Genomic DNA, 66,489 nt, shown 5'->3' on the forward strand with positions numbered 1-66,489 from the left:
TTTGATCCTCATTACTTAATTAGTAAATCAAAATTTATTTAATATTAGTTTTAAAGATATGCATCAATGCTCTTCACCTTATTTTTTCCTGCAGTATAGATCTAATAAAATTCCTTTTCTGATGCTGGTTCAAATAATGAAACTTTTATCTAGTTCTCTGACAGTTTTTTGAACAATGACTTGTTCATTGCAAAGTATTTTTAGAACTGTTGTTTCATAACCTGTTCTGTCCATTCTTCACTTCACTGGTTTTTGCCTTCTTTTATTGCAATTAATGATAGATATTTATTTATGTAGGTTGGGTTTTTCTTAAAAAACTTGTAAATTAAATTCACAAAATTTTTTTTGGTACAGAGATTTGGTACAGAGAGAAGTTTACCTCTCATCTCAAGAAGTAGTATTTCCACAGGATTCTTTTCCTCTTCTGGAGATGCTCATGTCGTAGAGGTGTTTATCACTGTGAATTAGTTTGCAGCTTTGATCACATTTTAGATTCATTGCATTCTGTGGTTATTTTATAAGCAAGCCCACCTTATTAGAAAGACTTGCAATCAATCTTCTCATACTGTTCATGTTCCTTTCACAAGCAGTTAGTTGCTAAAAAAAAAGAAATTACACAGTTTGAACAACTTAACTTGAACAGCAGTATTAAATGGCATATAGTGGTTGAGTGACCACAACAGAGGTAAAAATGACACAGAGAACAAATTAGGGTGATTACACAGGCTAAATACAATTGTTATGATTAGCAAATATTACTGGAAGACAGCAGTCTGCTATGAATTTGCACATTTTTTCACACAGAGAAGCCAGAAATATTTGCTTTACAGGTAGAGAGTGCAAATGTAGCAGCACTGATCATATACTTGTCTTTGTGCACAATAGCCACTAAATTACCAAGAAAGAGACGAAGAGTGGGGAGTATTTCACATTGCCTTTGCTAAGTCTCAAGCAATATTAACAAAGCCGGTCATTGAAATTAACCTTGTACCAAGGCACTGTTCAATAGACTTAGTTAAGTGGAAGAATAAATTAGAATAGTCTGGGTACAAAGTTTTGATTTTCAAAGGCAAATTGCTAAATTAAGCAAACCGGTCAAAGCAATTACTTATGCTAAAGAGGTTTTTTTTCCAGTGAAAAAAAGGCTGAAATTTCTTTCAAGCAGATTTGCAAAAAGTACCTAGAATTTGTGTCCCAAACAAATAGAAAAATCTTTTAAGGAAACATCCCGTATTCAACTGAGTGGTCACCTTGAAAAATGAAAACTGATTTCACACTCATTTAATAAAATTTTTTGCAGTTTTCTCAATAAATCCATACAAGTTTATATGTACACACTTTTTATTTTTTTTTTTGGTGGAAATAAAGATACCAAGTTCGAAATTACAATCCATTCCTCACTAAAATGAAAATAATATTTGGTGGTTAGAAAAAGAGGACCTGCAAAGCTGGTAAATGGTAACCCACCCAAATAACTGCAGAAGCTAGGATGCTGCAATTAGATGCATATCTCACTTTTCCCCTTGATATCAAGCTCTCATCAGGTGTCACCACACTACATATGGAGAATATTTTTTGAATTCCCATTTCTTTCACCTTCAAGATTTTTGCATAATGAGATTCACTTCTATTTATCTGGTTTTGCTCAGAAAAGCTGATGAATTACATGTTACTTTCTTATAAGCACCCTTGGGTTGGATTCAAGAGATTAAAACCAATTAATGAACAGAAATTCTAAATGTTTCTCTTGTCCAGAGTTTTAGATAGTGGTCAGACCCTCCTGACATAAAACTGGCCTAATTCTGACTGAGTTCTTGGTCCTAAATCATAACACCTTCAACAGCACCAAATGCTGGCTCCATGCACAAGAGCCACAGCAAGTATGAAAAATTTCATCATGCATGAAAATGTTGTGTGAGTTTCAGGGAAATTATCATTTCCTACACAATCCAAAGTTTCTGCTAGTCTTTTTGGTGCTGATAGCAGGACTTCCAAGTGCTGATAGATTTTGAACTGTTTGCAATCCCCGACCTGAGGTGAGCAGACAATCCTACACTGCGGCTAATCCTGCACTAGAAGTGCTGCCTATCTCTCTGCCTGGCCCTTTCACTGATCTACAGGCTTAATTCACTCCCAGATCTTGCTTTATTTTTCCGGGATATTTGTAGAGTCATAAACACCTCTTTAGGCACAACAGATGAAGCTGAAAGTGGAGAGCACTGGTGTTACTTAATTTTCAGTTTACTTCTTCTTCTGCAGCACTTAAGAGAGAAGGTGTGAGAAAGATGTGTGAAATCTATTTAACTAGAGGTTCTTACCTGGAATAAACGAATTCAAAGCAAGAATTTTTAATATAACAGTTTAACTTTCTAAACCACATTAAGGAAGCTTTTGGACCAATTAGCTAAAAATCTCTCTCAAACAGCTTTAGCTGCTTAGAAACACTAAGGGTAGTCTTCTGGCCTTTGTGCTTTATTATAGGACTGACAGGTAGGAGAAGATTTTGAATTATATTGATGTGCTTTAGTGATGAATGATTTAGTAATGATGTGATTTAGTAATGTGGCTCATATAAGAGCTACAAAGGTATGATAATGAACCTGGCAAAACTGAGTTATCTAATGACTTAGATGTGATATGTATGGTATATCAGATATGTGTGATATCTTAATTATGTGTGATACATCAGTTAACAGATTCAATTAGATGCTTGAATAACTTCCTACTAATCAGGAACAGGGGTTCACCAACTATTAAGGACAGAGACTAGAAACCAGTAGGATACTGATTTTTAATTATTGGGCCTTTGGTTTTGCTCTAAGTTTTATTTTAGACTCTCCCAATTATTTTCCTGATGTTGTGTAAGTTATCTTTGCCATATTTTTTCGAACCTGTCAGCCACAGACTGCTATTTGTACATGAGATATCAAAAGACAGTACCTGAAAAAAAGCTGTATTTAAGGAAATAAGAAACCTCACACATTGAGGAAGGAAACAAAGTGAATAAGCGAGGGAGGAGCAACAAAAAGTTGCTACAATAAAACATCCCATTTAAGATTATTGTTATTTTTGTGATGTAACATGGAATATATTTTTCATAAAACTGCTGTTGAGGCCTTTTGGTTTATCATGGCCACATAATAACAGGGGGGAAAAAGGATTTCAATTTACCATTTCCCCTTTTATTACAGTGTAGTTCTACTAAAATCTAAAGGTTCATGGAAAACCCACAGATCAGAGTCCCTAAATTGCCTGCAGTGGAATATAATAAAACCTGAGCTCAGTGAAACTGTGGCTGTTGAACCTTGGTAGGATTGCACTCAGCAGACACTGAGAGGGTGGTGTGACACGATGGCCAGGCTCATTACAGCATCTGAGCATAGCTGTGCAGCTGCAGGGTGGAAATAGTCTCCAGTGAGTGAGTGAGTGGGTGAATGACAGCAAAGTGTAGAGGGGCTAGGCGGCCCACAGAGGTGTATAGATTTCCTCAAAGTAGTCAGGTCCATGGAGTAACTAAACAAGTATAACTGCTAAATTCAACATGTGTGGTTGCACAAAATAACCCTTAAATAAAAGTGACTGAATTTTCTCTCACCATGATAACAAGACATTCTGCTGTGCCATGGGGCTGAGCCACTCACTTTTCTTAACAAGTGTTTCTGTCATTAGCTTTTAAAGTCACCTGAATGAAGTCAAAAGAAGCCTATGGCTAAGCAGCTGTCGAAGAACAGTGCACATGGAAGACCTACGATGTCTGTGCAATGAACAGGACATTTTATAATGTTTCCTTTTTCAAGGTTTGAAAGGATTACTTAAACACAGATGGAGCCAATACAACCCCAGATCTCCACTATACATATATATATACATAAATATTTTGACATGTATGTGAGTTTAATGGGGAACTAGCAAGATGACCAAAAATGTGACCCAAATAAAACAGAAAATTTTAAAAGCTGTCTTACTCATTTTGAGGTGTCACACAGTTCTACAGTTCATATTGATGCAAGGCTGTAAAAATTGCACAACAGAATAACCTGAATTATTTTTTAATGACATTACGGTGTTGTAAAAACAGTGCCAGATTTGATTCTCTCTTGACACGGTGAAAATGTGATTTTACACAGTCTACAAATCTCAGTGAAGTTGTTCCCTCTGTACACTGGTGACAGGTGTCCAGACCACGATGGAAAACCTATCCTGCAAATATTTCTGCACATTTTTTGTCATTTAGCTGTTTATGTCCTTGTATTTTCCACGTGTGTTGCACTTACAGCACAGCCTTTGCAGGAGGGCAGGCAGTGAGTTGCTGTTTCCCAGTGATCTCAGACCTGCCATCTGAAATAGAACATTGCAAAATTATTCAAGTAGATGATTGCTGGGATTCTAACACAACATTTATGAGAGGCATTTTGTATGCTCTGAAATACTTTCTTCTGCACCTGTCAAGAGCCATCGAGATGAAAAATAGGGACTGAGTTACAGATGTGATGCTGAGATACAGGCTATCATTTGAACTAACCAGATTAATAAAATGAGTGAAACCATAAAAAAAGCAACGAAACAGGTCTACCTATTCCATCATATTTTTAGGAAAGTGTACATCAGAGATGGCAAAAATTTTCCAGGTTTTAAGTTTTTGCTACGTACTCTAAATAACACAATTGTCAATATGAATAGAATCATGGAAACTACGCTATAGATAAAAGGCCAATTTATTCCATCTTTTAAATGAAAACTTTAGATCCAAATTACACTAAATGCTCAGAAACCCTGCTGCCTTTACAGAAATCATGGCGTTCTTCCTGTTGATTTGGCCATAGATCTTAATGTCTCAATCCAAGAAAGCAACTTAGTGCATGCCTTTGATGGACATAAGCTGTTTTGTTAACTGAGAATGGGATCTAAGAGCGTTGACAGGTATAGGATTTAAGAGTGCAGAAGAACCAGCCAAAATATTTTAAGTCACTGGCCCCAGGTCTCAGATCCTCTTCTCTGCAGGAGACTCCTCAGGACTGAATTCGTTAACAAATGTGAAGCCAAATTTCACTCAAGTTATTGTGAAATTCTTCCACTTAGTTGAGGAAAGAACTGACAAAAATTAATTGACTGTCCTTACAAAATAAGCAGAATAAATCTTACCTATTTGCACAGCTCAGCTTCCTCTTTACAAAGCTCACCATGCTAGTTAAATTTCCTTCAGCACTTTGAAAGCTGTTAGACAGTTGCACATATACACATATACAGCTGCAAAAAATTCAGTTTGTCTATCATGCATTTCTGCTACAAGAAAAAATTTTTTCCTGCATTTGTACCTGACAGAAGATTTCTATGTGATCAAAGCTCATCTGCACACCCACAAAAGAGGATAGAGAGATAAGAGCAGGCGGGGGAACTCAAAATACACCCTTCCCAATTACTGCCACACTATCAGAGGAGCCATCAGCCCAACAAATACTCATCTCTACAAGACCAGAGAAGTGCAGGAGTACAAAAGCAAGGAGAGAGCCCAAATTAAAGACTCATAGACAGGACTGCTCTGTTTAGGCTTCTCTCAGAGTTGCCCTAGTAGACCCTCAGCACAAGAGTCTGGATATTAAGGCCATCAACATGAGTTAAGACTACAGCACCATTTGATGGTTTTACCCTAGCTGACATGGAGGAATGTGCTTTAGGATATGGGACATATTGTGGGATGCAAGGGAAGTGCATTTCAAGATTTATTCTGGGATGTTTAGGAGACAAGCCAAAGGTAGGGAAAGGAAGTGATCTAGACAATTTGGGGAGGAACAATTTGTGTGAGGAGAAGGAGAGACAAAGAGGCCAGTCAGGTGCAGTTTTCTCCTTGGTATGAGTTTCTCCTTCTCTGGCCAGAGCTGCACCTGACCAGCCCAGCCTGTCCTATCTTCTTTCAAAGCTCTTTCAGTGAAGGACCCCCTACTGAGTGGGTCTGGGTGCCAGCAATCGCAGTCAGACCATGAGTCAGGAATTCCATGTGCCTGTGTGGAGAGACTTGAGTGAGTGAAACCCAGTGGCAGCTTTGGGCGTGTGTAAATGTGAGTGTGTCTCTGTGTGAGTGCAGGGTCTGCACCAGCAGCTGCAGTGAGCTGCAGCCTCAGGGGCTTGTATGTCCCATGACAACAACTGAGGAGACTGGGATCCAGTGGCAGCTGCTGGGCAGGCCGAGTGTCTGAGCTGGGATGCTAAAGGGTTCCAAGTAGTACATGTACATATATTTATATCTATCTAGCTAGCTAGCTAGCCACACATATATATTTTTACTAGGGTGTTTGCATCCCACTCAACAGAGATGGAAGTGGGATGAGCTCCATGTGAGTGTTCTGTGTGTCTGACCTGTGTGGCCAGCCATGTTTACATGTGATGTTCATGTGTGTGCACTCTGTGCATTTGCATCCTGGGAATATAAGTTCATTCTCACTACTGGTTGGACCTGGGGCAGGAAGCTTGCCCATTTCAGGGCTATCAGATTCAGCAAAGTACAAATTCACCACACAATCTGTTAAATAGTTTTTAGTGACTGTCTTAATTCATTGCCCCAATTCTTTAAACACTTTAAGTTAGTCTTTTCTGGCACTTGTTTAATTATTGTCTTGATAAATTCTGTTTTAAAAACAGTTCAAAGTATTTCTAGAGTGTATAGCCAACTATATTTTTCTTCTTTGGAAAACTTTTGAATTTGAGGATATTTATGTGTTTAAGTATTTTCATCTTCAGTGTTGAACTATCGTGGAGCTCTGAGTGTGATGAGTGCCAGAAGAAAGTGTTCTAAAATGTTTTTGTTTAAAACTAGCACAGGGACAATTACATATTATGCTTATCAGAAGTAAAAAAGGAAGTTGAGGGTTTTTACCTGTAGTGGTTTTTTTATAAATATAGAGGAACTTTTTAGACAATGTTAACCTTACTGTTTTTCACTCTTCTCTCTAATTTGCATGTGACATTATGTTCTTTTCCAGACAAGTCTAAGAATTTCTAGTCGACATTGACAGGAGTATCCTCACATTTCCTTAGGTAGAATTTAACTTAAAATATGCATTCATTCCGTAATGAGTCAGCATTTCTGGATGAATATTCCAACATTAAAAACTTTGCTGTATATATCTCTTAGCAACTGAGAAATTACAGCCTTAATTTCATTTTAAAACTCCCATGTTTAATAAACTTTCTTTTTTTTTTTTTTCACTATGGAGAGAATACATGAATTATCAAGGCTTGCCTCGGACTCCTGATAATTCAGCTGTCTTGTACAAGACAAATGCGCGATATTGTTCTGAAGGATGGTGAAAGAATCCCTGGACAAGCGAGAATTAGTAACTGCCAGGGTCTTTCAGTTCCTGGGCCCATTACAGCCCCTGCAAAGGCACCAGCAGGCAGGAAAGACCAGCAGGTACAATCACAGAGCTCACCACAGCTGCTGGGTCCAGGGAATGGTCACATATGCGAGGTGACAGCCGCCTCTGAGAAGTGAGGACGGGGTGAAGGCAAGGACAAGCACAGCTTTCCTTCCCACTTCTCCTTAGCAGCAGAAAACTGGCAAAGCCAGCTCTTCCTGTTCTCTCTCCCTCCCTCCCCCGTGGTTTTGCTTATGCTGCTGAACAGGCTGGAGCCAGTTTTGTATTCTTTAGTTCCTGTGAGGATATGATCCACTGTTCTAGGATAAAATTTGAGAAAGAATGCTTGCTTGAAGGAGAGTTTTGCCTCTTGGTAGGTATTGTATGAAGCAATTCTGGCCAAAACAAATTAGAGAGTTTAGCTCTTTTTAATAGTTAAGCAAGTCATACAGTACCTTCAAGACAGACACTCAATGAGTGGCAACTCAGGTATTAATTACAATTAAATATTTTCGTACAGGATTGCAGCAGCTGTGTAGAAGCTCTCACAGCCCTATAGTATCATTCGTAGTCTAGCAGAGAACACTGAGAAAAATTCCTGTTTGACTAGGACTGACAGTCTAAACACAGTTCCATTTTTATATTTTTGTTTCAGAAGTTCACACATTTGCTAAGGAGATATCATGGTCAAGGACCTCCTGACCATAATATTGGCAGGATTCCTTTCTTTCTCCTTTATTCAAAGCAGAAGGTCATTCTAACAAATATTCATAGGCTTTTCAGTACTGAAAGGAATCAAATATGCAATGCTGCATAGTTCTTTGGCACACTGTATCACTCTAAACTCTAATACTGCAAAGTGTAAGGTGCTATTCCAATGGTGTGACAGTTTCAATGTATCAAATTTGACACCTTTTCAATAAAATAGGCTAAATTTAGATAACCATATGCTCATGCTGACAAGCTAGCTTCTCCCTGATATGTGTTTTCATGAAAGAGTACAAGAGGGCCTCAAAGTTTAATTAGTCTAAAATTAATTCAAAATATTGTATTAATTTACAGTAGAAAGGTCAAGTTGTAGAGCAAACAGCAGGAATGATATTTTTTACTTAATGCACTAAGATTCAGCTGTAAAAATTCCATTAATGTTAATAAGAGTCATGCTGCCAAATTCAAAAATCATACTATAAATATTTTATCTGTCTATGCTCTTACTGCAGTCTAATAAACCTTGTACAATTAAAGCCCCTTCTCTCTTGGCTGCCTGCTAGGCAAAGTTGGAGAGTACACACATATGAACAAAGAAGTACTACTCCGCACTAGGGTGGCCTCACCTTGGGTCCTGTGTGCAGCTTTGGGCACCACAATATACGAAAGACATTAAGTTGTTAAAGAATGTACAAAGGCCACGAGGACAGGGAAGGCTCTGGAGGAGAAGCTGTCTGAGAAGTGTCTGAGGTCACTTGGTCTGTTCAGCCTGAAGAAGAGGAGACTGAAGGGAGACCTCACTGCAGTTACAATTTCCTCGTGAAGGGAAGAGGAAGGGCAGGCACTGATCTCTGTGGTGACCAGTGACAGGACCCGAGGGAATGTCATGAAACTGAGTCAGGAGAGGTTTAAGTTGGATGTTAGGGAAACATTCTTCACCCAGAAGGGGTTTGGGCACTGGAACAGGCTCCCCAGGGAAGTGGTCACAGCACCATTCTGACAGAGTTAAAGGAGCATTTGGACACTGCTCTCAGGGACAGGGTGTGACTCTTGGGTTGCCCTGCGCAGGGCCAGGAGTTGGACTGAGTTATCCTTGTGGATCCCTTCCAACTCAGCTTATTCTGTGATTCTATTAAGTATTTTATCAATAGAGATATATTTACAATTTGTGCTTCAACAACTTAAGAAGATGGGCCAGTGTCACAGTTACATTTCAATCTTTGCATCATTTTAAGGGATTTTTAAACTATTTGAGAAATTAAAAATGCAATGATTTTTTAAAAATCCTTCTCATTAGCAGCTACCACTGGCTTTTTCTTAGTATGACTCCCAACAATACACAATGATAATCTATTCACTTTTCTGTGATTTGGTCATGAAGGCTGATTTAATTCAGTATGTATTATTTGTAAGATCAACATCACTCTAAAATTAACTTCTTTTTTGATGTCTCATTGAGCATTGTGATTCTCTTGATTGTTCATGCTCTGTGGTCCTATTGGTTTAAAGTAAGCTGAAATTTGAGCTATAGATCACATAGCTAGAGGAAGATAAAATTTTCAGTCTCCACTAACATAAAAATTACATTATTAAATGCAGGAGATATAATTTCTAAAAATGGAATAATAATTAAAGTGATCAATGAAAGCCTTATCTTTTACCAGTTTTTTTAAATGAAATCCCCACAATTAAATGATATATAATTGGATGCCTTGTACGTATTTTTTAAAAATTTCTATATTTGCTGACACTAAGAATTACAATACCTTAACAAATGTGCAGAATCTGAGTTAAATATAATAATTATAAAAGAAAGCCAGAAAAATTACAGTTCCCTGGAGACACAATCCAAGCAATAACCAGAATATTAAATTGAAGAATACATCAAGAAAATTTGCACCACACAGAATTAAAAAAAAAAATTATAAAACCAAACCTTAAGTTGCAAAATTAATGTAAGCATGTTAAAATTTTTTAGAAATGTGCTTCCACCCTTTTTATAAACAGAGGCACTTCAATAGTTTCATGAGACAAAAATATGAAGAGTTTCACTTCGTGGAAATTAGTACAAATATATATCAGATGCAACAAATTATTTGCTTGGTCCTACAAATTGTGTTTCCACTAGTGTGTGAGAAAATGGTGGTAAAGACCTGAATGTGTTATCTCTATATATAAATAAACTAAATATTGCTCAATTACACTTGGTGGTGGGCATTTAACAATGTCAGATGTGGAATCCTCTCGGAGTTGTACCTATGTACATATTTAGAATTACACATGTTCTTACACAAAGAACATTGCTAGAACAGGTTTTGTTCTTTTTTCAAAGGAGAAAGAAAAGAAATTCCTACAGCCCTTATCTTTCTTCAGAACCCCTGAATCTTATGCACCTGAATATCACACACAGTGCAAATGTGGAAGCCCCTTTATTTAAGCTGTTTTGGCCTTTTAATAACTCCATTCATAACATGTTTCTCCCAAAGTCACCCTTTAAAGTGCAGCTTTAAGTCTGATTGCTCCATTAAAGTCTGCTTGATATCCGTGTCAAGTACCACCTGTTTTCTGATGGGCAGATTTTCTGATGGCAAAGTGGTTTTCACTACAGAGAAGTGGTGCATTTTAAAAAAAAATCCTTAATATGTTAAGTCCACTAAGGTTAGGGTGGAACTAGGGACATCAGTATTCAGGATGACTTTGGACATTGTAATGCACCATTTAGAGCATTCAAAGTAATACTGGAAAAGAGCTGGAAATAATTTCTAGAAACAGTTTGCTTACATAAGAGATAATGCAAGGAATTTTGTATATTTGCTCATGAATATGTTCTGAATATGCTTTAATCCCTAAACTGTTAATAAGTAGGGAAAATAAGGCCATAGCACACCTATTTTTTCTAATATCCACAAATTGTTTTTCCCCCCCAATTTTGCTGTTACAGATTTCCTTAAAATTATCTCTTCACAATATGTAGTTCTAATATGTTCAAAAATCTCTGTCCAATGTAATTAAAAAAAAAAAAGTTCTGACAAATAAAGTTAGTCACTGAAAAGGAAACCATCTCCTGCAAATGTAATGTTGCTTTACTGGTACAAATAATTTTCTACTTTAGCATTCCTCAAAAAGACTCCAAATTTTTATAACATTAAAAATATAGGATTATTTTATATTCAAACAGCGATCTTTTAGCTTTTCTCTGAAAAAAATATGAAAACATCAATCATGATTTCACTGCAAACTTCACAAAATATTTCAAAAACTAAAGTTACATTTAATTATGTACTATGAAATATATTTATAGATAAATCATATGCAGAAAATGCTGTTTTCAGTGGAAGAAACAAAAGTCAAGATTTGCTTAATCACTTTAGGGTGTTTTAATTATTATCCAGATACTGGTAACTCTTCTCTGTCCTTTTTTGCCACACTACATATGCAAAAAATAGATGAATTCGTAGCAAATTACCTTACTTTCACATTCTGTTGAATACAAGAGTAATTCTCATTTTGAGGGGATATCAGACAGTCATTTTATATGTGGGTCTCCATAACCTAGAAATTGGATTCATCCTGTATTTCAGGCATCATCAAGAAAAAGCTTATATATTTTAATGCAGTGAAGACGAGCCTCTTTAAAGCTATCACTTAGACACCTGCTCAGCTGAACTCTCTAAAACAATTGGTACAGCCCATAGCCCCAGAAGTCTCAGGAAAAGGGTGATTATTGGGGGTTTATGCATGTTAAATATCCAGTCAGGTCACTTCATGTAGTTCAGTTTCTAACTGTCTCTGGGTATGTGACTTCTGTATCCATCTCTGAAATTCAATATGTAACACACTATTGCAGTTTAGGTAAAAATCTTTTAACATTCTTGCAGATATTTAGCTTCCTATATACATCTATATGCATGGCTTATTTTTAATGCTCTGCTATGGAATACTCCATTTCTGCATTTATCTAATGGGCTGCTGACTCTTGATTGACTCTTGACTCTTAGTACATTTTAATAAACATAATATGAACCACTTCCTAGCCCAATTTTTCTTCACAGAGATACTATTAGAATTTCATTGAGAAGATGGTGATGCTTAGAATCTGATATTAGTAGCTGATACTAACCTAGTGTGTTTATTGTGTGCTTATAATAAAATAGAATTTCTGGGAAGAATATTCCAAAATATCCAGGGATGGGTGTGCAATACAGAAATGCTGTGATCTCTCCTGTTAATCTCATGAAGTAGAAGTGTTTCACCTGGCCGGGAATTGACTTGGTCCCACAGAAAGCAAAGTCTTGTCATTAAATTCATGAAGAACCAGACCAGACTCTAAGCACTGAAAACATATGCCTGTGTTTTCCTCATATGACCCAATTTTTAAATTCCTGTTTCTATACATGCACACCAAACAAAAGCTTCTAACCTGTTTTGCTGAAGGAGCAAGGAGAAACAGTTATATTCAAGCAAAACTAAGCCAGAAGGATGCAGGCACAATGTCCACCTGGTCCATCCTCTTGCCCTGGAAAAACTGTATTCTTTTATATATGCAGGAAAATAATTGTTCCTCACATTTAACATTTCATGTACGTCTTTTCCTATGGTTCTCTACATAGCAGCAGCTTCGTCCTACCCTAGTAGGTATAATGCAAGACAAGCATTGCACCCACTTTGAACATTCTGAGTGTTTCTGACTGCTTTAGCATAAAACAGAGTAAAATCCACCTGACCGCTTCTGCGATTCATTCATCTCAGTTGATCTCTTTGTTCTTCGGTTTTCCCTTGTAAAAGCTGAAAACCTTTATATTTCTTCAAAGTCAGAGGTCTATAAAATGAAACTCTTTATGGGAATAGTGAATTCAGCTTCCCCATGTAAAAATGCTACATGTAAAAATGCAGATAGTTTTAATCATGAAAAAAAGGTCCTATTTTTTAAAATATTTTTTCATAGGCTCACATTGTATCTTATACATATCTGGTGAAATGGTTCATAACCCCTACGTAAACAGATTTTGAAATTCACACAGGTGTGGAAAGCACAAGATCAAATATATAAAAATGAAATGTCTTTTTTCATGTAAGTTTTTTAATTTCATGAAGCTAATAGTGTATTAGATTCTATTGCAATTTTCCATAGGAGCTTAGTGAACACAGCATTTTTTTTGCATGTATCGTGACATATAATGTTGTCCACCAGTGCAAAACAATGTAAACAATGAACAAAACAAACATTAACTCAATTTTCATTTTTAATGTCTGATCCTTACAGAGATGTCAATGGTGAGACTAATTTATTTCACTGAGGCAGGAGCAAGATCTAAGTAGCCAGTAATGTGCCCTTCAGCTTCATGTTCACTCAGTTCTGTTCAGTTAACAGACTTTTCCATTGCTGTGACAATTTTAAAGCATTTATTCTGTAAATGAATAGTCAGCTTTCATGCAAACAGGCCATTAGCATTAATCATATGATTCTCACATACATTGACAAAAAAAGTGTTTGCTATATTTCTCTTGTCCATGACAAACGAGTAGTTGGTAAGAAATGAAAAATAACAATTTAAAAGGAAGATTAGAACAACTGATCTCTTGACACATTTCATCTCTCATCTGAACTATGAGAACCCGTATTCCAAGTATGGAGGATGATGTTTCTGTTGATCAAAATATAAGTCTTTGCCTACTTTATCACTGATCCTGTTACGTAAATTAGCATTTACATTTCCTGATATTCTTCTCTTTGGGTTCTGAAGAATCCCAGTTTACTGGAGTACAAATGTGCAACTACATAAAAATAATTAAATGAACTGAGTGATTTGCATTGACTAATATAAACAGATATTTCCTAAATATTACCTTAGAATTTTAAGGTATTAAAATCTTATAGCTTTCAAGACATGCACCTTCACTAGAGTTTGACTGAAAACTGCTATGCAGCCACTGGAAAAACCTGCATTAGGGCTTCTGCCTAACACAAAATTATGACTTGAGCCAAAGCCCAATGATTTCAGTACAAGTTTTGCTCTTTCAACTTTAATTTGCACTGGATCAAGCCCTTTGCATAAAATCTCCCATTTCTTCAACATTAAAGGAGTGCTTATGACTGCCAAGGAATATTTTTCCTTTCAATATCTGTTCAAAAAGAGATTTTGAAAACCATCCCAGGACTCTGCAAAATGAAAATCAGACTTAGATTTGTGTGTTAAATAACAATCTTCGGAAGCTTGTTATTTTGCAGATGGAAATTTTAGCTGCCATGTTGTCCTTCTAAAAATAACATGCAGTTTTCCAGTGAGCATGCAGTCAACTAGCAATATCAGTGTGCGTTTTTATCACAAAGAATCATCTGAGAAATCCATCTTTAGAGGTTTCTGTAATCAAATCAGGAAAACTCTAAGACCTACACATAAAGAAAAATATTTTTTAAATCTTTAAAAACATGACACATCTCAAAATCCTTTAATGTTTCACAGTGGAAGAAAAAAGACAACAGATGAATGCGATAATGGATAAACTATCTAAGAATTAATCTACATTTTTTAAAGTGAAAATGCTGGCAAACGACAAGAATGGAATGTTAAGGTATTTATTGTAAGCCAAGAGGAAAAGATTTATATGCATCATCTCCAAGCCAATATATAATAAAATCCATTTTCAGGCTTGACATAAAATACAATCAAAAGGCCATTTGTGACTCTGAGCCCATGTCTCCTTCTTATGTTATAAAGTACCCCCAAATTTTCCAGCACCATTTTGGCCCTTTTCTTTAAAGGGCAGATACTATTTAGTTAGAAATGCACTTGTATGTTTTTTAGTCCTGATCCAACTCCTACTGTTGCCAGAGAAATATTTTCTGTTGAATTCAGAACGAATTTTAAAAATGATAAAAAAAGTCAAACTTAATATTCTATTATTTATTAAGATAATTGCTGTTAACAGAGATTCATTTGAGACTGCCTCAGTGGCTTACCAGTAAGCTGATGGGACATGAACGATATATTTCTTAAACCAGCTGTAAGGCAGAAAAGCTGAGGTTACTATTTGGATTCCCTGATGAAAAGCTGCAATTGTTTCATTTATAGGTAAATGTATTCTGGCTATTCCTAGAGTGACCTTGGCAGCCAACTGTGTTGCCCTTAGTGTCAGCAGAAAGAAGGCTGTTGGTGTCAGTGGACTTTGGATCAGGCTTTAAAGACAGAGGAAGCTTGCTTAAGGAGGAAAACAGACATAAAAAATAGTCCTGATTTCCCGGGTTTTATCACTTAGAGTTTAGAATACCAATAAGACATTTTAAACCCTGAAGAATAGTTGTTGTAAGTCAATTATTTTGACCCTGTAAGTTTTTTTACAATTGTATACAAGAATAAAGAAGAGCAAATCTCTCTGGCTTACAAAAAAAAAAAAAAAAAAAAGGCAAGTACTTTATTTATCAATATATACTTTAGCTGCTTTTTACACCATTGCAATGACTAAACAAATAGCATAAAATAAACAAAGGAGAGTATAAAATCATTTCACTCCAGCTGGTATCCCAAAACAACCTTTTGACTAAGTACAGAGTTAGATGTTTCAAGTATGGCACTTATATGAATAAGAGCAGAGAGAAGATGATATATTCGCAGTTAAATGCAATGAACTCTCTTCCTTTGGTATGTGTGTCATCATAGGTGATTGTAGGTAAATGCATATTTTGGCTGGCATGAACCAACTCCATCTTATTTATGCACCTATTAGGGAATCAATCAAAACCTACCAATATATTCTGCAGATCACAACTAATGCAAGATGATTAAGGTCTCTGGTGTGTGTGTGTGTGTGGACAGGCAAACAAAAAATGGCAAAACTATATTCAGCATTTATTTTTAGCATGACTAATTGATGCACAAACCATGAGAGAAAATAGCTAGTAATACACACCAGGACTACAGTCTGTGATTTAGACAAACAAAATAAGACATCTGTGAGATACGTGAACGCAGGTATCCTGATTGAGCTGTGGTTAGATTCCTTACAGTGCACTTTTCCTCCTTTTAAAACATGCTTATGCCTGCACATTGCAACAGTGTCCCCCACCCCACCCCGCCCCATATAGAGTATCCTTGCAGAGTTTTTGATATGAACATTCTACACATTTACAACAATTAGTCAGACAGTTCAAACTGTAAACATCCTAATGACAACCAAAAAGCTGCTTCACTGACAGATAAAACCCAATCATTAGAAAGAAAAGTAGGAATAATAGTAGCTGTGCTGTAAGGCTAGGTCAAGCATGGTTTTATAGCTGTTTTTTCAGTCTTTTATGTAGTGCTGCATTTTGCAGCTAGTTCAGTAAGTGCAGATCCAATACCTTAATGGCTTTCTTGGTGGTTTGATAAAATGCTTGCCTAAGCAATGTACCTTTCTCTAATGGTATCTGGGTCTGTTCCACCTGGCACAGTGTTTCAGTTCTGTCACAGCCTCACACATAAGCTGAGTCACTTGACTGAGTCCTGCCGAAGTTAGGCATGCTCATTCTTGGCAGGTCCTTATTTCTGATTTCGTATATGGATTTCCTTTTTGCCTGTACTCCTCTCACTGCCATTTTGATCTTTCTCCAGCCCAAGTGGTTCAGTTCTGCCAAATTAAGCACCACACAAATCCCACTGACAGCAAACATGAATACCAAGAATACAGTCTTCTCAGTGGGTCTAGAGACATAGCACTCTACTTCTTTAATGCAAGGGTATCTGTCACATTCATACATGGAAGGGACATTGAATCCGTACAGAAAATACTGTCCCACTAAGAATCCAATCTCTAGGGCATTTCGAAAGACCACTTGGATGATATAAAATCGAGAAATGCCTTCTTGCCTCCTCATCTTTGATTTTGTAGTTCTGATAGCAGGATTGGGGATTTCCTTCACTTCTAAGCAGTCTGGTTCTGCCTCTTTGGTGGAGTTCTCAGTGTTTTGCAGCACCCCATTGACAATCGTGTTCTTGATTTTCTTACTGTCCTCACGCTTCATTGAATCCTGGTCCCTTTCCAAGGTAAGGAAGACAGTGGAGTACCTCCGTTCCCTTTGTTTAGCAGACTGGTGAACGGAGTATGTTATGAAGCACAGGCTGGGAGTGCACACCATGATGATCTGGAACACCCAGTACCTTATGTGAGAAATGGGGAAAGCCTGGTCATAACAAGCCTGGTTGCAGCCTGGCTGCAGCGTGTTACAGACAAACATCGTTTGCTCGTCATCGTACACCGTCTCCCCTACAATGGCCACAATGAGAATTCTGAAGATCACCACCACGGTCAGCAGGATCCTGCAACAGAGAAGCCCGTCAGTGCGCGCCGCCGCCGCGCGGCCGGGAGCTGTCCAGTGCTGACCGGGCCCCCGCGCCGCGGCACCGCGGACCGGCACCGGCCCCGACACAGGCACCGGCCCCGACACAGGCACCGGCCCCGGCCCCGGCCCCGGCCCCGGCAGCTCGAACCGGCCCCGGCACCACGAACCGGCCCCGCTCCCGCGCGGGGGGCGCGCAGGTTGCGCGGCGTCGCCTCGGCGCGGCCGTGTGCTACAGACCGCGGGGCGGCGGTCAGCGCTGGCCCCCGCCCGGCCCCTTCGGCGGAAAGGCGACCACACGGGCCCTGGGGCCCCGAGAGCACGGCCGGGAGCGGCGCGGGGCTGCGCCGGCAGCGGGACCCCGATGGCAGTGGGGTGTCCCCGACGACCGTCCGGTGCCCCCGTGGCTCCTCGGGCACAAGGACAGCGGCGTTTGCGGTGTCCCCGCGCCTCGGAGCCCCGTGCCGCATACCGGCGTCCCCAGCACACAAACACACACACAACACACACAAGCGAGCTCCAGGCACACCCCGAAAGAGCCCGGCCGAAGGGCACCGCGCAGCCGGGACCCACCGTGCGCCTCCGACCCCCCGGCCGGCCCTCTCGGACAGGAGGGGATCCCCCCGTGCTCCCCGCAGCTCCCCCGCGACCCTTACCTCCCTATCATAGTAGAATGCTGCTGCACGGCAGCTTCCAGTAGCCTCTCTAGAATAGTCCATTCCCCCATCGCTGTTCATCCGGAGACAAAGACTTTGGCAAGCGTGGGGGATCTCTTCACTTCTGCTTTTTTTCACCCCTCCTATTTTTTTTTTTTTTTTAATTTTTTTTTTCAGAGAGAGGGAAAACCAACAGAAGAGCAGCCCGTGTCTACCGCCCGCAGTCCGGTGGCGGGAGGGCGGCTGGAGGTGGCAGCCCTGCAGAGGGTTTCCGGCTCGGCTCGGCTCGGCTCTGCGGGGCTCGGGGCCGCTCGGCGGCCGCCACCGGCCGGGCCCGCTCGGCTCGTGGCGCGGCGCGGCGGGCGGACCGGCGGCGTGGAGGGAGGAAGGTTGGCTTTACTGTCTTGCTGTCTCTAATCTGCCTTTAAGTAGTCTCCGCTTGCGTCACTGACAGGTTGGTGGAGAGCAGCCAAAAGCAGCGCTCGGATTTTCTCATTTTTATTATTCCGGGGAATACAAACAAATAAATGGAATAAAAATAAATGAAATAAATAAAAGGATGAGGAGGAGGGAGGGCGGAGGAAGAGCTGGCCCGGCAGGCACGAGGCTCATTGTGCAACCGAGTGCCTCCTTGCCGGAGCGCCCCGGCCGGGCACCCGCTGCCCCGCCGCCCCCGCCAGCCGGCACAGCCCGCGCTCCGCCCGGCAGCGCAGCCCCGCCAGCACCGGGCGCTGCCCTCGGCTGCCCGTCCGAAACGCTGCTCTGCGGCGGCAGTGTGACACCGTGGCCCGCCCAGCCACGGGCGCCTGCCCGGGGGTCTCCAGGGGTTGCTGGGCTTTGCCTCTCTCCTAGAGATCAAAACAGCGGTCTCCAACAGAAGTGACCTTACTTGTTGGAGCTGCTAACCCTTGGAAGATACTTGACTCCAAATTGCATCTTTATTCTCCCCTGATCACAGTTATAAGAATCACTGAAAAGAAATAAAGCTCATATATAGCCATTTCAGAGAATTCTGAGAGTAAGGTTGTATCTATGCTAGAAAAGACACCAAATCTTCACACAAAGCATCTCTAAACAGTAAAAGAAAAAAGTATCTTGAATAAACCCCTGCATTATAATCAGTCCACATATTTTATTCTCATAAACAACTGTGTTTAAAACAGTTTTTTTTCATTTTACAGATACCCTTACAGACTGTACCTGAAACATCACCAAACATTTCCACACAAAACATTGGTACCAATTGGAATTGACTTCCCCAGTGAAACAGTGTAAAATTTATTCTTGTATTCTGTATATTTACAAAAAAAACAGGTAAACCTTCACACCTGTTCAACTAATCTCATTAAAGAACAACGTCAGCAAAATTCCTGTCAGTTTTATCATAATATTCCTACCATCAAACTCAGTAAAATCAAATTCTTTCTGAAGCAGAGCTGCACAGGCCATAGTAAACAGTGTAGTCTTTTTTTTTTTTTTTCTTTGCAGCTCTCTCATGAACCAATTCCATTTCATATTAAAGATGTTAAGTGTTTTCTGAATAAATGGAACCATGCTTCATCTGTGCAAGAAGGCATCTGTATGCTTTAGACACCCCAAGGTTTGCTGTTCCTTCATTTGGACTATGCAGATGGACTCTGCTTCACGTGATACTGGGTCACTTGACTGACTGAATTAGGAAAGTGTCAAACAAGAGAGGATCAATGAATACCTCTGCACAGAAATTTGAAGATTTTTATTCTCTCTCAGTCAAGGGTCTTTGGCTTTTTGTATATAGTTTCTAAAAATTGCTGCTGCAACAACACCAAAGCTATAAAGAAGTTGGAGTTTGGTTTGTTTTGTTTTAAAAGGACTGTGGTATCTATCCAGCTACCCTGACAACTGAGTGTCTCATATAGATTGAAATCTGTTTGGAGATGGATCTGAAAAAGAGAGAAATCAAAGCAGTAAGGGAAGGAGTAATGCCTATGTAGAAGGAGAGAGGGCGGGGAATATGCTAAGAAGCTAATGATGATAATCCTATTTAGCACACCAAACAGAGGGAAAACCCATGATTGAAGTTACTGAAGAGAGAAGATTTTGGTTCATAGATAAATGACAGAATGTCTACAAAGGAAAGCTGTTCCCTGGTACTGGGATAGAAAACCCATTTATCTGAGCTTTTAGGACCCTTAAATGCAAAGGAATTACATTCTGATCATATCAAACACTGGTCTACAAATTAACAGTTAGTCAGTGTTTGTGAAATATCATATTGTCAGTGAAATACCATAAATGAATGCTGCAAACATATAAACATTGTTATTACATTGTTTTGGTTTAATTATGGTTTAAAGTTAAATTCTTTCAGAGCTTTTTTTACAGGAGTTGCATCTCATTCTGGAATACCTGACTGCTCCTTTTTTAGCATACACCACCCCGCAACCATATTCAGATGCAGGATACTTGGCCTTCCTCTTAAGAAAGCTTACAAGACTTCAGACCTTGGTGAGTTTGGAAAACAAAAAATTCAGTGAGAGTCTCTTTCACAAGGCCAACATTCATGTAAAGTGGCTACAAAATTCAAAGGAAGTTGTTATATCTTGAATTTACATGTATGATTTCTGAAGCTATGAATTTCTGTCCTTAATCTGAGGCCTGTCTTGCTGTCAAAATAGAGGTAATAAGAATCAACATGATGTTCTCTGAATGTTTAACACAACAGTGAAAGGTGTATGAACAATGCGATTGACTGCATTTCCATTATCCTCTATGTGAGTAACGGCAACCTGGGGATTTATCTGACAAATTGTCTAAATCACAAAGTGCTCAGACTACGTATAGTCATGACTGTAAGTTGCAGAGGTAAGAAGATTTTCAGCTTCTAAAGGTTCATCTCAGTTTTTACACCATTCCCCTGAACGCTTCAGCCTATGGTAAAGCCAGGACTTGCAGAGCAGCAGGCTGCCAAGGATGCTGTGGATGTGTGTTGCACAGTGTATATATTCAGATTAGAAAACCATGACTACATTTAATTCACAAACATTCAGGATTATCAAAGCTTCATATCTCCTAGTTTACAAAGAACCATTTCCAGATGAAGCAGCAGTAACAGTTTGCAACAGGGCCAGGCCTGTCTTGTTCAATATTTTTATCAGTTGCATAGAAAGGAAATAAAATCAGCTTGCTATTCCACACACCAGCTTTTGGGTGGTAGGGTGTATTTTTGTTCCTCTTGCTTTGCAGCCAAAGAGAATGAGTATTCATTCAGTTCAAATTCAGTATAAACTCTGTCATACCTAACAGGATCTCAAACAAGCTTTACAAAAAGAAAATTCAGTCTGCATGTGTTCAAAGATCCCAGTGCAGCGATATTAATTTCTGAGCAATAATATAGACTAAGTTGATCTTGGATTAGGTCTGAAGAATGAGACTGTATGTATCCTCAGTTTGAAGCCAAACTGAGGTTAGTCTGTCTGTAAGAAGCTGTAGGCCAGATTCTCTCTAAGAAATCCAGCCCTTTTGCCCTGATCTGGTTTTGTAAAGGGTCCGGAGAGCAATCAAATCTTGCAGGATGCACATTCATCCAGGATGGAGCAGAACAGACTGAGAGCAGAGCTGACACATTTGGCTTGTCTGTCAGACCCCCTGCAACCTGGCTGTGGATAACATGACTGGGGCAGGATGTGGTAGCCACATGGCCCGTGCTGTGATACAGTGTGCTAAACAGCATTATTCCCCTCCTTCGTTGCTTTCTCTGCTGAGGTTTACTAATGTAAAAACACAACACAGCTCTGATAAGAGCCTTCTGCACTTACTGCCTCCTTTTAAATTTATACATTCATCCTAAATTTATTCCAAATATTTTACCTTAAAATAAATCGAATCAATTATTAATATTATCCCAACAATCTTCAATGCAATTTTTTGCAGCTGTTTGCAGTGGATCCATCATTACAGCAAATGAACATATGTCATGTTTATATTCTAAAATTGCATGGCAAATGATTGTATTTCATTGTTATATTGTAAACTACTGTTTCCACCAACTGTAGCAAACTAGAAGCAAAGAAAGAGCTTTAAATTAAAAAAATATAGGCTATTAATAAAGAAAACAATGGGGTTTTCTTTCAGAAGTTTTTGTGAAAAGTCATGTTGCCCTATATCTGTATAATATGTAATGTGACTGCACTTTCTAACTAGTGTCACAAAAGAGAGATCTTTCAGCACTGCTTTAATAAAACATTAGAACGTTCTTTGGAAGACTGATATGATAAATACTTCGTTTCTGATAGTATTTGGTGTAGTCCATGAAATCTAAGTCATTAGCTACTAAACTGAAAATGCCTTTTTAAGACCTCTCATAGCCATCTGCTATGCTCTGTTTTCAGTTGGTGCCATGTGTGTATTAATGAAATGATTGCATCAGATTAAATCTTTTATTCATAAAATCATCTAGGTCATCTGCTTCTACCTACACTTTCTCTCTCAATAAAATGTGCATTTGTGTGTACGTTCCCTCCCCATTGTATGAGTACAATTCTAGCTGCAGTTAGCTGCCGTGTGTAGATCTTGATAAAAAATCCCTCTCTGTGTCTTTTTCTCAAATGAATTTCCCTCAAAAGGCAACTCTAGTATATCACAGCGGAGAAAGTGAATTTTTTCTGCAGTTTTAAAAGTAATGACTTCCCAAAAGGTACAAGATTTGGATGTACTAATGACCTCAGTCTTTCGCAAGAGAAAGCAACATTTCAAGAATACTCATTTTGCTGCCAAGAAATGGGTAGGACACTTTGCCCATCCAGTCAACAGTGTTTGTGTCAAAGCTGTCAATGGCAGGCACTTGTGGGGTCCTTGTTGTGAGCATGGAATAGAGACTGCATTTATATGCTTCATGCTTGACAGTAGCAGTGTCAAGCACACAGAATTCAGGGCTTCCTGTACTGCAGGAACAGACAAAACACTCAGTTAACCTAATAATCTAATTAAGACTCTATTATGCATCAGAGGTTCCTATCTATAAATGAAGATTGCTATAAATGAAAAGTCATTCAGGAAAACAATGTATGTAATCAGTGAAGAAGGAATAAATCTGTGAATAGTCATGAACTTTGAAGTGAGGGTTCATAAGTCATGTTGAAGTTCCATAACTATTCTTGCAAAGGGTGGGGGGCTACCATAAGAAATATTCACAATGGGGGCAGGTACTAAATAAATATACCACAGTCTTCTGAACTAAGGTAATTTAAAAAATCAAAATGTAACTGCTTTACCTAGAAAACAAATTTTAAGTATTATACTTTTCTAGTTACAGAATATTTTATTTCCTGACAGAAAAAATCACCGAAGTTTTATGGGGCTCTTGTAAGGTGTCCGCAGGGACCTTTCAGTGCACAAATTAACAGATCAAATCAATTTCCGAGGAAATAATTTAGATCTATATACTGAATTAAAATTGCATTTACTTCTGGCAGGTTTACAGCTCCTAATGCAGCAGCACTTGAACTTCTTGCAAACTCTGATTTATTTGCAGACAGGCTGCAGCCAAGGGAAGGGAAATATTATTGAAACAAATACTTATGAATTGACAGGCTCTGCAAAGATATACAAAAGAAGTAAAATATTCTAGTGACCAGATCATCTGCTGCCAGTCTATTGAGTTTCCCTTCCGACCCTCACCAATCTCAAAAAAGCACTCACATTGTGCTAAATCATCCAAACATCCATTAATGCAATTTCATGGATTATGATGGCTTAAGTGTAAATTTGTGAGCCAATCTTATGTGCCTTTCAATTTCAGCTTTCTTTGAGTTTTCATATACACTGATGAAAGAGCCTTTCAAAAATAACTTGGACAGAAAAGAGTATGAAGGATTCCACTATAAACAGATTTTGTACACATTTTAAGGATGCAAAAAATATCTACATACTGATATATTTAATTCAATATGGGAGTGAAATTTTTTCACCATTGAACAAATGATTTTATTCCTTGAGTCTATTCTTTCAAAGATACTTATTTCAAAATATATGTAACCCAATATAACTGATTAGGGCATTGTGCTAAAATACCAGCCGATTATACAGCCAGCATGCCAGAGCAAATGCAGAGTATTGTGAGACTCAGTTTGGCAAACCCTATTTTTTGCTTTTCCATCAAAATTTCCATCAAATTTTTATCAGAAGAAATATAATTAAATTTCACAGTAATAATACCTTTTAAAAAATTTATATTATATCATAATATCTTCATCATGTGGTAGTAAATTTTCATTGTACTAATGGCAATTCCCACTGGCTTTAGATGAGCCAGAATTTAAAAACCTTGAAGATATTATTTACACCAGAATATTTTAAAATTTCCTATGGCAGAATATGAATTATGAAAAAGTTGTGAATGCTTCAGAATACCCAGAGCAACAAAAAAATAAGATCCAGTAATAAGAAAAGAGTCAGCTATAATGGAACTCCTGCCACCATTTTGATCCGTCTCCTATTCCATACCAAAAAAGAAAATAAACTGTGAGAAATCATGCTTCAGTATTTCAGTATGAATGCATTACATCAAGCACCTTTTTCAGTGTTACTGCTTATCTCTGCCCTGTCTACATTTGTCTTCAACCAAAGGCTGAATCTCTGTGCTCCCAGCTGCTTTCAGTTCAGTGACATGATTTACTGCAGAGTTCTTTTCCTTTGTTTTGATTGCTACACCACCATATGTCTTCAGTATTCCTGGTGCCCCTCACTCCTGTTGTCTCCCTCCCCATCTCACCAGCCACAGAAGGGAATTCACATTACATTAAAGCTTCCCTTCAGAAGCCAGGCTGAAACAATCTCTTGAAATAACTAGGGCAGTCAAGTGATTGACTTGAAAGTAAAGTATGTCAGTGAACAGGAGTGAAAAAGCAGGAGCTCAGTAAGAAATGCAGAGGGTTTTTAATCCTTCTGTGATTCAAAGATTCTGCAGTTGTAATAAAAATTCGTGAAATATATTTTTTTATTAATTCTATACAGACACATGAGGTATAAATGCATACAAGCCATATTCATGGGTGCAGGGATGTTTGTATTAAAGCATGTGTGTCCTGGCTGGGGAGTCCTATGCAGTGAGACAGAAGCTGTTGAGGGACAAGGTGGATCAAGTCAGGATGCAGAGCTGAAAGCCATCCAGCTGGATTTGGACATCACTTAACAAGAGAAATGGCCAGCACACTACCCCTACTCTGAGACATGGATGGTAGCAAGTGTTCTGTGGGGGTGGCTGGACCAATTGGCAGAGCAGAGGTAAACGTTCTGGGCCTACTGAATTTTGGCAAAACATCACTGTCCAGGTAGAGAAGTTTGCTGTAAAAGTACATCATGAGATGCTCATGTACCCCGGAGTCAGGCTACTGAAGAACACCACAATGGACAGGTGGATTGGGCTGCCAAGATTAAAGTGTTTCAGGTGGATCTGGACTGACAACAAAAGGGTGAATTATTTCTGGCTTGGTGGGCCCATGACACCTCAGGTCATCAGGGAAGAGATGCAACATCCAGATGGGCTCATGACTGAGTGTGCTAGTTTGAAAACAAACTAGTGGGAGACACCAAGTCAGAATAACAATTTAATAGGGAAATAAAAAGAGGGGGAAAGAAAAAAAAAAAACAATAAAAGCGGATAACACTGGGTTAAACTGACAGAGTTAGGATACAACCTGGCACCCTGTTAGTCAGGGTGGTGGTGGCAGTCTGGTAGCCGCAGTCCTCCCAAAGTGGTGATCCTATAGAAACAAAGGGTCTGCTCCTCCTCAGAAGGTCCAGTGGTAGCTGTGTAGCTCCTGTCCTCTGGAAATCCAGTGGAAAGGCATTGCCTCTGGTGGTCAGAGTCCCAGATTATATCCACGATGGGATGCTTGGTTCCTCCCTCTGGGTGGAGCATCTCACAATGGGGTAACGAGTCATGAGGCAAAGTGTTGATTAGGCTCATTAACAGAAGATGGTCCGGAGGGAGTTATCTCTGAGTCGTGCAGCAGGACATTGATGGGCAATTAACAGAAAGATAGTCTGGGGGGAGGAGGCAAGGAAAACACTGCCCCACCTGATTTCAATGGCTCCTGAGGATGGTAATAGAATACACTGCAACCCAGGACACTGAGGGGTGGACTTAACCATAGAAAATATCTCATAGGTTATCTGTAACTGTGAAATATGCACTGCAATCAATCAGGCCAAGTGGGTGGGCATCACCCTGTTGTGTGGGGGCTAATGGTCAAAATAAGCATGGGGAGGCCTGGCAGATTGTTCACATCACCCTTCCCTGAGCCTGCCAAGGCAAGTGCTGTGTGCTGACCATGGTGGAAGCAACCACGGGATGGTTGGAGACCTATTCTGTGCCACATGCTACTGCCTGAAATACCATCCTGGGCCTTGAAAAGCAAGTCCTGTGGAGGCATGCTACCCCTGAGAGAATAGAGCTGGATAATGGGACTCATTTTCAAAATAACCTCATAGACATTAGACACCTGTGCCAGAGAGTATGGTATTGACTGGATGTGTCATATTCTCTGCCATACAGCAGCCTCTGGGAAAACTGAATGGTACATTGGACTGTTACAAACCACACTGAAAGCAGTGGGCGGTGGGACCTTCAAATCTTGAGATTTACATTGTAGTGAAGGCCACCTGGTTAATTATCACTAGAGGCTCCACCATTCGTGCTGGCCCTGGTCAGTCAGAACATGCTTACCACAGAAGGGGATAAAGTCCCCCATACTGCATATGAGGAATGTGTTAGGGAAGACAGTTTGGATTAAGCAAAGGCAAACCCACCCATAGGAATTCTCTATGAATCCTCTCCTGTAAGATTACTGAAATGAGTTAAAAGGGTTCTGTGGGGAAAATATATTTAAATTCCGCAAGATTTAAGATTTTGTCCCAGGTAAGATTCCAGGCAAAATCTATTGAATTTTGACTTGCAGTGCCATTAGTACATATGGATCAAGAGTATATAGTCATGGGTTTGAGAAAAGAATCTGACACATTTTGTGGAGCTCATGAAATATTTTTTAAAAAATTATTTTCAAATTAATGTAAGTTTATAAATATTCTGTACTGCCAGTTTTTTTAGTCTAGAATCTTTAATCTAGTATATAGAGCTATGCACTTGTACTGGAAATTACCAATTTCTAGAGCCAGAATACTTTCCCAGACCCATCCCAATCATGCACATCTGAAATTTCACAGGTGGTGATTTAAACTGGCATTTTTGTGAGTTCCACAACTGTTACTAACAAACAGCATCTGCTCAGTGCTGTGCAACATGCTTTGTTTTCATAACACCATTTGTTAATCTTTCCTAAAGAAAAAGATTTCCAGGATGCGTACTTCATTAATTTTTTGTAATGTTTCCATTTCAAAATGGGGCAAAATCAAATTCAGAATATTGATTTCTTTTATTTCACAGCAAATTGAATGGTTACCTAAAGATTTTGTGAAAATTTTCATGTTCTGAAATATTCTACTCATAACTATATTTTTCAGAATCTATTAGAGATGGTTTACTTTCAACAGTATTGCAGGAATCTGTGACACAACAAGAGAAAAAGAAAAATTCAATCATTCACAAAACATTGTGGGACAGCTGCAAACGTGTATGATTTATTTCTGTGTTTTTTAAGAAAAAGACAAATCAGCATTATGTGTAATGTTGCTATAATATTGGGAGTTACTGTTGCTTTTTCTAGATGACAGTGAAACGCACATAATTTCTTGCATAGGTTAGAGTTGCTCAAGGGCTGCACTGATTTGTGTACATCCTGTGCAAATCTGTCCTCATTTGAATCAGGTATTTACTTGGCATTTTAGATTTAAAAATTCTGCTCTGCTGTGTTTGCAACCCCTTTCACACTTTCCTGTAAGAACATGAGGACTGTTTTCCTCTGATAAACTTAACCAAACTATCATTGATTTATAGGGAAAAAAAAAAAAAAAAAAAGAAAATTTGTTGTGGTACCTTGCTCCGTGATTTCGTTAACCTAAATCTATGTTCTATGAGTGGGAAACAGCATGGAGAGATGAATCTTCCATTACTCTATCAATTCCCAGGATCTGTGGCCTGGGGTGGGCAGGCTGGCTCACTCTACCAGTAGCACCAAGCATCTGCTTGAGTCATCCCTGGGTATGTTTCCCACTTGTGCTTGCCCAGCTCTACACCTTGCTGAGGATCAAGGGAAGCTGAAGGACTACACTACACACCTCTTGTGTAGCTAAACACCTAACCAGAACCTGAACCACAGAGTCTTTAAAATATTTATCAGTTGAACTTCAAAGGCTTCAGCGGAGTGTAAACGTCATATATTTATATTTACATGCAGACGGGTAAATATTTTATATCGTAAACATTTTTACCAGCTATTGATTTTTACCAGTTACTAAGATGTATTGCCAACATTACATCAAGTTTTATCTATGTTTTCTGGGTTTTTTTCAGGTTTTGAAGCATGTCTTACATCTGTATGTGTCTGTGTGTCCCTACCTGCCAGAACACAATAAAAGAAATAAAATAATTATATTTTCGTCAATAACCCTTTACAGAATATCTCCATTTCACCCACAAATTCCACATGACAGAGTCACTCAGACTGTATTCAAGCCCATAAGGGGGTCATACCTCCTAACATGGGACAGTAACTCTCCCTTTCCCCATCCTGATTTACTGCACAGAGGCATGGTGAAACACATACTTCCTGGTGGAAACTTCTAAGAATGAATCCGTGAAGGACTTGTTGCATCCCAGAGGCTTCCTTTTGCCTAAAAAGAAAAAATCAAAAAGCCAGAAGGACCAGAGGACTCCTAAGCTTTAGATTCAATAAGGATTTTTGCATGCTTAAAATAGATGAAAATTACACGAAGAGAACTTAGAGATGGGAGTTTCAAGATGTCATGGTGAGATGTAGCTCCCCAGTGTTTTCTAAAAACCAACCCTCTCCTGATCTTAAAAAGTATAAATCAGTTGTTTTCCAGCCCTGGTTTCACTGTATAAGTATATCCAGCCTACAGTTTTAGTGGACAAAATCCAGGCGAGGGGATTCAAGTATTTTCTGATAAACACTTAAAGGCTTCATCTGTTTAAAACATATTTCAATCAATAAAAAAAAAGGGATAAATTATTGATATAATTTTTTCATTAGGGTTTTTTGTTACATTTCATAATTTTATCCATTTCCTTGGCCTGAAGGATCAGCCTTGGGACAGAAACTGTGTTACAAAGGGAAAAGGCTCACAGGAATGCTAGTGCAAAGGGGAAGGGAAAAAAATGACAGCCAATCCCACAGGGCTTTAATAAATATTTGTGAAGCATATTTAGTTTAATTACACCAACTAGTTATCAAAGTCCAGAATCATGCTATCTGAAATGTCAGTGCAAACTGTTCCTTGGGTTTGAAGGCACAATGCACAGCAAAAATAAATGTGTGAAATCCAAATATGACTGCCACGAAAACAAACAAGGCATGAGAGAAAACATGAGCTCAAAGATAGATCAATTAATCCAAAGAACACCAACTAGACAGGTGGATGAGTCATACACACAGTGTAGGCAGAGCTCCTGTTGAATGGAAAATACAACTTAACACAGCATGTTTCACTCTGAAACACGATGAGGCCAACAAGATTGACTAAATTGGGTGGCAAGCCTCCTTCCTGCACCGTGATCAGAGAAACATCCTCAAACAGGGATCAGGGTCTGAGTTTCCCCTTTTGAAAAGTCGCTCTTATGATCAGCCCTTCTCAATAATGTGATTTTCTTCAGTTTTTAAGAAGACTGGGGAGGGAAGGATGGGGAAAGTATAGTGTAAAGACATTGATTTTGACATCATAAATAAGATGTTATGTTTTCACTGGGAGGGTTGGTCAGTGAAATGTATCAAGTGTATATATCAAAATAATTAAATTAAAGGTATGCATGCACTGGAGATTTACAGCATGGGAAGAAAAAACCACGTTTGGAAAATATCCATACCCTCACCTACTTTATGCAGCCCTACTAGTATCAACAGCATCAAAACAAGAGCAGTGTTTAAATTTATCTGACCTGAGATTTTGGCCCTACTATCTTTTTTTTAATGGACCTAAGAATACAGTGCAGCCATTTCTTTCTGCATTTAAGTTATATCTGAAGTTCTAATCCTCCAAAAAAATACTTACTGAATCAAAATACATTCCAGTCTTAAAGAGATTTTTTAAAAGGTCAACTTACCTATGATTCAACTTACCTATGAATGTAAATTTTAAATTATTACAGAAATTTCTGACGCTGGATACAGTACCCTCTTTCCCTAGCCTAGAGCCCTCCATTGCTTTCACCAGGCAATGTGAATGTTGTGGTTGTGGGAAAGACTGGGGAATTTGGAAGAGAATAGCAAATTCATGTGAAGAGCTCATGTCATGAACTAACAGCAGGAGTGGCTTGTGACACACAGGTCTTGTTGATAGCCTGGGAATTTCATTATACACTCTTCAGTGCCATCTGCTGTAACCAGATGCATTCAAAAACTTAAGCGATAATCAAATAGCCAGTCTCAATAGCTGCATGGCAGGGAAATTATCTAACTCTAGGCTTAGGTCTGTCCTACAAGGGTAGACTCCCATTAAGGAATCAAACACACGTCATTGCCAAAGATGAAGAACTTGGTCACAACTATGGACACATTCTTTCAACGTTTTGCCTCACTTTCTTAAGCTGTAGCAAAATACCCTTTACAGAATTTACACCTGTGAGAATTGTTGCTTTAGCACCACAGCACCTCCTCCAGCCAAGAAAGGACAGAACTGCACCTGCTGCTACGACTTGAGAGCAGCTGTCCATTTCATGCTCACCCTGTGAACGTGGGAAAGAGAAGTCAAGAAACAATATCTTCCAAGATACAAATTGGATTTGGGTGCCTAGACTCCATAAACCTTAAGACAATGGCAAAGCCTTTATCTCCTCTACCACCAACCATTAAAGCTGCTTTGTTAGGTGAAGAAAGTATAGCTCTGTTAAGTACTACTTTATCTTAATGTCTTTTCTGCAGTTATTGCAAAAAAAATAATGGTGACTTTTGTGTGTTTCTTAGAGCAAGTGTACAGTGTGATTGATTATATCAATTCTGTCCTTCAAGATTTAGACAGAGCTCTAGAGCTCAGAGTCCTAGAGAACAACATTCTGCTGAAGTCATTTTTTTCCAACAGGAATTCCACTGTTGTTCATCACAGATTACATGATGTATTTTCCAATAGAACATCTCATAAAATTCATGTACTGTCATGTACATTTTGTCTGTGTGAATGATATGCCATAGCATCATCAGATCATAAAGGTTTAAAAAGACCTCCAAGGTCATAGAATCCAACCTTTGCCCAAATACCACCACTAAACTATAACACTAAGTGCTACTCCATGATCTGGTTTTTGTTAGCTTTAGGACACTTAAACTTTGATGGGGACTCCATTGTTCTGGAGGCTACAGACAGATACACTGAAAAATTTCCTATTCAAAAAGCCTTTTAGTCTAAATAGCCAAGATAAAGGAAAATAAAAGCATAACAAACATTTTTTTTTACTTTTTCATACTGAGAAATTCCAGCCAGTAGCACCTGCAACACATTTCCAGAATGGAGAGCGCTGTAGGTTTAGCAAAGAACCACCAGCAGATTGTTGGGTTTTGCATAGCAGTATTTATCTGTTCTGTGGTATTTGTGGCATTCTCTATACTTAGATTGGCAAATGCCACAAATTCCATGATAAATTTAAACACTGTGAGTGATAAATGTCAAGCTTTTAATAGCACCCACTGTCCCTCTGTCACCACATGACCCTATTAGGAGATTGCACAATCACTCTCTCTGTATAATTTCTTATACAAGAAATAGCCTTACAGCATTTTCAATGTCAATATATTAACTTTGTATAAGCAATGGAACCCTTTGTATATCTCTTGCAGAAAGAGGAGCCTGCAGGATACTTACTATTCCTGATGATTTCATATGCTTTTTATTTACAAAAAGAAGGTCAGAATGTAGTTTCTTATTTCTGTTAGGTGCCAGTATGATGGATAGAATTCATGATCTTAGTTGAAATGTAATGGCAGAAAAAGTTTAATGACAACAGATGACAATATGTTTCATCAGAAGTAAAAGTCTGCAAAACTGTTGCTGCAGCCATTAAAACACAGAATGTAACACCAGATATTGCATACATTTTCTCTGGGCATTTTTTATACTTTCAGCAGTATATGATGTATTCAGGTTACATCTGAAAATCTTATCTCTGTGGCACTTTTTGGCTGTCGGTTGTAAGAAGGAAAGAGTATTTCACATTGTCACTAAAAACACTTCAGTTCTGATCACAAAATTCTGGCATTCTGAGGTTTTTCTATGAGCACAAAACTAAATCAGGAATTAACTTCTGTCTTAGGAACAAGGCTACAAAATATTCACAGTTTTGTCTTACTAAAATATCTCTGTGAGGTTTCTGACCAGAAATATTTTCCTTTCCAACTTCAGCTATACTAATTCTCCAGTGAGGAGTACTCATTTGCTGTATGGTACAGATGGAGTCTCTGAAACTAGTTACCAAGTCAGGGATCCTCTTCCATTTCAAAGTTAAAGAGAAGGCTTAGGGAAAATATCTGTATGCATATACATGCACAAATATGTATGAATATATTTCTGTGTGCATGTGTTTGTGTATATATATATGTGTGTATATTACTACAGCAAAAATTTTGGAGAATCCAGAAATAAAGGTAAGAAAGAAAATATCACCATCAATAGCATAGTAACTCATTTTCCTATGTACAGTGAAGATAACAATTTCATGCAAGTCTCTTTCAAATTCCCTTCAATTTAACTGCCAAAATGTATGGGCAAAAGATCAAAAACTACTGCATTTCTGCAGTTTGTCTGGTTGCCATACAGAGCTGAGCTGCACAAGAGAGCTCGAATTAAATTAAAAATAAATCTGAAATTATTTCCACACCAGTATGACTAGTAAGGCCTAAGATCATTTTTGTAAATTACTGCATCACATATTAAAGGTTCTAGTTTTTACAATACAGTGTATTACAAGTTAAAGGTATATCTGGGCATTTTGTAGTATCTGACAACAGATTGTGACATTTAGTAAGCCATATATTAAATAGCTACTACATATTCATCCCTGCAAATACATTTTGCTTTTTAAATATGGATCAAAAAATGATCAAGCATTTGTAAGAATCAACCCAGAGATAGTATTTTTCACATTTCTGCATATACAAAAAGGCTGTTTTCTAGGAGACCAGTGCTTTAATGATGAAGGAAACAATATGGTAATGAATTCAAAACCAATGTTGAATTAGTAACTTGACAGGCTAATGACATTAATTTCAATAACCAGTTACTCAAATTGTCAAACTAAAACATTAGATAATGAAGCCACAAGTTTAGTACAAGAAAAATGTCTGCTGGTTAACCAGACAGTAGTAGAAGACTGGGAAGGAGATGATTCCTTTTAACCTTTTACCCAAAGTAAAATTACAGATACAGAATGGCCTTGATTTAATTGGTGGAAAACGACGTTTCCTTGTAGGTGGTGTTTCTTGACAAGCAAGGATCACTCAGTTTTGGTGCTAAATTCATGACATAATTCACGCTAAAGAAGTAGTTTGGTTTTTTTTTTCTTTTGACTTGTTCAATGGTTTGTCTTTAAAATCTGCTGAGATTTCTATTTCTGAAAGAATTCTCCCCTCTGACTTATCAGAGAATCAGAGCATTGTAAACACACATATACAAACAGACCCAAAGTAGACAATTTTCTTGTTTAAGGTAATGATTCTTATTCTCTTTAGGTTTGGGGTTCGGTTTGGTTTGGTTTGTTTTTTTAATATAAAATAGCAATGGTTTTTGAAGATATAAGTCTGTGTCTTGAAAATAGTTTATATAATCAAAATAAAAAATAAATAAGAAATAATGTGAAATTTAGTGTCAGAACTCATCTATTACATAAACCTGAGGATATGGCTTGTAGTCCCTACATTTTGATTCTTTCCTTGATAGCAGCTACTGTAAAATCACTGTGCTTCTGGATGCCGTGGAAGATGTCCCCACAACTACTGGCCCAGTAATCTGTGCCTCCCAGACCCTTTCCTTCCCTGAAGGCAGTCAGCTACACTTTCCATGTTTGCTTTCTCAGCTGAGGCAGCCACAACCGGCTACAGAGAGCTGCAGGAGGGGGATACACGTGCAGCAGGAGTTGCTGTGCTGCTGCATTTCCACTCTCTCTAGAAGAGCTGGAGTTGGAGGCCCTCTCTAACATTCAGGAGCTCCTCAATTTCCCTTTGAGCGTCACCTTGTTTCAAAAGCATATCCAGAAGGCAAAATGTAACTCCTAAGGCATTTGGGACCTTGGAAAGAAAGCTCAAGTAGTCCTCATTACCATTGACAATGATAATGTCAATGATAATCTTAATCACCCTTTCTGGTGATCTAAACCTGCAGGGCTTAGAGACTCAGAACTAACTAATCTTTAAGCTCTTTCTTACTGCTTTGTTACCTTCATCTTGTTTGGTACCTTCCCAGACTTATTGTATCATTTACATGTTACATGTCAATGCAGCTTTATGCTATGCCTCACCCACTTTTTTCTCTGTATGAACATACATACATACTCCTAGTTAAAAATGTTTCTAAAATACAATTCATACAATGCTACAAGAGCATACTACCCTGTATTTGGTAGACAACATATATACTGTATTTTGTGAATTCTACCTTTATGACGAAATATAAAACTGCCACCAGGTGTATCAACTTGTGCTAAAGCCTACTATATTAATTTCATCCAATATTATTCACACAGGACAGCCTAATAATAAATTAAATCCATCCTTTAATTATATAGCAGCATTATAACATTTTTTCAATAATTAACATTTCTGTATGCTGACTTTCTATGTTTCAGCAATTGTAGCCATCCTCAGGAGAAAAAGCAAAGGTAATTGGTAGTATATTAACTGCCTGAATTGCTTCGTTCTGAAGTGTAACAAGTGAGATTTACTAATAAATTTTATAATATTTTATTCTTTTTCTTGTGTCTTGATAGTCACAGAGACTTCTGTTGCAGGTTGCTTCAGGGTAGGACAGGGTTCAGCTGTTATTGGAAGCAAGCATCAATTTCTGCTCAGGCCTCGTATACATTTATCCAACCAGAAGGTTTTTATCTATTTTTTTTTTTTTTTAGTGTTAGTATTGTAGATTAATCTGACTGTCACATATATTTAGAGTCATCTAATGTTTCCGAAGTATAAAACCCTCTCATTCTATATTTTAAAAATTATCACTCTACAGTATTCAAGCTAAAAATTTTCCTATTAGTGATTTGCCTCAGGCTGACTTTCTTAAGGCTTTAGATAAAACAGCCTTTTAAGAGAAGATTAGTGCAAAGTAGACAACTCTATCAAATTTGTGACTCTACCACCAGTTTTTTAAGTAACCTTTAAGCACAAACAAATGAGTTCTGAAACATCTCATTTCCTGTCAAAAAAAAAAAAAAAAAAAAAAATCTTTTAAACCAGAATCACAGTACTTTCAGATCCTTAGCACATACTTCATATAGATATTAAAAGTATTGTGTTTTGATCATAATTCTCAATACTCCTCAAATGCTTGTCAATCTACAAGGAAAGTTTTCTGTGAGGGTCAGCCAGCAGTGGTAATACCTCAATGCCCTTGAGTCAAAAGCATAAGTACTGGGCAGTGTTGTTCTGGCTGCCAGGACAGGCAATAAGATTTTGTCTCAACTCTTACTGATGTATGTCAGTATTTCTTAATACTATTTAGCCCTTCTTACTGAATAAAGCTTCTTTATGTAGCTTAAAAATCACGTCAGACTGCCTTCCACAGAATTCCTTCCTCTCCACTGTACATACAGAGCAGTAAGGAGCTGCAAAGTCAAATAACAGGACACCCTTCAGTGTGGCAGACAGACCTTTTGCCACATATTCACACTGCTTTTCAAAATGCGTGTATTGAATCTGTAATTTGGCTAAACATTAATTTTCATTCTTCCATTGAAAGGGCATCTCATCAAAAGCAGTGAAGGTTAGCTGGGTTCCTTTAGTCTTCAAATTAATGTCATTGTCTTCATTAGCTGAGGTGTTTCAGAGGTGAAGACTGTTGATCACAACAGGATTTGGGTGCAGATATTTTTTAATCTACCTTTTTCAAGGAATATTCAAAATAGTTTTACCTGTCATATAGGTGCTCTGCAGTTAGTTTCTGCATCCCACTCCACCATCTTAATTTTGCATGCAAAATGTATAACACATTAAGTCTTGTAAAATGTAAACAGAAGGTAAAGTTTAACAGTGGCCTCTCTTACCAGTATTTTGAATCCTAGATCATGTGATTTAACATTCAAATTTGTCTCAATCAAATTATATCTAGTTTTTGTCTCCAGAAATTGTTATTATAATTCCCATATAATTGAATTACTAGTTTTCACTGCTTTGAGTGGGAATACATAATTTCCAATGGCCAAATCTGGGGCTATTGTACTAAAAATTAATGCCTCTGGAAAACCACTGTAAGACGAGGAAAAGGGTAAGGCATTGATAATTTTTTAGTCCTGTCCTACCTATATGCAAGCACATAACTATTTTGTACAATCCTTGCTGCTCATATCCATATCAACAAACTGTGAATTACAAACCCCAAAATGCCTGTGGAAGGAATTTTTCCATCAGTCAGGCAGCCAGTGGCTTCCTTCAATTCCCTGCTCCTGCCCACATGCTCAGTGGTGAACCCCTGATCAGAGCTGGGAATGTGGTACCAACTGTTGCCTGCCGTTCCTGACCCATCAGTCAGAGCCAGTCAAGGCAGGCATCCACAGGGGCTGACTTAGCATGCCCTTTGCATACTTGCTTAACATTTTAAGCTCCGATTAGTTGCAATTTATGTCCAGTTTCACCCTATTAATTCACACTAATACCTGAGATAACCTTTCTGCCCAGCCAAATCTTTCAAATTAGCAAGCAAGACAAGTAAAAAAAGTGCAATAGTTCTGAACAACGATACGCAAAAGTCATTGGCAAACATCTGTGTTGGTCAGACACCTGGAAGAGTTCCCATGTTTTCAAGATATACAAAATTTCTCCATGGTATGAACTTCAGAATAATTACTGTCTGTGGGAACCTTCTGGAGAACAGTGGAGGCTGTTGACTTTCCCTTAACAGATTCACAGGTTAATAAATTTGTATTTTATTGTGAAAAAGCCTATTTGCAGCAACATTTCAGTAATACTGCACTATTAGAATGAGTATTTCATATTTACGTTTAAATTTTCATGCTTTTAAAATTTCATTTTTATGTTTGCCTAAAATATTTAAATGCATGTCCAAATAGTAAAATGTTTTAAATGTCATATTTATGTTTAAATTTTTTTATATTTGACAATTCCACCCAACTTCTCTGCCCAACCCCAAAAATATCTAGAAATATTTCAATATTTCAATTGCAAGGGGATAGTAGGAAATTACAGCACTCCCCCAGTAAAATGTCTTCTAATGATAAGTAAATTGGAGACAAACACTAAATATATCTTCATATTTTCAAAGGGTAAAATTGGTTCTGTATAATCACAGATCACACCTAATGACTACTTTTAATGCCTTTCAAGAAAATAAGAGCTAAGAAGAACAGAAAGTTTCCCGATAAATGTGTAAAATATTTTTTTTAATTAGCATTGGATTATAAAATTAGCATAAAATCTTATCTTTTCAAACAGGTGAGATGACAGCTAACTACATACATACACAGCTTGCTACATGCACTGGTTTCTTAAATCAAATTTAGGCATGTTCCAGTCTGTACATAGTTCAAACTATAACACCGATTGGTTCCATTTTATGAAAATGTCCCAGATTGTTCTGTACTTCCTTTTTTTTTTTGGGGAAAAAAAAAAAAAAAATCAAAGAGCCCAGTTTTAAGAAGTCTTGGTAAGGAACACAAATGCCCGTGGAGACTGTGCAATTTATGACTAGTATCTGGGTCAAATAGCAAGAAAGGACAGCAGAGATTAAGGATTAAAAATTGCCTAAGACATATGAATGATGATGTGAAAGTAATTGTGATTTTAATAATTGTATGTTTATACAGCAAAAGTTTGATTCTTGTGCATTAGTACAATAAAGACTTCACTTCCTTATCTCTGGCTTTGAAGAGATAGGGGAAGATGAGTAGGCTGTCAGTTTTAATTAATGTTTTGTCATAAATATTTATAGCTGACAGAAAACAATTGTATGACTCTTTAGGACAGAGATAATTATTTATAAATCTCATTCTAAATGTATTAACGTAATTCTTTCACAGAAGCTTTGGCTTTCAATAAATGAATATTAAAATGTCTGGGTTACAATAAATGCAAAAGAAGAATCTTTCTAAACTGACTATGAGAGGTTTCCTTTCACTTGTTCCACTTAACTGGGTCTACCCTCAAGGTTTTTTCTTTATTAGCCTTGAAATATATTGCTTCTTTTGTTTCAAGTTTCAAAATTAAAACTATAAAGTGTAAATTCTTACTAATAGAACACCATGACCTAACATGCCTACATCAGTTAGGACATGGATGCAATAAAAGTATTCATAGGTTTCATGGGAGTTTCAAAACCCTAGGGGTTTAGTCTCATTTTTTTGGACCAAAAAATACTTAAAATGAAACAAAAGACAATAATTTGTAGGTTGCAAGTCCCAGATCTCGTTTATTTATAAAGCAATAAATATTAGAAGCACAAATAAATTGCACGGGTGTGTAAACAAACTGTACAATGACTGAAGAGTTCGGGAAGGTTTGCCAGAAGACTCCAAGAAGCATACTGTCCTCATCCTGAGTGGGAAGTAAATTGAGGGGGGAAGTGCTTAGAAGCACTTGCGGTGTACAATGGATGGACCAGCTTCATCATACTCCTGTTTGCTGATCCACATTTGCTGGAAGGTGGACAGAGATGCTAGAATGGAGCCACCAATCCAGACAGAGTACTTGCGTTCAGGAGGGGCAATGATCTAGGATAAAGAAAAGCAAAAAATCTTCATTTCTGAACAACGAATCCGTATCATCAATGCTCATAGTCAATCAAACCACTAGGTATTTCTTTAAGCAAGTAAAGAACTTTTCTATAACAGTACTGATCTTCAGCAGCTCTTACAACACATGTAATGTATTAAAAAATCTGTAATCATATTTTCTTCTTTTCTAACACTTGATTCTAACCAACATAATTATTCTGATCAAATGGAATTTCTGCTCATTTGTCCATCAGCTGTTGATCTCATTTTGAGTTGTTCCTATATCCCAGTTTAATGAAGTACACATTGTCCCCATCTTTATCCACATTTTATAACACAGAGTCAAATTCCTTACCTTGATCTTCATAGTGCTAGGAGCAAGAGCGGTGATTTCTTTCTGCATGCGATCAGCAATGCCAGGGTACATTGTTGTACCACCTGAGAGGACGTTGTTAGCGTAGAGGTCCTTACGGATATCAATATCACACTTCATGATACTGTTGTAGGTAGTTTCATGGATACCAGCAGATTCCATACCTTGAGAAAAAAAAAAAAGACAGTAGGCCAGTAAATTATACAAGGGTTCTTCATGAGACAAAACTGTGGCATTTCTCCTCATCATTAATATAAACTTCTATGGCCTTTTTCTCGTAAAAATAATTACTGATTATAAAGTGTTACAGAAAAATATAAAAAAATAGAATTACAAAACTAACTTAGAAAATTAACATTATTTGTCAGAAAAGGTACCAATCATAATGCATGAGCAAAGGCAAGAGACCCAAAATATACAGTGAGAGAACAAGTAGACATGCAAGATAAACTCATTTAGTATATGGCAATGGAGGAAGGGTATCTAAACAGAAAACATGAGTATTGGTTTATGTCAGTCTCACTAAAAGCATTAGTGGAATATAGTAAAGACAGCAATGAAGACAACACAAATAGCTAAAGTAGAAATAAAGAAGACAATAGTAACTTCTTCTTCAGTCAACTCAAAATTCAGTCTATTCTATTCAGAATCATCAAGGCAAGACATAACCACGACATGGAATAAGATATTAGTACTTGATGAGGAGAAAAAAGAAACAAGAAGCAAGTGTTTGTAGGTTGCGTTCCAATTTATTAATTTTAACAGGTGCTGCCTGAAAGGGCTGACACTGGATCCACGGTAAGATGTCAGCTGATGAACAACTGCATGTTTTGCCTGGGATTTAAGAGTATAAACATTTGCTGTACCCGTCAGCTGCATGCATAACCAGCAAAGCCTACCATCTCGACCATGGTAATGTTTAATTACAGTGCATATAAATATACACACACCTTCACTCCATGTCCTTCTCCTCTCTGACACTTTACTTCTTCATGGAAATAGATACTGTTTCGAGTGTAAGTGCAAATACAGCACTGAAAGCTATTCTTGCCATCAGTGACACAGAATTATAAAATGTCTTGAGCTGGAAGGGACCCATACAGATCATGGAGTCCAACTCCTTAATGATGATATTATAACTGTATGTTTTATCATGAAAAATTTGTGACCCTAAAACTTGATCTAAAACTTGCAACAAGAGCCCACAACTCAGCTAATTACCAGATTGAGCTCACATCAAGCCCACCTTACAGGAACCAAAGCATCTAAATCATTATTTATTCATGTCTGATTTTGTGCCAAATTTAGCAGGAAGCAGGAAGAGGAGCAGGGCACCTTCCAAACCAATCACCTTCTGATTCATTCATACCTCCTACAGAAAGGAGAATTTCCTGGGAACACTTACCAATAAAGGATGGCTGGAATAAGGTTTCAGGGCAGCGGAAACGTTCGTTACCAATTGTGATCACCTGACCATCGGGCAATTCATAGCTCTTTTCCAGAGAGGAGGAAGAGGCAGCAGTGGCCATTTCATTCTCAAAGTCCAGTGCAACATAGCACAGTTTCTCTTTGATATCACGAACAATCTCACGTTCAGCTGTAGATATAGGAGAATCAAATCAAGCTTTGGATAAGCACAATACTAGAGAAGATGATCAGCCAAGAGATACACAAGGATTTTCACAGTAGGGAAAAGCTGAAGGACTGACCTGTTGTCACAAAGGAGTAGCCACGCTCCGTGAGGATCTTCATGAGGTAGTCAGTCAGATCCCTGCCAGCCAGGTCCAGACGCATGATAGCATGAGGCAAGGCATAGCCTTCATAAATAGGTACATTGTGGGTGACACCATCTCCAGAATCAAGAACAATACCTGGGAGACAAATGTCAGAGAGCAGCTGGAATTACCTAGCAAATGATTAGAGTCCTTAGACACAGGAGGTATCAAGAAAAACAGCAAAATAAAGGATTTTTCAGGCAGTATAAAGAAGATTAATTCTTTTTCAGTCACAAAGATCTTTCTAGTTCTTTCTGCCTTTGCTTGCCTGGGCATTCTTGTTTGGTGTGAATTTTTGCACAGAACAGTTGTTCCATTAATATTTTAAGCTAATCCATAAGAGCAGTCTTCCACTGCTACTACACTGACCAATAAGAATATTTGCAACAGTGACTGTCTTGATCTAATAACGGGCGTCTTTTGGTCCAGTTTAAACCCTTAAACTGGTGTAACACTTTTGCAACTGCAGTAACCCTACAGGAATGTCTCCTCATTTGGGCCACAACAAGCAGTGGCAGAGTCAGCTCCATGGTGCCTCTCCAAAAGCAATGCAGATAGTCTATGGAAAGAGCACTGTGGGCCTATTTCATACTGGCTTTTATGCTACTCTTATTGTTAATTGCTAAAAACTAAAAATACCTATTTTTCTGTAAATTTGAATGAGTTATGGTGTGTTTTCCTATTTGGAATGGGAAGGAAGCAGAGTTTCTGAAAGGAAATAGAATCTAAATGGTGTTTATTTGTTTATTTTACCTGTTGTACGGCCAGAGGCATACAGGGACAGCACAGCCTGGATTGCCACATACATAGCAGGCACGTTGAAGGTCTCAAACATTATCTGGGTCATCTTTTCACGGTTAGCTTTAGGGTTCAAGGGGGCTTCTGTGAGCAAAGTAGGGTGTTCCTCAGGGGCCACACGGAGTTCATTGTAGAAAGTGTGGTGCCAGATCTTTTCCATATCATCCCAGTTGGTGATGATGCCGTGTTCAATTGGATATTTCAAAGTAAGGATACCTCTTTTGCTCTGAGCTTCATCACCCACGTAGGAATCTTTCTGACCCATACCAACCATAACACCCTAAGAGAAGAAAACACAGAAGAGAATTATTTGAGGAAGGCAATATCACAGAGCCCAAAAAACCACATCTCAGACAACTGGCATGAAGCAGTGTCAGGGGAGGTTCAGGTGGATATTAGAAAAAGGTTCTTCACCCAGAGGGTGGTTGGGAACTGGAACAGGCTCCCCAGCAAAGTGGTCACAGCACTGGGTCTGACCGAGTTCAAGAAGTGCTTGGACAATGCTCTCAGGCACATGGTGTGACTCCCAGGGCTGTCCCATGCAGGGCCAGGAACTGGACTTTGACAATCCTTGTTGGTCCCTTCCAAGCCAGGATATTCTATGATTCTGCAATTCTAACTGTCTTATTTTCAGGAAAGGTGCAAGCAGTCGCACCCCAGAAAGGCTGTTTGGGAAAATAAATTCAACATTTTTAAAATATTAAGTCAACAGAATTTGAGGTGTTCTCATAAAATCTTTTTTCCTTCCATCAGATGAATGGATTTTTCCCCATTTATAATACACCTCTTATTTTCAGTTGCTTCTTTCAAAAATTTGACTGAAAGTAAACTGCACAATGTCACAAGCAGGAAAAGGAGTTTGTAAACAGGAAGATACAGAGGGAAATTAGCATTCTAGTGAAGGAAGATACTCCATATTACTACGCAGCCTCAGCAGTAATTTATCAAGGATAAAAAAAATTGCAAATGTTTTAATTAAAAAAAAAAAAAAGAAAAAGAAAAAAAGAAAGGCATTATGAACTTTATGAACTTTTTCCCAAAGAAATTGTAGGAGAAAAAGGAGGCATGGGACAGCCAAACAGAGAAGTTAAGGAAACACTGGCCAGACCTGGGAATGTATCATCAGTACTATCGCAAGAGGTGAGCAGACGAGAGGGCGGGGTATTTAGTACAGGGCACAAGAAGTGATGGAAGGGGAAAGTGGAGGCGACGCCCAGAGAGAGTGGGATGCTCTGTCCTGCCTCGGTATTTACCTGGTGCCTCGGGCGACCGACGATGGACGGGAAAACGGCCCTGGGGGCATCGTCTCCGGCAAAGCCCGCCTTGACCAGCCCCGAGCCATTGTCGCACACCAGTGCGGTGGTTTCCTCGTCGTCACACATCTTCGGAAGGAAGCTCAAACCTGGAAAACAGCACGGTGGCACGCTCAGAGCCCCGCGGGCAGCCCCTCCGCGCCCTCCCTCTCGCCATCCCGGAGGGCACTGCCGGCGCGGATTGCTGCGGCGGGAGCGGGAAATTTGAGTCGTCCCGGGAGGATGCTCCGCGACTCGTGGGCAGGGCTCTAAACGGGACCCGTCACCCGCTTTCTTCTCCCCGCTTTAAAAGCCGCCCCAGCTTGCAGGACGCTCAATTAGGGCGTCATTAGCGGATCCCTCGGGCCGCGGGCCGAAAAGGGAGGGAAAGCTTTTTAAATCGCAGAGATCTGTCCTGCCCAGAGCGCTTCGCGGGCGGCGAAGGCCGATGCAGCGCGGGGCGCGGCCGGGGCCGGGCGGTGTCCCCGGCGGAAACAGCGCTCAGCCGGGAGCTGCACGGCCCGGGCACCGGCTGCACCCGCACCACCGGCGTCCGCCGCCCGGCGGTGCCTCCCATCCACCCCTCCCAAGTATTCCATCCTGTCCCGTCTCGCCCCACCCCGCCAATGCCTCCTGCGCGCCCCGCGCGGCTGCGGGTGCCGCCGCGCTACTCACCAAACCAGCACCGGCGGCGGGGGCGGCAGAGGAGACCCTGGGTGCTGGCTCGGCGGAGACGCCCCAATTTATACCCCCCTAGGGGCAGCGTCGTCCGGGGCCGCGGCGGGCCGGGGCAGCCACCTTCTCCTTATTTGGTCGGCTCCGCGCCACTGAGCGGCCGCGCAGCCATGAATGGAGCCGGGCCAGCCCCGGCGCGGCGCGGCCGCCGGCCCATGTAAGGCAGGCGCGGGGCAGCGCGGCCCCAGCCGCCGCATGGCCAAATAGGGAGCCCAGCGCAGCCCCCGGGGGTCAGCGCCGCCGGGCAGGGGCCGGGCAGGGGCCGGGAAGGTGCCGCCGTGCCCGCAGCCCGGCTCGGGCCCCGGGGTCAGCACCCGCCGGTGCCCCGCCGGGTGCGGCGCCTCAAACTCACGATGCTTGGGCTTGGCGGAGGAGGGTGCGAGGGAAGCCGCACGGGTGTTTTCTTCCCGGCTTTTAATTTTTCCACCGAAAAAAAGGCCAGTCGAGCTCATCTTTAATCAACGAGTGATGAGGTTACTTCGGTGCCAACAGTTGAGGCTCCTCTCCTGCATGCAGGCAGCCTCTGCTCTCTGTGTTGCCTTAGGAAGGAGCAGTGCACACTCAATTTTTTTTAAACTTTGATGAGCACATGCTGCAAAAATCACCCTTTTCTCTGCTTTTGGCTGACATCTATAGCACAAAATGGGATATGATCATTTATGTTAATATGCATAGACTTAAACTCCTTATTTTTGCGCTTTTAATGCACACCAGATCAGTAAGAGATAGGGCAGAGGACGAGATATGGGAATAGCTTGGACAAAAACCAGCTATGGTATTAATGTAATGTGACAGTTGTTTTCCTGCTCAGTTGTTGAAACATCCTCATTGATAACTTGTTCCAGCGGTGGAACCTAGAAAATCCATGTGTCTTCAGGACTTTTTTTTGTTTGTTAAAAATAGAAAGACTGGAGAGGCATCCCTTGAGTGGGTTGGCCTGGTATGTGAAAGCAGAGATTGTCAACTCATGTCCCAGAGAAACTCATTATAGTGTGGAGTACAGTGTCCTCCAGGAGCTCAGCTTGTAAACGGCTCCGTGTCTGCCTGTGACACAATGCTAGGATGCAGGGGGGAGAGTTGAGGTTTGGGACAGAAGGGAATGGTGAGATTCAAAGTCAAGAGGGGAACATTTAAGTGGATCAACTGCTTAAACGCAGGTCCAGTTTAAGAGATGCCACACAAAGGCTGACAGCCATCACATGGTTATATACATCTTAAATTAGGTGGAAGGAAAGAGCTTGTGGATGCTACACAACTTGCAGTCTGGGGGCTTTGAGAAGTGTTGCTGGAAGAGCAATCTTTGCATTGTGGTTTGGCTCTGACAACGTGTGTGACAACTGGAAATCGCTATTTGTTTCTAAACGGTATCCAAAGGGGGCGTCAGAGACCCTCAGACTTTAATTTCTTCTGAAATCAGAGATTGTGGAAAAGGTTTCCTTGTTTCTAGCACAATTAACGAGGTGGTTAGCTCCACCCCAACCCCGGTTTATCTTGAGTTTGTGCCCAATTTTGACCACAACTCTGAAAGAGATGGCAGCAGCAAACTTCTTGGACATTAATAGCTCCTGCTTTTCTTTAAATGCCTCGAGGAAAGAGAACCTGTTCCAGGTGAGACACCATTTGTGTACAGAGTTTTGTATGTATATTTAATACATGAGTATATATAAATATATATGCACATATATATTTTATATGCATGTATATATATCTATGTGTATATATATGTATATTTTTATATATTGCTCTTCTTTCTTAGCTACCTAAGAAAGGCTGCGTAGGACTGTGAAATACAGTGACCTCAAAAGGTCAAAGCAGCAAAACACTGTGCTTCAATGCCTCTGCTCTGGACAAACTTCAGCTCTTTGTTTGCTTTGTCTTGATGGAAAATCAACCAAAGTCAATACTGGTGGGATAAGGACCCCAAGAGAGTATATATTTATCAAAATTGATCAGGCACACATAACAGGGACTTGGAAATGTTTTGGTGATAGCAATGCCTATTTATATAAGAATTCATATATAGGCAAGGATTTCTAAGCAAATACACCCTGGCACAGAGCACCATTTCAAAGAAAAAAATACCATATGCTGCTTTCAATTCTAAAAAGTCAGCATATTTTACCCGATGGTAAGTTGCCATATATAGTTTAAATCTGCTTCTTTTTTTCCCTAGCACATCTTTTCTACAGAAACCATATAATGTGAGGGATTGAGCAGCTTCACCAGCACTAGAGATTAGTTTACAATGTTATCTCAGCTGTTCCTTGGTTCAGAGGTGTTGCAGTATTTACATAGAAGTCCACTGCTGATAGCTGCATTGAATTCCTCCCCAATCAGACCCTCTCTGACACATCCTACATTCCCTTTGGCTAGAGAGAGACAGACTCTCCTGAAACTGAGACACAGCCAGCCCTCACTGAAAAATCTACGAAAGAGTTTGTATTTTCTTGTTTACTTTCTAACTAAATTTTGGCTTTCTCTACTATCTCCTCAAGTTTTACATTTCTAATCCAGCAGGACTCACAGTTAGGATCCTGATGCCCTTGAGAACTCATCAATCCACACACCAACACACTCCCATATATTACAAGGTCAAATGAAAAGGGGACCACACAAAGTACGTTATTCCAAAATATCACTTTCTGCCTTGTAGTATTTTGAAAAGTACCCAGCTAAAGGTATTCCTTTGGCCAAAATAATTCTGCTTTCTGCAATAAAATATTATTGCAGCCTCTAGAAGATTAGAGAAGCAAACAGGGAAGCAAAAACCTACTGAAGTATGTTATGCAATGTCATCTACAGGAAAAATCCTCCAGCTCTGACTGACCAGGGCCCCCACATGCTGTGTACATTTCTCATGACTTAGCTGTTGGGAATGACCCCAGAGACAAGGGAAACACAACCAGCACAGGGTGTTGGAGAGCAGAAAGATCTGCAGTGGACGTGATCTGCATGTCCCTAAAACAGCCTGAACACACAGGAGCATGAAGCCTCAATGTGTATGATTATTAATAGGAGAACAAAATTAAGTATATGTATGTCTGTGTATATATAGAGAGATGTGTATATATATATATATGAGACACAGGCATGTAGGCAAAACTGGACGTGTTATTCAACCAACAAGACACTGTTGTGACTGCAGCCAAAATCATAACATGAGTCCTTACCTCTGCATGGTAAAAATGTGAATAAAAAAATCATACTGTGATCTTATGATGCCTAGAAATCCTCACAACTGCTATTCAGCTTTTGACTAGAAAAAGCAAGAAAGCTTAAAATATAGCCATGATTCTTTAAAATCTTTAAAGCATAGAACACTTATTACAACAGACTTCAGATTATTTACAGTAGTTAGCAATGTGTTCAGAAATTTCAAATGTGTGGGATCAGATCCTCCCTGTATTTTTTAGTTCAGCCTTTCAGATTATAATTTTTTCTGTAAATGTCCCAATAAAATCAATACATTTTTATAATATACCAAACAATTTTATGTACAGTATACCCTGACCTAGCAGATTTTATAGCAACTTCTCACTTAAAATCTGCTATTTCTAAATCCAATGGATGTTGACATATAAAATCTGTCCTAGCACAGAGCCAAATGTTACCTCTCTTAAGCCTCAGGCCAGTGTAGTATTTGAAAGAAACATTACATTTTCAAGAATAAGAAGAAAATGCCATTCTGACAGGTTTTCTTTTGTCTCACAACAGCTGTTTGGAGTTATATGGTCTTTAGAAATATAAGCAGCATTGCAGCAGAGTCTTGTTGATGGGCAGAAGTCCTGATGAGATGAGAATGCCAAACATGCACTATATGATGAAAATCACTGTCATTGAAGGAGTCACCGTCACAAAGGAGCCATATGCTGTTATCAGTGTCTGTGCAGTTATGACTCTGTGTGCATGCACGTACAAGGAGAAGCCAGTTCTGCAGTCACCACAAATCTGAAATTATTCCCTGTGAAACTATTGAAGTCTTGAACCTTCCATGTGAGAAATCTTTCTCCTAAAAGAAAGTCTCCAAATTTAATAATCACACTGTCTGACAAACTTTTGCAGAGAATTCACTGGGTGTTTCCCTTTCTTATGTCTCATCCACCCTAGTACTAGCCCATGTTTCATGCTCAATACATTCCTTGTCTTCTCAGCATTTAAACCCTTCACATAATTGCAGGCTGTTATCATCTCTCTATGTCTTTCTCTCACTCACTCATGTACTGGTGCACTTCTATAATTAACCTAAAACATCTTAAGTGTGTGCCGAAAGGGTAAAATCATGAGGTGGGCACTGCAGCTAGAGATGCAGCTAGAACATCTTGTAATGGAGCTGAGAGGTTTAGGCACGGGCAGAGTAAGTGGAGGTGAGTGGCAGTGAAAGGAATCTCACTCTCCAGAGGTATTATTTGCCACATGTCAGTTCCAAAGAAGGAATGAGATTCTCATGTCCATTCTTCCCCCTTTGCAGTGGAAGGAGAGCTCAGAGCATGCTGGGAGGTCCTGTGTGCCTGCACAGGAGGAGTGTCTTGGGTCCAGGAGGGCTTTGCGTCCCTCTCAAGCCAGCATGCAGCAGGCAGGGCAGGGTAGGACTCCAGCATGTTATAGCACGAAGACCAGTCTACACTGAAATAAAACATAGCCCAGCAAAACTGCTGCAGTTTAGGCTGCTCAGGATGTCTTATGCACGGAGAGAGAGGGAGTAGTTCAAGAGGACAGAAAAATGTCCACAACACTTCAGCTGTTGCCAGCATGTATCTAGGCTGGAAGTCCTTGCAGTGTCTCAGAGAGATAGCTGCTATACTTCAGAAAGCTGATAAAGCAGTATTTCTGTCAGTATTTATGAGTCTCATTTCTACTGTTGTTGTTGGTTTTTTTCAGTCAGAAAACACATCTGACCTAAACAGCAGGAAAGATGGAATATGAAGAAAAACTTGGTGTATGTTCAGTATCATAAAATCATAATTTGATACTTGATGAGTCTCTGGCTGCTGGTACAGAATCAATATATAACAATTTCAAAGACAATGGCTAATTGCTATATGTACTAAAGACAGTTTTACAATACCTTATATTAGGAATATTTCAAAAACCCATCATTGCTAAAGGCTAAATTCTGCCTAGTTAAGTGAAATGTGTGATTATTTTTATTTAAATTATATTTCCTTATGTAACGGCAAAAAGCTCAGATTAGCAGAATGATCACTCAGGAAGTATAATGAAATTACATGGGACCTTAGTAGATATTTAATTAGTTTATACATTAGGTAGATTTATACCTAGAAATTTTGATGACAAAGGAGAACAGTGAGAGAGGGAGAAAGAACACAACACATACTCAGAAATTTGCAGACAAAGGAACTTCCTCATCCAGATTTATGTCTTACTCCACCTTCAGTCTCTCCCAAGCTCACTGCACTCTTGGGTATTTTTGCCATAGATTCTGCCCTTGTCACGTTCTATAGAGAGTCATAAGGACTTCATAGCCTATCCATGTATTGCTTTGCAAATTTAGCATTTTGAAAACTGCTACCAGACCAGTGGCATGAGCAGATGCAATTCTGCCACCAGTGGTGTTGTTTCCAGCACACGGCTGTAACCTCCCAGTGTAGTCAAGTTCTCTTCTGTAAGTCCTTCTGCAAGGTCTGAGTCACAACCACCTCTGGTAGTTCATGTTCAAGCTGTGTGGTTGACACACCTGAAGGATGGGATGCCATCCAGAGGGACCTGAACAAGCTCAAGATATGTGGCCATGGGAATCTCATGAGGTTTAACAAGACCAAGTGCTGGTGCTGCAGCTGGGTCAGGACAGCCCCAGGTATCAGCACAGGCTGGGGATGAACAGATGGAGAGCAGCCCTGCCCAGAAGGACTTGGGGGTGCTGCTGGGTGAGAGGCTGGACATGACCCAGCCATGGGCACTGGCAGCCCAGAGAGCCAAGTGTGTCCTGAGCTGCACCCAGAGCAGCGTGGGCAGCAGGGAGAGGGAGGGGATTCTGCCCCTCTGCTCCGCTCTGGTGAGACCCCACCTGCAGTGCTGCATCCAGCTCTGGGGTCCCAGCACAGGAAGGACATGGACCTGCTGGAGTGAGTCCAGAGGAGGGACACAGAGATGATCAGAGGGATGGAGAACCTCTCCTATGAGGAAAGGCTGAGAGAATTGGGATTGTTCAGCCTTGAAAAAAGAAGGCTTTGGGGTGATCTAATTGTGGCCTTCCAGTACCTGAAAGTTGCCTGCCTGATGGACAGGGACTTTTTACAAGAGCCTGGAGTGACAGGACAAGGGGGAATGGCTTCAAACTGTAAGAGAGTAGGTTTAGATTAGACATTAGGAAGAAATTCTTTTAATTTGAAACTAAAGGAACCCAAATTCGCCAGCTGCTGCAAAGTAATGTGTGAATTTCCAGATTGTTTCTCAGCTGCCTTTTAGTTTTCCAGAATCAGAGACAGATGTCTCATGATTACAACAAAAGCAGCAATTAAGCAGTCTATTTTAATTGCATTCTCACTAAAGAATTAACCTTCAATAGAGGAAACCATCAAATACTTGCTTTTCTGCTAACCTCTCTGCATACATTTGCTTGTACTATGTGTGAAAGCAGGAGGACAAACATTTCTTAATCTGCATAGACCAAGGAGAGAGGGAAGTGATGCTTTACAGATGAGAAGCTAAGCTTCAGCAGGATGAATTCACACTGGAAATTAGCAGTTTATGTAAGAATGGAATCCTACTTCTGAAGACCAATTCTGCCATTGAATAAGAAGCACTCCATTGCTCTCAGATATGAGTACATAAGATTTTCTGAATCTGTGGTGCATGCAGAGAGTTTGCTTTGCCACAATTCATGGACATATCTTTCTAAAGAAATGTTGTGTCACAAGACCCATGGATTCTGCTGATGCTATTAGGAACACAAAGATATTTGATGATCTCATAAAATTGTGATGGTTTCCACATACAGTTTTGCAAAGCTGTGAGATGGTTTAGATAAAAATATCTCAATTATTAACAGAGGATGTAGCTGCACCATATTACATGGAGGTGCAGTAAGTGGATCCAGGTGTAGAATTGGATAATGCAGAGACTAGTTTGGAACTTTCTGGAAAAATTATTTATCTTGCTAAAAACCAAAGCTCCTTCAAAATACATTTACCCCAAAAGTTTGCTACTCCATTTTTCAAAGAATGCTCTCAAGTCAGGTAATTTCATTTTCTTACAGTTTAAAAAAAAATCCAGAAAGCTGCAGATTTACTTTGCAGAAAAACACTATCTGAATTACAAAGAAAAATTTTTATTTGATGGAAACTATTTTTTCACAAATTTTGTTTCTAAGTATTTTCAGGATTTTTGCCCCCTAGACAAATTCAGTAGAAAAATTACTTTTGTGCCACCATTTTCAAAAGATGAAAAATAATCTCAAACGTAACAGTTTATTAATCAAAGCTAAAACTCTCATAACCAAAATGAAAGTTCTCTGGAATCTTGCTGACCATTAGATTCCCTTGAAAATTGAGCAATTAGCAATTAAGCAATTAGCTACAAGATTGAAGAAGCTTCCACAAAGTTACCTTATAAAGAGAGTTTATGTAATATAAGAAAAATCCTATAAGAGTAAGCTCATGTATTGTGATTGCATATCATGTTACAAATGCAAATTGTATCCAACTTTTGCCATTCATTTCTCATTATGCCCAGTAAGAGAGAGAGAGATTGAGAGAAAGAGAAGGTATAATTCAAAAATCTACCCTTACCCCGAAGGAATTGTTATGTAATAGGGGTTCCATTTTCTGAATTTTCAGTCAGCCACTGGATCACAAATTTTGCTTTTACAGGGAACCTATAATACGACCACCTTTTTTGTGCAGGTATGGCTTAAGCTTTTTACCAGATTTTATCAATAGTTACTTCCATAGTGTGTTTTATAAAGAACACCCAAATATTTACCAAATCTATATCCTACAATGAGCTATCTTCAGTAAAGCAATCTTAATTCCAATCCAGAATTTCCATAATGCATTCAGTACAACTAATAAGAATCCATAGCAGACTGACCTTTTTCATTTTACCCATAAAATATATGTGTAACATTATAACAGTACTGACAGACTTTTAAGATTTCAGAGAGCATGTCAGAGAGTATTTATTAAGATACTCCTATTAAGTACCTACAGGCTAAAAAAAAATAAGATGAAAAAGCAGAGTGAAGTGAGAATAGCAAAAACACATTTTAAGCCATTGTAGAATGCTTGGTGGAAACAATTCCAGTGGACTAAAAGGGGATTACTTCCAGGGTTTAATAGTTTTCTAAACAGTATTCTAGAATGACAGCGGGAAATATTTTCTACCAGTACTTATTTTGTCACTTATTTATTCAAAGTCCTAACTACAGGAAAAAAAAAGTCAGGGTCTACCTAATTTTTTTGTTAAAAGGCCCTGTTTTATACAAGACTAAGCATTTAGCAAGACTTCATTAACATGATAGAAAATGGGACATTTCTGAGTTAATTGCAGAACAGAATGCTGGATTTCCAATGTATTGGAATACTTTACTCAAGTTACTGTCATCCTTAACATAGAAAGATGTGTTACTGGTCATCAAACTTATTTGTGCTTGATACAAAGATGTTTAAAATTCAAATTTCAGTTAGCATTTTGTATAAAGCTGTCCAGCATGTACTACAGGTAGGAATTGTGGACAGCAGCAATAGAATTTTCCATTTAAAATACTGTTAAGGCATAGCTAAAATTTCTATTGATTGTCATTCAATCCTGTAAAGAATTGACAAACGGGAACTATTCTAAGCTTGGGAACAATGATCCATTGCAGGTGGGGAGTTGAATCATCTCAAAACCCTGGGAAACTTCTGAAAAAAAGGGTCAAAATTGAAAGGTTAAATGCATATTTAAGGAACAGGTAATCTACCTAAAATCTCAGTAATTCAAGATCAGAGAAAGTACCAGATGGCATCAGTAAAATCTCGCTGGCAAAAGTTCATAATTTAAGTCAGCTGGGGAAAATGTTGCTGAAAATACAGTTTTAATCTGTTGCCTTAAGCATAGTAGATGCTCAGGGAAAAAAGAAAGGTCAATTCAATGGTTCATAAAGCAATTATTTCCCCATAAAATATTTTCTAAAATAATACACATAGTACAACCAAAGGCAGTCACCACAAGGAAAATCTAAATGTTTTCCTACTTTTCAAAACGGTATCAAAACTAGCAGGCTACAAGGTTGCCCTCAGAGGAATGGTTCTCATGTCAAGCAGTTGTTTCCCAGTGCAAAACATCTTGAAAGACCAAGATATTGGATATACACTTGACATAGCTTGACATTAAGAAAATTTCAACTATAGCATACTGCATTTAAAAATGAGATAAAATGGCCTTAAGACTTAGGATTCAGCAAAAATTAGTAAAAAAGAATAGCTAGTGGCTGACGGTTCCAAGTCATCTCTCGTATTGCAGGTGGAACCAACATATCTGTGCCAAATCTCTAGATTCCTGCTGAGTGAGAGGCAACTAAGAATTATGTGTGCAGCTCCTCCAGCCTACCTTACATTTAGCACACTACACATACTTTTTTGAAAGTAACAATCAAAATCGATGATGCTTTCAAAAAATATATAATATATATATATAATATATATATATATAATATATAATAATATATAATTAAGGTAAAGGCCTTAAATACAGAATCTCTTCTGAAATGTAAACTTTGTCAAAGCTTTTGGAAACTGAAAATAAATACTTGGTCTTCTGTAAGACTCATCTGCACTGATTCCTTTTTCTGTCATTCATGGTCAAGCCAATTCCCGATGAAGACCCTATGACAACTCAGGTGAAAATTATCTAAATGGCTACTGTAAGAATTAAACTACTGCACTCAGAATGCAGGTTCTAAGTATTCAAGTGCAAGAAAAATGGGAATTAACTACAGCAAATTCGGAAACGTGATATGTTTGAGAGAAAATCTTCAGAAGAAAGCTTAAGGAGTTCATACAAACTGCACCAAAATTCTTAATGAACTCTCATTGAATTTTTAGGCTTTGGAATAAGCCCAAGAAGAGTTGTCTATGTATATTGCTCTCCTATCAAATTAAGAAAGACACAACAACTATTTATAGTTAAATAGAAGGCATAAATGCCCAAGGATGAAGAAATATTTATTTGGTAGAACTATAACTAGCATATTTACTCTGGCCATTAATTATGAATCATTGTGTACCCTACAAAACTGTTAATTTAGGTTGTCACCTTCAAAGGAGTCCAAACCCCAGCAGAAACTGGACTATTCATATTGAACTAAGTGACTGACATATTATTTTGTGGAGTCAATTTCTATAACACCAGGAAGAAGATGAATTTCTGTACAAGCATAAAATAAATTCAAGATTAAATAAATAATAGGATGAATATTTAAAATATCATGTCTAAATATATCCTGAAAATTCAAACAGTTGGCCTGGAAGCATACAAGCTAAGAAGCATACAAACTAAGTGAGGTCTCAAAGCCTGAACATTAAGAGAAAAAGACAGAATATGCACTGTAGTTACGGTCTTGGGTTAGCTAACACCCTGCCTCTGTCCTAAAGCCAGTAGTTTTCTGGATCTTCAGAGGTCTTCCAATTTGATACAGCTAAGATGTTCACGCTTCTTAGTGAATTTTAAACTCCCAGAGTTCCTGTGAGGCTTTTATGCATAAGGCAATGAGGTACAGGTTAAATGACTTACTGATAAACAGGAAATAGTTGATCAATCTGAAAAAGAAGAATTCTTTTTAGAAGTACCACTCCAGTGTTTTAAACACCAGTCCTATAGTCCTCAAATTTTCTAATTATCCCCCATTCCTACTAGTGTTTTGGGGCATGGAATTTTACAGATGACTTTTGCATGATCAAATAGCTGTCAATATTAAGAAATTCTTTTGCTCAGCCACATTTTCCAAGCTGATCTGCTTGAAAGCCCTGGAAAGTTCTGCTGGTTTCAGCAGTTATACCCACCTGAAGCCAAAGAGGAGTAAGATTCCGAGTTCAATTATTAATAAAAAGGAAATTAAATACTGGAGGCTTTACCTTTAGGAAAATTATCTCTGCAGTATTCAAATGAAAAGAAAAAAAAAATCTTGAGCCCAGAAACATAAGGGGTTTGAAAATTACAGCTTAACATATATTCTTGGTTTACCCCCTGCTTCTGGAACTGTTGGGAGAATGTCATGGGATATAAAAATGTCATCACTGCCAAAACAACCAATATGATATCATAGAAGATTAATTACTTAGCATGGAAACAATCATGTGAGATAGGTGAACTCTAAACAGAAAACTAAAGGAAGAAATGATCCTGGTTCTACATAGCATCCCAGAAATTTGAGTTAGGGAAAAGAATGTTACAAAAGGTAAATGCTGGGTAGATATGTCTGCAAGTAATATTTCAGTAAAGTTAAACATGAGGTTATTGCTTTTCAGGTTGTTCCTCATGACTTCGAATGGACTTTTATTTGTAGTACAAATTCATTTGAATTTTCAGGTGTAGCATAATTATGCTTCAGGTTCCATCAATTATTTATTTTCATGCATCATTACTCTTACAAGAAAATGAAGAATTACAAAAACAGTGCTTGTTTAGTAATGGCCTTTAGGTACATTGTAGGTGATTCTAGTTGGGTTTTTTTTTGTCTTTCTGTCATTAAAGAGCAGAAGAATATTGGTAAAAAAGAGCAGTGGTGCTACTCATCCTAAAGTACCTCGCATCATTCAGAATAAAGCCCTTCCATAGTCAAAGAGAGATAATTTCTCCCTGTAGAATTACACACTAATAATGCAGAGCTAAAGAGTTTCTAATACTAGCACAGAACTGTTTAAGAAGTTCTGCCAGACTGAGGTTAAAAGGAGTTTTTTCAAACCCCTAGTAATGAAGCAAGCATGGACTGGTTTAGAACACAACAGTATTTCTAATCTAGTAGCAGAATTGTAAATGAGCTTGTGTAAGAGGGTGATTGGCTTGTAAATATATTTTATTGTTTACTTTAAAAGGATGGACAAAAACCACAAAAGAAAGGTAAAAAAGTGGAGAAGAAGAAGATGAATGAAGAGGAATTATTGTTTCAACTAGCTACTGCTGCTCTAACTACTCTGGAGCTGTAACAAACTCTGCCTCCTTTATCAGTTATGGAAGAAACAACAAGAAACTAAGAACACTTATGAACTTAGGTGCTCTTTGGAAGAAGTGTGTTGGGGGCTACCAATGCTTGTTTTTGGAATATCTAGAACTGTGGGGTCCTAGTGGGATGCAAGGACCCAACGGGGTGCACAAGAAAATCCACTGGAGTGCAGGAGGAAAATATTCTTTGTACCATTAATAGATAAAATCAAAAAATGTTTTAAAAATTGTGTTTGTTTCAACTTTATCTCGTTCACTTTCTAATTTTGTCTTTTTATGTTTTATAGTGTACAGAATGTGTTATTACAGTAGCATTCATACGTAAGTTATACATTAATAAATATACAAAGATTGGGTGTGCCTATTCCAAAATTATTACTGACAGAGATGTGCAATCAAAAAAGTTTGGAGACCACCAGCCTAGAACATTTAATGCTGGAGGCCTATTCCAACAAGGAAATAATAAACAATAGGATGCAGTCCAAAATCTGATCAAGGATGGCTGAACAAGTAAACTTAATAAAGCTTAACAGACTGTGATCCAAAACGCAACACAACGAACAACCAAAACACAACACCACAAAACAAAATGCAACAACCCCTTAAGATATACTCAGCACAAGGAATTCTACAACTGTTATGTCAAACATAAAAGCAGCTTTATAAATATAAAAGGGACTTTAACAAAGCAAAGCGTGTAACAGAGAAGGTAGAAAACATCATGAAGGAAAATAAAATCAATTAACAAAACCTTGAATTAAAAAAAGTTATCAAAAATCTTACAGGAAAGAAAAATATGGTGCAAATTTTGATGAACTAAACAAAAACCAGGCAAAAATAGGAAAAAATTGAGGAAAGAGTTAAAGAGAATAAAGATGGATAGCACAATAACAGTGAAAGCAAAGAGAAAAGAATGGAGGCTATTCTGACAGACATCCACATCTGTCTTGATTGGTGGGTTCCAAGCCCCATTGCAATCCAAAAGGATTTAAGCAATTGCCTACTAATTTTTAATTTGAGAGAGATGGGAGGGAAGAGCAAATTAAAGAGGTGCTCATAGGGATCCCTCAACATTCTTATTCCCAGTGTACTTCTCACAAATCCTCCTGGGACTCGGCACCACAGACACAGCCTTGACACGTTGGTACCCTGTGGATGTGTAACTGGATGTGTAACAGAAGTGACATGAAGAGCCAACCAGCTAATGGTCCAGTAGTCCCAGAATGTACCTGCTAGGCTTGAGCAGCAACTTGAAAATATTTGTACATTAAAGGCTCCATTTTACCAGTAAGTACAATCACTGTTGGAAGTCATGCAGTAACATTTATGATTGAGAAAGTAATCTAATTACAACATAGATTTTTAGAAAGTGCATTTCTATGCAGAACAAAAAGTAACCTTGTACAGATACTTCAAAATCAGCTTTCAACAAAAAAATCCGATTTTTCAGAGGTTTTTCTCAATTCTGTTTCATTACTGTGGAGCTATAAAACAGGGAGAAAAGAGAAACTATCCAAGTCATTCTGTCTGTGCTAAATAAGTTAAACAAAAATATGCTTTTATTCCAGCACTTAGAAGCCAGCCTACAGGGAATCCATCACATGAGCCACATACTAAGTTTAGGGTTTGAGTTTGGGTACATTGTCATAGGTTAGCAAGCACAGTCCCGGAAGGGACGTTCTTGCTAAGGGGTGCTTACAGTTTCCTCTGGGAACTGATAGAACCTATCAGCTGGCCAGTTTGAATATGGACAATTCTCTAAGCCACTTAAAGTTGTGACCACCTCTGTGATCCACATTTAAGAATAGGCAAACTCCCCCCCAAGCTCTCTCTCGTTTCCGGCACTGGCACAGGTGGCTGCGGGGCCCGAGTGGGGGCCAGCGGGCCCGGCCAGGCCCTGCTTGGGCCAGGCCAGGCCGGGCCACGGCCATCCTGAAGCCATGGACCTGTTCCAGCCGTGGAACCCCCCCCACTGCCTTGCCGTGGGCAGCCGGAGCGGCTCGGCTCTCCCCCCTCTCCACTGCGATAAGAAAAATTCAACATTCCAGCTGCAAAGCTGCAAGGCCGAGGTGAGATTAACCCTTTTTATTGCTGTGAAGAGCTGAAAACCTGAGGGAAGAGAGAGAGGAGATGCTTAAAGCTGAAATTCTGTTGTGAAGCTATGATGTATCAGAGTATCCTGTTGTAATTTCATGAAGATATGGGGGGTGGAGCGTTCAACTCGTGAGCAAAAGCACCTGCGCTGAGATAGGCAGATGCTGATGCAGCTGTAATTTCATGAGAAGTTTGGACAGGGAGAGATGACCCAGATGAGGACTTTTGCTCCAAACGGGAAAGGAGAAAACCTCAGTCCCTAAAGATGCTCCCAGAGATAGTCCTAAAGATGAAGATGATGAAGACCCTTTGCTCCCAGGGAAGGAGAAGGGCCTCTGTTTTTTTTTCTGAACGGCTCAACCTTAAAATTGTACCCCAAAAAACTTCAAGAGTGGACCCTCGAAAGCAGTTGCGGGAAAAGCTGCAAGTCGGGGGAAAGGACTCACACGCAGGCAGAGAGACTCCTCTTCCTAAATGGACTGAACGATATTTGGAAGTGGGCGGCTGTCTCGTTGTGATAATGTTTTCATAGCACGAGCAAGAAGAGACTTCTCTTTCTAAATGGACTGAACAAGGTTATTATGGAAGTGGTAAACAGACTGAACATCTTAAGGGTTGTCTTTTTACATTGTCAGTGGGAGAAGGGAGGAAGGTGGGGGGAGGAGGAGAGTTATGAAGGTGGTATAATTTTTTTTTTTTTTTCTTCTTTTAGGTCTGTTAATAAACTTCTTTATATTCTTTCAAGTTTGGTACCTGTTTTGCATTTCTCCTAATTCTTATCTCACAGCGGATAAACAGTAATGAGTATTTTGGACCAAACCACTACATACATTTATTTCTCTTATTTTTAATATCAATAACGTGTACTGTGCCCAATCTAAATCTCATATTTCCACCTTTTGTATTAACATGAATGGTAGATGAATGTTTAATGTCTATCTGTCTGCTCTGCCCTAGCAGAATTCACAGCTCTCATGTTAATACACAGGGGAAGTTAAATGTTTCAGAGAACAGAATCAGCAGAAAAACTCCCAGTGAATCACCTAAGTCAGCATTGTGTTTTCTCTGATCCTATCCTCTAAAATATTAAATTTCTCCTGTGTATCATCACCCAATTCAGCATAAGATGATGCTTGAAGGTTGAGGCTAAATGAGGACAAGGGCATTTCTGAGAAACCATTCATCTTCAAAGATTAGATGCTCTTTTTTGGCAGTCTGGATTCACAGCCTGAAACCACTTTCTAAAGTCTCAAAAATGCATCAGTTATGGCCAACTTTATTTTCCAAAATTTCCAATTTTAATTGCAGAAGCTTATTCATAAACAGCATATGTAATGCTTTTGTGTTCCTACTGAGGTAGAAATAGGTATCACTACTTCTCAGAACCAAGTTCAAGGTAGTTCTAGGCAGAGGCTATTACAAGAGTAACTATGGATAGCTATACACAGGATTGAATCTCTCACTATGCCCTAATGATTAGGTGCATCCTCAAACAGAGCTAATGAGAGATACTGGAGGTTGTTTCTCTATCCTTCCCTTTCAGTACTTAACAAGAAATTGCATTACATAAATTCTGTAAACTGGCCTTGGAGATGGTTCTCTAAACTGTAGGCTGGAGAAGGTGGACTCTGGTTTCCTCATGCATTTTGCTGTAACTTTCTTCTTCACAGAGTTTTCCAAGGGTCCTGAAGAACAAGATGATACATTAATCTCCACATATGAAAAGCTCTGGAATATATTTGATTAAGATTAAAGTCCAAAGCATCACACCCATAGCATGTCCCTGCTGAAGAAAATATATGCAGTCATTTAACTCCTACTTAATCAGTAACTGAAAGAGAAACATTCCTGAATTTGGGTTCTTGACTTTGCAAGCATGATATACTTTCCAGTACTGAATTGTCTTTGCACAAAGGTTTCAGGGAGCCTAAAAAAAGGAAGCTGAAATTCAGAAGTGACATCATATAGCACCATAACACTTTTTCCCCAGCAAAGCTGGTGTCTTTACTTTCACCAATATTACCATCACAGGAGTAACAAGTTTCCACAACCATGTTGGAGACAAGTATCATTCCTGGGTGCATTGTTTTCCTCTAAGTCTTTCAACAACATCTCATCAGCCCTATAACCTCATTCTCACTTACATTCAAGTCTATCTCCTCACGATAACCTTGGCTGCTCTATCCTCCTGTTTTCAATCTTTTCTAACTAATTAGGTTTTGACACTAAGTTCAAAACCTGATAAATGCATATATATATACCTTTTCCAAGTAAGCTACCTTCTCCAAGTACAAGGTATCATTACTCATTTTCAAAACAATAACTTCCTTTGTGTATTTTAGGAGACAAACCTCTGGATTGTTAGGGTTTCTGTGACATGTTCAAGAGAAACACAGTTAAAGACGGAGAAAAGGTTGTTTAAACCTGAAAAGCAGGGATTAGCAGAGTAAATGATGAAATCAAACAGCCTACAGCTGAAGGCTTGTCTGATGCAGAACTGTCTCCATTGCCTAGCACAGGAGCTTGCCATTGCATGCATTCTGAACATGCTGCCTCCCCAGACACGCACCCTTCAGCAACACTTCACTTAATTCAACAGGTCCTATTAAAGCTGTGAGAGGAGAAAGGAATCCGTGGAGGGCACACAAGGCTATGCCTATGGGCCAGCCAAGAAACACCAGCACAGTGAGGCAAAATAATCTCCACACTAAGCAGTTGCAGTCTGCCATCTGAATCCACTGACACGGAAAAGAAGGGTTAATTTTGACTGCAAGTGGATATAGAGATATATAGATAGAATTCTTTTGTTTGAATATTTTTTTGAGGGAGGGAGAGAAAGATTTTCAGCCAAGAAAGATCTGTTTCCGCTTTTATTTAACAAAAGTCTAATTTTAAAAATACCAAGTCAGATGCCTTCTGGGGTTTCTTCCTGACAAAGAAAGAAAAATACCAGATTCACTTTAATGAGTAGCACTCTAGAATAGAACGACTTAGATGCAAACTTTTAACACAGATCTACAGAGATAAATTTCAGTGTCCCTTCAATGCATGATAAAATATGGCTGTAGATGAAGAATAAAATTAATGTTTGGAAGATAATACCACTGAAATATGATACATTAATAAAATCCCAAGAATCAGACTATGGCTAGTCCATAAAGCTGCAGAGTATCTCAGGTTGACAACACTGCTTGTTTTCTAGCTTAGTGAGGAATTGGTTGCACACAACTAGTAGTAGGTTAATTGAGTTTACATATCTGCTGGTTCTTTTCATTATCACCTACTCCCTGTGATGAGCTTTGAGACTATGTGCTTTATTTAACAGATCCATCAAGCCTATTATCCACCAAGACTATTAACAACTATCTCCCCAATGACTGAGATGTGTTGTGAGCTGTCAGAGTATTTTATTTCTGCCTTGCTCATTCTTTCAGCAGACTGGAAAATTGCAGATATATTTATAAGTGTGGTAACACCACACAATTGGAAACACAACCTGCTGTTTTCTGATGGTCTTGGGAGAGGTCCAACAACTAAGTAAACCTAGAAAAAGTATGTAATGGAAAAACAAATTATAGTACCTAAAATACTGAGACATTTCTCAATGTTTCATTTTTAATAGTTCATAATTGAGATTTTGTCATAAAAATACAAACTGCTTAGGACATTATTTGAAAATTAGAACCCAAGAATTCTATGCACTCTTGTTTATCAGATGACTGCTGTTAACTAGTTATATATACGAGGTGAAAGGGGTTAAACATCAAGGAGAGAGAAGGAGAAGCAACAGGTGGGGTAGTAAAAAGCAGTATTACTCAGCCTAATGAGAGATCACTGGATGTGGTACAGTATTATTGACTTAAACAGTTTAGTCAAATTCAGGCTTTAATGAAATACATGAACAATGCACAGGAGGCACCTCTTTAAAGTCATGACAGAGTAAACAATGACATGAAAAATAACAGTAACTCTGGGTGTATGGGCAACATTTACATTCCATTTCTTCAGACAAGTTCTGTTTACAAAGCATTTAAAGTATGACCAGAAATAATGTTTTCTTGAACAGTATAGCTTTGCCTAGGGAGTGTTACTCATGGACTGTTAATGAAAACAGATCAGAGAAGGGCTCAAGAAGAGGAAAGTGTGAATTAACTAGCTGAATTTTTACTGCTTTATGAGATCACACTGTAAAGTATACAAATTTTTCAGTTTTGAATGAAAGCAGAAAAATACATGGAAAACAGCCTTCCTTGCCTTTACAGCACAGCCTTATGGCTTTTTAAATGATCAGATTTCCTCCAGTGGGCACTCACCGAAGCAGGAAACCAAGGTGAATAAGATGTTCGACATCAGCCGGTCTCCTCCTGTGTCACCTGAACACAATCAACCACACTGCAGCCAAAACACGGTCATGCCCACAGCAACAGATGTGGTCTCATTAAGTGGCTCCTGCCTCACGTGGGCTGCAAGGAATGGAGGGATTTCTGTAGACAGCAAATGTCTCTTGGGAACTGAGGCACTCCTAAGCCTGACATTCCCCAACACTCACGCCTGTAAACCTGCAACCACGGCAGATATATTTTTGTGCTGGCTCATAGAATCCCAACTGGTGGCCAGGCCACTGCGCAAACCAAGAGGTATTGTTGGCTGCTCTGGTAAGGCCCTTGTATGTCACTTATTCTGAAGAGCTGAAGATGCTGCTTCTAGCCTCAGCCACGGTTTGGCAGATGCTTTTTAGTGAATACAGGAAGTTTCTTCTGATCTCAGCTACAGAAAACATGAGGCAGGGAAACTAAAGATTGACACAAATGCATGTACATGTCATGTTTTGATTAGTGAAAACTTTTGGAGGAGACACATGGCACACCTGAATATATTAAAAATCAGTCCCTCCATTCCTTCCATGACAGGAATAGAAAAATAAGGAGGGCTAGAAAAGTTTTGCAGTGATCTTACGGAAAACTCCACTGTGACCACTGGGAAAGAGTGTATTCTTCATGTCATTCATATGGCATGAAGCTGGGTCAGGGGAGGTTTAGACTCAATATCAGTAAAAAGTTCCTCACCCAGAGGGTGTTTGGGCACTGGAACAGGCTCCCCAGGGCAGTGGTCACAGCACCAGCCTGACAGAGTTCAAGAAGCGTTTGGACAGTGCTCTCGGGCACATGCTGTGACCCTTGGGGATGGTGCTGTGCAGGGCCAGGAGCTGGACTCTATGATCCTTGTGGGTCCCTTTCAACCCAAAATATTCTGTGATTCTGTGATTTTGGTACAGGCATACCAAAGAAACAGGAAACAAACAAATAGGGAGGAAAACGTGTCCGAAAACCTCTATGCGAAAGTTTCTGCTTATAGTCATTATACAAGCACTTCCTCAAGTCCTCCAATTGCCTTAATTTTGTCTTTGCCATCATTTTGCAAGATGACAGGAACAGTCTATGATTTCCAGGGAATGTTCAGTGTGTATTTCTGTTGGTGCATTTGGTAATTTTTTAAAAGGCATTTAACAAATGCTGTTGTATAGACAGCTTTTTATAATTCAACCATGTTTGTGCTTCAGAAAATTTTGTTAAAATCCACTTACACTGTATTAAATCACATCAGAATGAAATGCTGTAAGGTATTCTAAGTAACTTTCTTCTTGTGGAGATATCTCAAAGTCTCTGCCACAAAATGAGTTGAGCATTTAGTTTAACAAAACATCTTACAGTCAGTGTAAATATATGTTGATTTGAACGACAACTTTTTTTTTCACAGTGTATATAAAAAAGTGGGGTTTTTTTCATAAATGTATTTCATCACAGAAGTTGCTAAACAAATATTTTGGTTTAAAATTTAAGTATATGGATATCATGATATTCACAGTTATAATGCTGCTGGCAGGCCAGACAGCTTGCCAGCTGAAATTTTAAACACAGTTAACTTAAGCAAAAGAACAAATTCAAATTAAGAAACTGCACAGGACATAGCAAAATAGTGTCACTATATCTTCAGTCTCATATTTGCTGAACAGGCCCTTAACGTTACTTGGAAACGGTTTGGTTTGTTTCTTCCAATAGCAAACAAACAAAATCTTCACTCTGAACATGTACCTGCAGAAATAATATTGCATAGTAGTGCTTAATTTCTGATTTCCTTTCCTAAACAAACTAGTTAAATAACTAATTAAATCTGTCTTCACATATCTCAGTTATGAACATATTCAAGATGTCCCAAATCTGGCTCCAAGCTAGAACAAGACAAGAAAGTACAGTCTTTTCTTGTTCCATTGGGTGAGGGACTTCCCTATTTTAAGTAGATTTTAAAGGGTATCTGAAATGGTGATAGTCCAAAAAATTTAATGAAAACATTATGGACACATTCAAGTCTTTTATCAGAATTACCCAAAAGACTGTTATGAGTAATTGTTCCTTGTCTTGAGCACATCCATTCTTTTTCATGATAATTTCTGAGAGGCTCATCTTGCTCTCCCAAATGCAAGTGAAGCTTATGTCTTTCCCTTCAACTGTGTGTTGAATGTGGCCATATCTAGACTGAAAAAAGCTGCAAAACTAATTCAGCAAAGTTTCCAAGCTGAGAAGTTCCTGCCAACAGCAAACTGAGGCAAAAGGCAGAGGGTAGGGGAAGATTCCCGCTAAGGCTTTTCTGGTTGACTTGAGGAAAAGAGCTTGGCTCTGCAGGCATTAGTGTGAGAACAGTCACAAACACAGTTGCCTCCCTCACTTCTCAAAGGAGAAAGGTAGCTTAAGGTGGAGACAGGGGTCAACTGGGAAAATATTTTATCGAAGCAGATGTATTTATAGCTCATTTAAAAGATCTTGCCACAGGAAACATGAAGCTGTTGTTACAGTCACAAATTGAAGCTAAACCACTAAGGTACATATTTAGCTTACTGCTACACATTACTGAGTATCTCCTCACACTATGCTCATGGCATATTATGCACCTCTAATCTAATGGTCTCACCAGTTTAGACCTATTGCCTCCCAGCTCCCAGTTAATTGCAGTCATGCAATCCTTTACACAAAATTTTGGGTAGCAATTTTTAGGACAAATTTATATATGTGTGTATTTAGCATCTTTAGCTAAGGTCTAGGAGAATCAAGATAAATACTCTTGGCCCAAACCCTCATTAGCTTGGGTGAAACATGCTTTCCTCTAGTACTCTCCTGTGCTTGCAGAATTCAGAAATATAAGAGAGGGATTGCCTTCTCCACATCTCCTCTTTCATGGTACAGTAGCATTAGCAATAACAATAAATTGCACTGGCCCTTTATTCCACTGTATTCATTTTGGAACACTGTAAGGCATCATTTCTAAATGTAATAAAATAAATCCAAACATAATAACTTTAAATTTTCAGGACAAACCCTTTTATGTTCTTTAAATTGAAAGGCTTTTTGCATATTTACATAGAAAGAAAGCATGGGTACATATTCACTCATAGTTCCTTATAATGAAATAATATCAAAAACCTGGTTTAAAATAATAATTTACAAAATGGGCTTTACCTTCTATTTATATAAAATCTCAGGCTTCATACTGACAAAACTAAGCACATTTGTTACTATAGTAAGAGATTCCCTTTAGAATCAGCTTGATATAAATTTACCTCTCTACAGGGCATGCATGTGTACTTCCACTGATATTTGTGTTTCAGTAGACAAAATTTAAAATAATGTACCTGCTGTGTTTGCTCAGTATTTGTTTCCAATTTATAATGATTGTTTCAGCTCAGAGTTACAGGAAGGTACTGAGCACCAAGATGAGTCAGGAGCAGCAGCTGTCCTCAGTGTCTCATCTCATTACGCAGCTCAGACTGACAGAACGCCAGTGGGTGAACACTGCAGGAGCAGGGAGCAATCTAGGACAACTGTCCCACCACTGAAGTATCTGTGTATGCAGGAGCAAGATTAGTTCATAGAACATTAGAGATCAAATGAGATAAAGAACTGAGCCTGTGAAAATTTCTTAGCATTTCTTAGCTCTGAGTAAAACTAGCAGGTGCCTGAGACATGGACAGTCTGGATAAGGAAAGAAAGAGTATGATACTACATCTTTTACCAGGACAGGGAAGCAGGGCATTGAGGACAATTCCAATAGCTTGAAGTTTATGAAGATTATAGTGAATCAGCCACTTCTGCATAGAGGTTGGTCAGTTTTCAAAACTGGAACTCAAGTGGTAGCGTAG

The 66,489-nt window shown here is 39.0% G+C and overlaps 2 protein-coding genes and 1 long non-coding RNA gene across 3 annotated transcripts; 1 reads left to right on the forward strand and 2 right to left on the reverse strand.

The window, feature by feature from the left end:
* Positions 1-13,285: 13,285 nt before the first annotated feature.
* Positions 13,286-18,353, reverse strand: GJD2 (gap junction protein delta 2). Its single transcript, XM_039553149.1, has 2 exons — positions 18,030-18,353; positions 13,286-17,353 (listed from the first exon to the last, which is right to left on the reverse strand). Exons 1-2 carry the CDS (start codon positions 18,098-18,100, stop codon positions 16,510-16,512), a joined length of 915 nt encoding a protein of 304 aa, XP_039409083.1. The 5' UTR covers positions 18,101-18,353; the 3' UTR covers positions 13,286-16,509.
* A 20,387-nt stretch (positions 18,354-38,740) lies between these two features.
* Positions 38,741-44,084, reverse strand: ACTC1 (actin alpha cardiac muscle 1). Its single transcript, XM_039553231.1, has 7 exons — positions 43,986-44,084; positions 43,272-43,420; positions 41,974-42,298; positions 41,155-41,316; positions 40,851-41,042; positions 39,428-39,609; positions 38,741-39,069 (listed from the first exon to the last, which is right to left on the reverse strand). Exons 2-7 carry the CDS (start codon positions 43,398-43,400, stop codon positions 38,926-38,928), a joined length of 1,134 nt encoding a protein of 377 aa, XP_039409165.1. The 5' UTR covers positions 43,401-43,420; positions 43,986-44,084; the 3' UTR covers positions 38,741-38,925.
* A 1,008-nt stretch (positions 44,085-45,092) lies between these two features.
* Positions 45,093-56,558, forward strand: LOC109146435. Its single transcript, XR_002048431.3, has 2 exons — positions 45,093-45,653; positions 56,078-56,558. It is a non-coding gene; the product is annotated as an uncharacterized LOC109146435 (long non-coding RNA).
* Positions 56,559-66,489: the final 9,931 nt, after the last annotated feature.

Source organism: Corvus cornix, chromosome 5 (assembly GCF_000738735.6).
Source record: "Corvus cornix cornix isolate S_Up_H32 chromosome 5, ASM73873v5, whole genome shotgun sequence".
Lineage (NCBI taxonomy): Eukaryota > Metazoa > Chordata > Aves > Passeriformes > Corvidae > Corvus > Corvus cornix.

Coding starts and splice junctions, on each gene's coding strand:
- GJD2 (XM_039553149.1), bottom strand. CDS start 18,100: ATGGGGGAATGGACTATTCTAGAGAGGCTACTGGAAGCTGCCGTGCAG. Junction 17,354..18,029: donor CATTCTACTATGATAGGGAG/GTAAGGGTCGCG, acceptor TCTCTGTTGCAG/GATCCTGCTGACCGTGGTGG.
- ACTC1 (XM_039553231.1), bottom strand. CDS start 43,400: ATGTGTGACGACGAGGAAACCACCGCACTGGTGTGCGACAATGGCTCG. Junction 42,299..43,271: donor TCGGTCGCCCGAGGCACCAG/GTAAATACCGAG, acceptor TTCTTCTCTTAG/GGTGTTATGGTTGGTATGGG. Junction 39,070..39,427: donor CTAGCACTATGAAGATCAAG/GTAAGGAATTTG, acceptor TCTTTATCCTAG/ATCATTGCCCCTCCTGAACG.